Source organism: Tauraco erythrolophus, chromosome 10, assembly GCF_009769465.1.
Source record: "Tauraco erythrolophus isolate bTauEry1 chromosome 10, bTauEry1.pri, whole genome shotgun sequence".
In the NCBI taxonomy this organism is placed as follows: Eukaryota; Metazoa; Chordata; class Aves; order Musophagiformes; family Musophagidae; genus Tauraco; species Tauraco erythrolophus.
In genome coordinates this window covers 17,940,226-18,007,482 of record NC_141474.1, presented here as the reverse complement: position 1 = coordinate 18,007,482, position 67,257 = coordinate 17,940,226, and the positions used below count along the sequence as shown (strand labels likewise).

Genomic DNA, 67,257 nt, shown 5'->3' with positions numbered 1-67,257 from the left:
TAGCTCGCCTGGAGCTGCTGGAGCCATAACTGAGAAAGGAGAGAGAGAGCATAACAAAGCCCATAACAAAGCCAGTTCACCAGTGCCCATGGCTGGAGGTGACTGGGCTGGGTGGTAAATGTCGACAGGACGACAGGACGGGGAATGCATGCACTGCATTTTGTTTGAATCCTTATCTTACTTTTCTGTCCCAGAACGCTTAACATACTCCACTTAGAAGGAAAAAATACAAATCTACAAATCTTCACAGCTCCTTCCCATAGCTACCTAAGATACTTCTGGGCTTTGTTGTGGGAGTCTCAGAGGTGAAGGGGGTGAACCCATTAACCTGGCAGGGGTGGAGGTTATGTGTTCCTTGGTAGCAAAAACAGGTGAGAAAAACTGCCTTTGAAGCCCCCGTCACTCCTCAACGCTCACTTCCATCCTTTCAGGAGAGCTGATTCAGCTATTTGTGTGGCTGCACATAAACTGGATGAAAGGACAAGATTTTTAAAAGCCCTCAAAAAAGTGGGGGCGGGTGTGCACCTGTGTGGAAAATCTGTTTTTTGCATCTGTATTAAGAACTATAATCACAGTTAGATGACGTTATCTGCACTGAAAGTGCTCCTGGATTGGGACCACAGACGCTGAGGCTGGCTGGAACTGTGTGCCTTGGAGGTATATGACCCTGGAGCACGGAGCTGAGTGAAATCCACGTTTCACCGGGATTTTTGAGAGGCAGCCAGAGCGGGTTTCAAAGTGCTCTCAAGTATCAAGGAGGAAATGTTGAGACAATACAATCCTTGCACTGATGGATGTGGTCAGGCTGTGGAGAGCATCTCTACGTCGGTGCCGGCACTTGAGACCCAGAGTAATAAGTGCAATGGAAGAGAAGGGGGAGGAGGAAGCAAAAGCTGATACTGAGCAGATGCTTTCTACCATTTTCTGGACGAGCTGCTTTGGGCTCAGCAGCAGCAGCTGTCTGCCGGTGAGCCAGAGCCATGCTGCGTAGCAGAACAGGCAGAGCTACCAGGGCAGCAGTCATTTTTCAGACTTCGGATTGAAGCTTCCTAAGGCAGAGCCAGAGGGACATGAGACATCCCTCGGTGCAGAGCCACTTGTCTCCCTGCCACGCTGGGAGCTGCCGCCCTGGCTGCTGACACACGTGGGAGGGTCGTGGTGCGTGGCACAGCACCCGCTTTTTGCAGTGAGTAAACCTACCCCCTATCTCCAGATCAAGGCTCCAAAGTGGGTTTAACAGTGCAATTATTGAGCTAACAGACTGCATAATCATCAGATGTTTCACAGAAACCAGAATGTTTGGATGTGAGGCTCCTCAGTGCAGATCAGATTGTTACAGAGCGCAACAAATGGAAAGCACAGAGAAGCACTATTTTCAGCATTAGATTTTCAGGTTGTACTAAACACACATCACCTGCACAAACTTGATCCAGAAACATGTGCGGCATATGCAGGTTTTATAAGCCTTGAATGGTAAAGTGTTTGCTGAAATTTGTCATCCTTGAAGCACATGGGAAGTAGCATGCATGCAGCATGAGAAAGAGGCTGTAGCTATTTTCTTCTCTTACACTTTTTTAAGGATTCTGCATGTGTTCCTTGTTTTTACAAAACTATGCAGTGATTCCCCTATAAAATGTCAGTAACCTGAAAATAAACTGTGACATGAAAGTTTGACTGTGTGCCATAGTGTACACACTATATCATAAATCCAGCAAAATCAGATGGCAATTTTCCCTTCCCGCACTACAGGAAAATATCTTCTGCACATCAGTTCCTTTGGTAATGTTCACCAACATAACACAATTTAAGGAAAAAAACATTGAGCACTCTCATGGCAGGATGTATTGGGCCATGTGGAAATTGTTCCTGGAATTAACTACTTGGAAAATGCAGGAAAAAAATATCTGAAATGTTATGTCAACCCGTATGTTGACATACTGGTGATTTTATCACACCACTTGTTAACAGTGTTTGCTGTACACCGCTGCAGTATGACTCAAGAGAGCATGGAAACCTGAGCTTGAAATAACAATAAACCCAGAAAATTAAAAATGAGAAAAAATATTGCTCAGAATCATACTGAAAAGTTCAAGCATGCAAGTGCAAATAAATATACTCTCAACCTTTTTTTTTTTCTTCTTTTTTTAACTTATTTTTAAACTCTGTGTGCGTTAAGAGCAGTTTTGAGGATAGGGGCACAGAAGCATGAGCAGCCTCCTACTCTGTGAACGGTTCCTGTAGGAAGCCCACATCCTAAACTCTTCTAAGCTTACTGCAGCATGGAAGAAAAGGAGACATGCCCTCTTCTACATGTCCCACTAACTGTGCAGAGCGAGAAGGCCAGATGTCAAGAGTGGACACCACAGCCTGCTACGCATTTTCTTCTGCTCCTATAGTAGGGATGAGTTTTCTGTTTCTGAACCTTCATGGGCATTGCCTGGAGTAGGTCCCTTCCTATCTGGGGCTCTACTCTTCAGGCTCCTCTTTTTTGTTTCTGTAGCAAGCCCATGGATTTATCTATACAAACCACAGTCACAAGGAGGACTAGAGACCAAGATCTTTGGCCTTAAAAGTCCTCAGCCACTGGAGCTGTATGAAAAAAAAATCACTCAGTTAATTATTTTTTCCCTAGAAGACGACATGCTTCTTCGCATCTCTCATGTTCAGCATTCTTATCTTCCGCCACAGTAACAGTATCCGAGTTAATGGTGACTTCTATTGTAAAGGGCAACATATATAAACATGCCCTTATACTTCGAGATAAGTTGCCTGACTGCTGCTGTGTGCTGCATTATTTATCTTCACTTTTTTTTTTATTTTGGAACCTCACAGTTTCTCGTAGATGCTGCTTCTATCTAAAAAGTGTTTCAAATGTATGTCCACTGGGTAAACTTTATAGGAAAACTGTGAATAACCCTTGCTGTGAATGGCACATTGCTATTTCAGCTACTCTGTGTGCGTGAGAGAGGGCATGTGCATAAAATCTACTTGAATGCAGAGGCTCTTGTGAGTGAGCTGGGTTTGTGCCCTTTCTGATATATAAGTCCCTGTACAGAAAAGGGAAGTATTGCAAGGAGTGTAAACCTAAAAAGTAATAAGCATAACTGATCATAAGTATTTGCATGCAAGAAAAATATGGCACTTCACTGATAATTTGCCAATTACTAATAAGTTGCTCTGCGAAGATCCTTTTTCCTCTAGGGACACCTGATAATGAAGCTGATCTCCTCTCTCTATTCCCAACCAACCAGCAGTTGGAAATCATGCCAAAACCTAACCAAAGCCTGAAATGGGTTCTGCTACCCTCACTTCTGCGTTCCACTGTGACCCGAAAGTTATAGCAATGACTCTTTCTGGCGAGTGCCCACTGCTGCTTGAGGGATGCTGACGGGGCTCTGGCGGGGCTGTAGCAGCATGTGAGCTCTGGCAGGACTGTGCTACGGCACATTTGCAAGCTTCTAGCCTTTCCTGTAAAGGAGCTGTATGAAGAACTTTGCTAAGTTTGGTTGACTTTTAATCTATATTCTAAATGTGTTTTTTTCCTGTAGGAAAGGTTAACATGATCAGTATGTTTCTACATTAAGATGTTTACACTCCCTCCTGCTGAATTTTGGGACATTTTTTATGCTTGGCTTGTACAATATATACATGTAGAAGCCATAATATTTCAGCTTTGGAAATACTGTAGTATGGCTCTGATTTATGCTGTGATGACAGACATAAGAGCCCACTGAAATCAGCGTGGCTCTGGATGGTTACCATGGTTCTTTTGCAAGGCTCAGATGGAAGGATCTGTTTCTATGTTAATATCTAAGAAGAAACAAAGGGAATTGGATTTCATGTTCTAGAAAGAATCAATGCAATTTTCATGTTCCGGCCCCACTCCCCATCGTCCTAAAATGCAAAGAAAGCCACCTCCTGAAAATGTCAAGTGTCAGTGGAGATGTATGTTAAAAATTAAAAATAAATATATATATTCCACTGCTGTGAATGCTGTTTTAATGGCACCAGAGAGATGCGCTGTTGGAGAGATGTGCTCCTGCAGATTTAAACATTATGTCAATCACACCTGCTTTAACCAGAGTTAAGAGACAGAGAGCTTCCATCAAAGGCCAGAAGAAAACTCCCTCTTACTATCAGTGAGATTTAGATCAACTCCAGTGCAATGGAATACAGAGGATTTGTTAGTGTTAGGCCTCCACAATTGCTAGTACCTGTCGCTAACCACTGCTAGCAGCAATTGATAGTAATTTTACAGAATTTCTTCAGGTTTTAGACAATGCTTTAAGGGTAGAAGAAAATGCAGCACTTGGAAAGAGGAGGAGAGGGTGTGGGTAGTTACAGTACCGAACTACAGAAGAGCTGTATTTCACAATAACCTGCTGTGTATGCTTGGAGAAATCACTGATTGTTCTCTTATCCCTGTACTGCTCTGAAGAATTTAAAAAAATTTAAAAATAAACTCAAGGAAGCAGCAGAACATGAATTTGAGAGCAGAACGAGATTGCACAGGGAGATTCTATGCTGAACAGAAACATTCATGTTTTGGATCATCGAGAACGAATGAAGTACAATACTGGTCTGTTCCCTTTCTCTTCTTACGCCTCCATTTTGTTTTGCTTTGCTTAGCTTAGATTTTTTCCTTTGTGGAGTCCCGCAGGGAGGAAAGAAGGAGTCTTTGTTTTAAAAAGCCTGAAACCAACAGTGGCCCATTGATCATAATTAAGTCTAAAATAATATGCTTTTGCTGACCTGTTTGTATTGAATCAAAAAAAAATTGTGTGTTATACCTGCTGTAGCCTTGATCTGCCCCCAGATCCAGTTTCTGCTCCCTGAGCTTCTGGTTCTGGGACAATAACTTTAAAAGCCTAAATTTATCTGTGTGTTTGCCGGGCTCCATGTGAACACACCTCCTCTCCTCTCTGGTGCCTGAAGTGCTTGTTGGTATAAGAACAAATTTTTCATAATCAGATGTTCTCTTTGTCACATACCCTCTTTTCTTTGACAGACTGCTGTCCCCATAACAACCACCTCTGTTGTCAATAACTTCCTCAGATGGTGAAATGACACACAGGATAGCAGTAATTCTCCTAATGACACTGGGGGGTTGCATACAAATTGTAAGTAACCTTGCCATGATGTGCATGGGCCCAATTCAGAGCTTCCTGAAGTCTGTATGAATCTCTCTGCTGATTTCAGTGATCACTGGTTTCTTTGGGGGCTGCTTCTAACCTTTTGAAGTCAGATTTTTAGTATGACAAAATGTAGAGGCTTAACCCTGTGACTCTTGGTGGTCTTGCATGCTGTACTGAGGAAAAATGCTGATGGATTAGTCGCAGAACAAATATGCTTTAGGAGAACAGTGGAGAGATCCACAAAGACAACGCCATTTTTGGCATCAAGTCCTTTATCCTACAAAGGGGGAGTGCTAGCTGACTTGGTCCTGCTTCTGCCCATTCTCAGTCTGGGTCTTTACAGAGACCCACACCACACACACAGGCAGTGTGCGTAGCCCCATCCTAGTTCTAAGGACGTGTGCTTGCAGAAACCTCCTTTCACACATCTCCCCAGCACCTGTCTCCCAGACTGCTCTTTGGACTCATCAGCTAGTCTTGGAGTTCATGAGCAGATCACATGCACAGACACAGAACAGAGAGCAAAATCATGTGGAAAATAGTTAAAAACAGAATTTAAAAAGAAGGTAGAACAGACAGTGGCAATCAGTCACAGGGCTCAGCCACAAAAACATACTGACCAGCAACCTGCTTACATGCACATGGTTCCTTTTATTCCTCTTCTCCAATCCACTTCAATCTTTTTTGTTCTTCCCTCATCTACGTTTGTTCCTCCCTTACTTGTCTTTGGCCTTTTCCCTAAACATCTCATAATAATGTTGTTCATAATAATGCTGTAACATCTTAACAGTCTGCTGTTCAATCCCAGCGTTTCCCTCTCAGGCACCTCATTATAAATCCCGTTCTCCTTTATGCAATAGTCTCCTTAGGTTGCATAGCCTACCAGAGTTTCATCTGCTGAATCTCTCAGTAGGTTTTGCACCAAGGAAACAGCTAAATCATTCACCTTTGATAGTCTGAGGAGTAGCTGATTCAGCTTAATCAGGTTTTCTGGATCTTTATTTTGAATAACCATTAGCCAGATATTGTTACAGTGATCACAAATCTATCTGTTCTGCATGATTTCCTCCCTTCAGGGCGCTTATTCAATAGCATTTTCATTAGCCATCTCATTTGGCCCAGTCAGACGCATCAGAAAGGGGTGAGAATCCACTTAGTGCATTCTTCAGCAACTCAGCCTGCAGCATGCATTGAATTCCTCAAGCAAAGATGATACTTTACAATTTTGTCTGTTGTGTGTTTCAGGCCACCTTGGAAAATCGGTTTATTCCCATCACATTTGTATTGAATTGTTACCTAGGGTAGTCTTTGGATTCTCTGCACGCATATGCTATTGTTTTAATTCCTTACATTTGTTATTTTGCATACAGCAAAATGCATAAAGCTCTGCCCATGCATTTTCTTGTGTGGGAAAAATCTTCAAATATGTTTTTTTTCCTTGAGAAGAGACAACATCTGTGCCAGGTTGTGGTGAAGTGGTGGGCAGGCTCCCAGCAGGCTTGCTGGGGTGGCTGGCCCATGGCACTGACGGTGGGTGCCTTTCAGCACGAGCCCCTCTGCCCGTACAGCTCCCACAGTAGTCCGCTCCCATCTGCAGGGCAGCGCGATGCTGCTCCTTATTCCAATTCACAAGCACAAGACTGCGGATCAGGCTGAGCAGTGAAAAAAAAGCTGCAGAAAAGAGGCTGCTATGCTTCAAACATGAGACATACAGTCCTGAATGTATAGGAAAACGCCTATTGCATAAATCTCATGTTCAATGCAAGAAACTCGTCTGGTCTGCATAAGGGTGCACATGCAAAGGAATGGGTGCACAAACAAGTCTGTATGCCTACTATTTGGACCTCGAAATCACCGCTCTGCCCAAGCGTAATGTCTCATTGGCCGAGAAGTCAATGGTCAAGCCGAAGAAAAGATTCCCTTTGGCAGGGAATAACCTTTTTCTCTGCGTGTATTTTTCCTGCGGTGCTGGGAAGAGAAGGCAGATGGGAGACACGGGAGGAGAGCTCATCGGGGAAAACTGCCGGCTGCGGTGCTCTTCCCTCCGCCGCCGGCGAAGTCTGCGCTTCCAGTACATTCGCATCTGCTGCCATCCAGAGCTCGGGGAGGGAAAGTGTCTGACTGCTGTGCCACGCTTTGGTTTAATACGAAACTTGGACTCTGGACCTGAGTGAGTCAAATCTTCCTCTGCTGCAATGGGGCTTTTTTTACTTTTCAGACGAGAGAAATTAAAAGTTTCTGATGCCAACCTGTTGGCCACCCAACACCAAAAGAAGCCCTCTTTCTCCAACAAAATCAAACCCCAGGAGACAGCGGCTTTGCCTGCCATTACAACCTGAAAGTTCACCCACAGCTTGTCCTCAGAGACATAGTCCCAGATTTTCTGTACCAGATGTGCTCATTGCTGTCTCCCTCACGCTTTTTTTTTTTTTCCTTCCTTTTTTGTATGTTTCTTTCTTTCAGGGATGTATAAAACATCAAGAAACTATAAGGAATGAAATACTTCTCTGCATATTATCTTCACACAAGACTTTGTTTTTTTTTTTTTTCATGATGATGTGTTTGGGGTCTAGTCTGTTTCTTCCTCAAATCTGGGCTGCACAGAGGAGCACAGTGGTATCTTACAACTGATTTAAAAGGGAACTCTGTTTACCTTTAGCCTGTTTCAGTGCAGCCTCTTACAGACGGCTAAAACGTTTTGTTTGCGATTGACTGCTGAACCATTTGTCACATGTTCATCAAAGAGGGGGCATGACAGAGGTGGCATTGCTGCAACAAGCGTTTCATTTTGCAGAACCGTTTGGTTTGCTCAACACAGCAGCAAGCCTCGCTGGGCGCTGGCAGGGCCGCGGGACAGGGCTCCTCACGCCCGGGGCTGTGCAGCCGCAGGGAAGCCGCCCCAGGCTCACTCCCACCAGACACGGCCCGACTCCCAGCTCTGCAGAAGGGCAGATTTTGGCACTTGTGCACCGAGGGGAGTGTTTTCAGCCCAAAGATGTGTGTCTCTGGGAGCATAAAGATGTGGTTGTTTCGCCCGTGCTAATCCCGCAGCGCCTCCAAGGAGCACACCGACCGACGCCAGAACACAAAATGGCGGCTTCCCAGACCCAACATGGCCGCTGCGCAGCCTCCCTCGTGACGCAGCCGACTCTTGCACCAACGTTTCACGCGGCGGCGCCGCCGCCGCTTCCGGGCCACTCCTTGCGGGTCGGCCCGCTCACGTGACGTCCCGCCGGGCCAATCGGCGCGCGCCGTGACCGCGGTGCCGTGTGCAGGTCCTGCCTCGCCTCGTTGTGGTGGAAGGCGCCATTGAGAGAAGCCGGGGCTGTCGCCGGGTTGACGAGCCTGTCAGCCGTCCAGGGGAGCAGGGCTGCCGCCGCCGCCGCCATGGACTACGGGGAAGGTGAGGGCGCATCCCCAGAGCAAGGGTAGGGCCCGGCCGCCGCCACCGCTGCCGCCGCGGGGCTCGGCCGCGTCTCAAAATGGCAGCGGCCGCTTTGTTCCGCGCAGGATGGAGCCCCCCCCATCCACCTCCTCGTCCTCCTCCTCGCCGCCCCTCCCGGGTCGGGGGAGTTGCGGCGGCGGCCGGCGGCGGGAGGGCTGCGCGGGAGGAGGGCCCTCCCGGGGGGCGGCGCGGGCGGGCGGGCGGCGCGGGCGGGGGCGGCCCTCCGCGGGGCGAGGCGCCCTGGGGCGCGGGGCGAGCGGGAGGCGAGGGCGGGGGGAGGGCGCGGGCGGCGGGGGCAGAAACGGGGGGAGCTCGGGGCGAGCTCCGTGAGGGGGCCGTGTCAGGAGACTGGAGATCCGACAGGAGAGAGAGCCGCTTCTTGCTGCGGCTCCCTGTCTCCCCTCCAGCTCTTGCTAAGCACTAAGTCATTCTCACTGACCCATCCTCTCCAGCTGAAGACAGAGATTGGAGATTCCCAGATACCCCCATGCATTGTGGTGTGAACATGCCCAGTGGGTCAGTCTCAGGTATGAGCTATAAATACGTCTAACCTGTAAAAAGCGTTGGGGCTGAACAGTCAGTGTTGACAAAAACAAAAAACAAACGGGTTATTAAAAGTACGTAACATGGTTTGACTGCACATGTTGTTTTCTGGAAGAGTTGTAACTGGCTGGGAGTGAGACTTGATTTTCATCTTGGGCATGTCAACATGAACTCCTGCACGTTCCAAATCAAAATTGTGAGATCTAGGAGTGGGGATGGGAGGGGGGAATACAGACTTTCCTTATGATGATGCTTTTTGCATAGATCAATATTTTGTTTTCTTATGGACTGTTGTATTTAATTCTTACTACTTCTGTTGAAAAGAAAGAGAATGTTTCTCCCTTTCATACAGACATGGAAAAAGCAGAACCTGGAACTACTTGATTTTTATTTTTGTTTTTAAAGTTCACTTTAAGAGTTTATGAAATAATATAGAAAGCATATAAAATAAATGTGATACAGCAAAAGCTAGCTCTTCTTTTTTACACTATCAAAAATTCCGTATAGATACAACAAAAAGCAATGCACATGCCTCAAAGATGATTGAGGTTATAAGTTTAGTAAGACTCAAGAAATTATTTGATATCTCTTGCCAGCATGCAAGGAAGTACTAAAAGGACATTAATATGAAAACTTTACCATAAACTGTAGCCAAGTTTAATTTACAAATGTCATCAAATAAGTGTTTGCTGTTGGATGTCTCAATACCGTTGCTGGCTGTTACATGGAAATAACATGTTGGATTACAGATGCATCTTTGATTACAGTAGGATCATTTTTATGATAAATTCCTTGAGTCTTAGCTTTTTTGCCAATGATATTATTTTGTATTTATCTTTCTTCGTAGTAAAATAAATAAATAAAAGCTATGGGGCTGTTTTTTTAATCTTTTATACTGATTCCCGATTAAGTGTCCTTTAGATTTTTAGTTAAAAAGACTCTTCTTGAGTGGCAGTTTAAGTATCTTATTGGAATATTCATTGTAGCCATTAACCAGAACCTACTTTTCTGAGATCTGATGACAGTAGTATTAAAGTGAATCCAGGCTCATCCTACGGGAAGTAACCGATCAATTGTATGTTGTACAATTATATTGTTCCTTACATGTACCTCTGTAATAATAGTTTTCATTGTGATAATTAAGCTTTATATCATTCATAATTATTAAACAAGTTTAATTATGATGTATGCAGCTTGAAACATTTAACATTAATGTTTATGCATTGTATGCACATTAGTAAGGCACGCGTAAAGCTTTGTCTTACGCTGATTTGGTACAGTGGGCTAAAGTCTATTTTGTAAGGGTCCAGTAGATGGCAATAGAGGATGGATGTTGAGAGTTTTCATCTTCGCCCAGTTTTCATTTCAGTTCTTGGCAAGGCTCTTCCTGTTGGAAACTTTTAGCCAGTGTGAAGCACTTTTCGTTGGATGGCTGATGACTGCTGTAATTCCACCATTGTCCCTTGCTGATGGCTTGGTTTGAGACAGATGACATGGCCTGTAGAATAAATTCTGTTATTAACAGAATTATTATTAGCTATTCATGTTAATATTTGCATTACTGTAACTGTTGTCCTTTTAATCTGGGAGGGGAAATGGCTTTTGCTGCTATTTTAAAAATTCATCTACATTGTCGGATTGATTCCTTGTTTTGCATGGGACTCAATGGTGTGTTAAAACTTGAGTATTTAATGACAAGGTTGTGATCTTGAAGCAGGCATGGTGTTATGAAAAATTTAGTGTGCCTGGAAAAAATGTTGCTTAATATTGCACAATGGATCCTTAACCTTGTTGTAGTCATTGTGAATTATGAATTTAAAGTATAGGGAAATTTAGTTTATTTTAAGCTGGCACTTGTGAGGTTTTTTTTATTGTTTAAAGATTATTTTTATTTTACTGATGTTAATTTTTTTAATTTATTATTTATTACGGGAAGATCTTTCTCCTTTCTCATCTTCCTAGCCTTTTCATATGCTCCACGTGGAGAACGCTGTTGAAAATAATTTTATTTCTTTGTGCTGTGAATATGATTTCAATGTTCTCTGATCTTAAGCTTTTTTTTTTTAAATGGAGTCCTTTGTACCAAGGGATTCTTAGCCTTATCTACTACAAGTTTAACTTCCTAGTTCTTTTCCTATGGAAATATTTTTTTTTTCTTTTCTGGCTATTGAGATTTATTTTGCAGCTATTTTAAATGATCTCTCCATATATGGCTGCTTTTTTTTTTAATTTGAAGGAACACATATACATTAACATTTTAATTTGTAAATTGAACTTCTCTTTTAGTGTCCCATTCTTTTTTATTTTAGAGCTAATGTATTTTTTCCCCTTTGACATAACTCTTCTCCCCTCCCCCAGTAGACTTTATGTATGATCTTGAAATGAAAAGTGAGATTGTTCTTTGCAATTCTATTTCTGTACTTTAGTTCAAAAGCTCATTCATCCCCACTGTATTATGCAAGCAACTGCAGGTACTAAAACCTGACTTATTACTTCAAAAAAGTCTTTGTTTCAGATACTTTGTTAGTGCCTACATCAGTTCAGAGATTTACTCTTAAATTTTTAAACTTTCGGAGGAAATATGAACCACTTTTTTTTTTTCCCTTTCACGTTGTAGTATTCATGGATACACAGATGTAATATTTCTGCAAAGGTTTGTTTGATCAACAGTTACTATTTAAATCTAAATTAAGTACTACACTTTCGAATTTTCAGTTTGAGACACTGTAGTACAATTCCTGGTGTTTTTTTCTCCAGTGCTTAAGCCCTTTCTCTTAGCATGTGAAACAATTTCACATTTAGTCTGAATCGTTAGCACAGACAGGCGACTTCTATGTATCTGCACTGGTGGTGACAGCCAGAGCTAGCATAACAGTGAATGGGGAGCAGACTACAGGTAGAGGAAATTGTTCTGTGCAGATACAGCTTTTTTAATGCTTCATGTCCATCTGTCTTGCTTTAGCTAGTAGAAGAAGAATCAAAAGTGTGAAAGAGGCCAGCACGAGTGGATTTTGGTGTGTGTCATTGTGAGGTTTGTCAACTAATAAGCTATTTTCCTTGAGATTTTAATAATTAAAGCTGTGCAAGTGATTATTATTCAGCTACTACATTCAAAAACTGAAATCCTTTTATTTTGGTTCATCTAAGTGAATATTTACAGTCTTTTATGTTTTCCCCCTTTTTAAGATAAAGCCTGTCTGGAGAACAGACTTTGAGAGTAAAGAAAAGCTTAATGGCCTGAAGAAATACTGTACTACTGAATTTGAATGCAGTATTTTTGTCAAGCTTCGGGCATGAAGTGTGAAATCCATAAATCTTGGGTAAAGTTTGCAGCTGGCAAAATGACTGAACCAGGAGGCCAGTGGTTGGACTGATAGGTTGACTGCTGAGCAATCTGCAACAGTTAATGAATTAGTTGGAAGGAGATCGTAAGATCACCTTCACTAAGTCAGCTCAAAGATGCGGCCGTCCTACCTCACCAGTGTCTGGTATGTCACTGTCTGTTTGGAGATGTGGAAGCAATAGTACGAGTACTCCTTCAGTAAACTTATATGCCTTCACTGGTTTGCAGCTCAGGGACTTTCTGAACCAGAGACATAGCCTTTGCGTTCAACATGCTTTGAATTTCTCGTCAGTGAATTAATCCGATTTCTTTCTAAATCCATGTAAGTTTTTAGTAACTTCTGGTCACAGAGCGGTTCCTGGACTTAAGTATGTTTTGTGAAAAAGGATCAAATAATTTTTTAGCTAGTTATTTTTAATTTTCATTTGCTACCTCCAGTTTCTTGTAGTAGAAAATCATGCAAGTGATCACCCCTTTTAGTTTCTCTGTACCTTTTGTATTCTCTATTAAATCTTTTAAAACGTGAGCAAACTATAATGTAGGTAAATGCAGTGCAGTGAGTCTGGAAAGGATAAGTTGCTCACTGTTAGAGAGGACGTGACGATGTCCTAAAGGCAGTGATTTGGGGATTTAGGGACTGGCATAGCTCTACAGCAAGACTGCTGATGTTGCATAATGTGAACCATGGATGAGTAAGGAGTCTGAGCAAAAGTGGATGTCAGAAGTTATCCTGTGATTGTAAAACATATTTTAGTATTTGCTTTCAGGCTAAAAATTTTGGAGTAATAATTTATTTCAAAACTATGCTTGGAAGAGTTCTTCTGCATGTTTTGTGTTTTTCCCACTAGCGAACTTCTGACATATGAACAACACTAGTCACTGCTTACTGCACTGTAATAGAATTCGATTGCAGTGGCAGGGATCTTGACAGTATTTTCTGTTCTTCCTTATTGAATGATTTGATACACCTCTTCAACTAGTTACTTTTGTGCTGTCTCAGGGACTGTAGATAATAGGCAGCAGGTGAAACTAACGTAAATTGTTGGGTACTTTCAGGTCAGATATTTCAGCTTTCAGAATGTCAGTGTCTTTTGATTAGATGTACTGTAATTGAAAAAAACCAACTTTGGATCTGAGATTGACCATGGGATCATCTAACCTTAATTTCTGTGAAACTGAATTTATTTTATTTACTACCTTACTCTTTTTGCTGCCCTGCATCTTTATGTAGGCAGGCTTGAGGGTATCCACTGGATTAGGTGGTAGATCATTCAGTCATACCAGAGAGAAATATTAGATGCTTCTATTAGAAGGCTCAGCCATTTCTTTAAAGAGTAACTTTTTGTGGTTTAAGTTGATGCTGTGTGATGCTACATGATTTTGAAAAGGTTTTATTGTGCTTCGCTGCAGAATCTTTACTCCATTTGAAAAACAGAAAGGTGCAGTGTGATTTCCATGTTCCAAATTTTTTTGTTTCAGAAGCATCATCTTTATTTTTTAGAAAAGTGCCTATGATCATTAGAAGAAAAAAATTAAGCAGGAGATCTTAATTTGTTGGAGTTTCTATTCAGGCGTGCTAAGAACATCTGTGTAAAAGTGATACAGTCAGCTCAATACTATTTGCAGAATTCTTGTTGTTGACAGATGTAAGAAGGTAAATTACGCTGGCTGCCTGCTGCTAACAAGCAGCAGGTACAAACAAGGAATAGTATGTATACTGATTTTCATCACTACAGTTATTTTCATGAAATGATGTGCAAGAGAATTACTGTTTCTTTAAGCAGGAAAATTTCTTATGACTTCAAGTAAGCTTATTGTCATGTTATTTTCTGGAAAAGTCAATGGTTTAAACTTGGAGATTTTGAAATGTTTAAAATACCCTCTCTTGTTAGAGTGGACAAGTTTTTGTGTGGTTATATTTTTATCCTTCCTGTGTTCACTGTGTTTTCCTTCTTTGTGTTACCTTTTCTGTGAGACGTGACTTGCCAGATTTTCTTTGTATTACCCAAAAGTTAGTGTTGGTTGGTACCGGGAAGCAGTTTTGGTCACTAGAATGCCGGTGAAGCACAAATTGTGTATGGTACAGGAAGACAGTGGATCATACTCGTTACGCAGATCCACTGCACTGTTTTAGTGCTTTCAATTTGTGAGTGTTTGTTTAACCAGAACTTTTACATAGGACTTCCAATGTTGAGGAAGAAGCTGCTTCTTTTGCCGGACTTCATTACAAGATATAAAAATGTCATGAAGTGATGTCAGTTCAGCTATGAAATGCCAGCATCTTAGTGCAGTTAGTGAACTGCAACCGAGTGCCGATTCGGGTGGATTTTTGTTTTTGCTAGATGGGAGAAAATTCTTTTGTTTGACTGCAGCCTATATACAGAGTCTGCACTGCAGCATGACTGCTTTCAACCTTGACCCAAGGTCTCTGGCAGTGTGAGTGAAGGTTTCTTGTGGTGTTGGATAGAGAAAGCACATGCCTGTGATCTGCATGTGTTATTGAAGGGTGGGAAGTGATCTTAATTCTGCACTAACCTCTGACATATTCTGCATCGGGCTTCTCCATTTAATTTATGCGTCCGAATTCCAGCTGACGGAACAATAATCCTGAGATATCTGCTACTGGGAAAAAATTATGAACTTGATTTCAGTTAAGAAGTGCTTAGATGATGACAGACACATACGGCTTCCCTAAGCACAGTGTCAAAATCGGTTTGCAACTGGCAGTTTTGTATATTGTTTGTAAGCACTGTGGCAAAAAGTAAACTTTTTACTTAAGAACTTAAGCTAGATTACTTAATAAGACTTACTGCTTGCTTTCTTTATAAACATTTTTCTGCTCTTTTTTTAGACATGGACCGTGATTATGGGCATGGAGGCTATGGTGGCCCACGATCCATGGACTCTTACCTTAACCAATCCTATGGGATGGAGAGTCATGGAGGTGGAGGCGGAGGAGGTGGTGGTGGTGGTAACAGGTAAAATAATCCTTTAGTTGTCCCAAGAATTGATCAAATCCAATTTAAGTTTAAATCATTCTGTTTTCTAACTTAAGTGTTCCTGAGGCATGTTGTTATGATTTTGTATGAACGTTTTCGTTCTGAGTCTTCATGTTTGATAAATACTGGCAAATACTAAACTGTAAGAGCTAGATTCTTGTAATAATGAGCATTTTTGTGGAAAAGTTTGACAGTGAAACAATGCGTCTTTGAATGAAAATGGAAAAAGTTTTATTTTTTGGTAATGGCTAGCAATTTGTAGCTGATTGGCCTGACATACCATTTCTGACATAGCAGACTAGACCTAACTGGTTTAGTGTCTTAGACTGAATCTATCAACATTCCGTTTTCAAGGAACATTTAGGGTTTGTGTTCTTTGGTTTGAATGTGCAGTGCTCAAATGATCTTGGTATTGAATCTGAAAGTCATGTCCAGATTATTTCACTGGCAGGTACTGAATACACTCAAAACTGTGTGCATGTTCTGGGCTGCTTTGTAAGATGGATTGGTCTAAAAATAAAAATTCTGATGCAGTGGTCTTAAAGTTGTGTATTTAATGCTAGGATACTATTACTGTTGCTCTTTCAGAATAAAACAGTAGGGAGCAGCTGATTTGATTTAGGTCTTAATATTCAAAGAAGCGTGCTTTTCAGAGTAGTGATTCTATCTTGAAGGAAATAAAATGTGAAGAAAACGTAGATAATATGATGATATTCTTGTGTGCGCCCTTGAATTCTTGTCTGGCTGTAGCCAGACTACTTACGATTCTTGTCTGTAGTCACTGCGGTGCCACTGGGCAAGGACAGTACTAAGTAGGAAGGCTGGAGAAATGTTGTGTTTTGCTGCACGGTTCTGTTAAATGTTTTACTTAAGTATAATTTGTTTAATGATGAACATTAAGATTGACTTAAAAGTCTGAGCAGAGATTCAGGAATGAGCTGTACCTACCATATAGTAATCTGCATATGATTAAGGTTGAATGACTACTTGAACACCGAAATGTCTCTTGCCATGTAACGTTAATATTGTGCATGGGCTCTTTCTGTAGATAGTGTCATTTTCTGTGTAGCTTTGGGTCTTCTGAGACTTAACATATTTTAAAATGAAGGCATTCAGTTTACTACAGATACAGTTAGTAAATTCAGTCTGTTCTAGTTTATATTTTATCAGTCAAGGGGCTGTCTTCCAACTCCTGCTGAATCACCCCATTATAACCCTGCAGGGACACTAATGTGTTTCCCTTCCAAGTGGTTACAAATATTGATGATTTCTAGCCTGTTTCCCTGCTGCCAAGGCAAAGCAAACTCTTGGTAAATGACTAAAGATTTCAACTCCTTGTTAATCTACTCTGAAATTCCAAGGACTGTTTTTGTCCCCTGTGCATGCATTGGGATAGACTTTCAAAATCCTGAGTTGCTAGACTTAATGGTCTGCAAGTGAAAGATGGATACACTGAAGATCATGAACTCTGATTGGGAGAGTGAATTTTACAGGGAAGAAAATTTCCCAGAAGTACAAATCTGAACGGAAGAGCATATGTATTTTTTCCTTTAAAATTAGAACTGTGGGATGTTTAAGACTCACAACTGTACCACTAAAAAGATTTTTTTTTTCCTCAGTTCAGAACTAAGCTGCCTTTTAACTGCTGTTTAACTGTTAGAATGTGAGGGCATGATTTTGAAGAAAGGAGAGTTTGATTAGCCTGAATGTCTGCAGGTGATTATTTTCATGAGACTAGGGCTGGGCTCTAATAATGTTTTAGTAAATACACGTTGCTGAAAATTTTAAGTAAACAAAAGTTCAGGCATACTGAACTTCAGAATTCTTTGTAGCAAAAATGGCTCAGATAGCTTTCTATCTGGTCATAGTGTGATTTGCCCAGCCCTAATCAAGATTAAATGATAACACAACTGTACGGACCAGTATAGTAATAAATTGATTTTAGTTGATAAATGTCAACTGATAACTTGTCTTTTGAAATGTATAACATTAGTAAGCTTACTTTTTTTTCTCCTCACTGTGCAACTTTTCCAGGTTTGGACCTTATGAGTCTTACGACTCCGGGTCTTCTCTGGGTGGGCGAGATCTGTACAGATCTGGCTATGGTTATAATGAACCCGAACAAAGCCGCTTCGGAGGTAGTTATGGTGGTCGATTTGACAACTCCTACCGGAATAGCCTTGACTCTTTCGGAGGTAGAAACCAGGGCGGGTCTAGCTGGGAAGCACCTTACTCCCGTTCAAAATTGAGGCCTGGGTTTATGGAGGACAGAGGAAGAGAGAGTTACTCTTCCTACAGCAGTTTTTCTTCACCCCATATGAAGCCTGCACCTGTAGGCTCTCGGGGGAGAGGAACGCCTGCTTATCCTGAAAGTGGATTTGGAAGCAGAAACTATGATGCTTTTGGAGGACCATCAACAGGCAGAGGCCGAGGCCGAGGAGTAAGTACAGAATCTTTTCAGATTCTTTTCACTAGACACTCTTTTAAACCCTTTCAAGACCACTGGTTTAAAACAAATGCACTGTTCAGTACAGTGTGGGTTTTTTGTCCAAGCAAAGTATCACGGTTGACAATGTTGTTTACCCCCTTGAAGCTGTCTTCAAGTAGAACCCGTCCCTCTTTCTGTTGAAAGTAATGAGTAATAGAAGACTAGTTGATAAGGTTTGTTAAATCTCTCCTTTTGTTTGAAAAGTGAAGATAAAAGTAATAGGTTTGGTCTAAAAGGGATTAAAAGGACTTGCATTTTTCCTTGTAAACACTAGCATCTTTGCTGCTGATGGGGAAATTCTTGAATATTGTATAAGTTTAATTCAAAGCCGTTTGAAGTTTTGAGTAGGTTAAAGGTGCAATGTATAAGTAAAAAATTAAACCTAGGTTGTGAATGCTAGAGTAGTTTTTGTTTCCTGTAAAGGTAAATGTTTAGCTAATTCTTTAATATGATGAACACATGCTTTATCAAACATAAATTCTTGTTTTAAACTTAATTCTTACTCTGACTTGTGTATTGGAAGGGTGATGGGGAGGAAATGGCAAAGGTGGGTGGTTAGCAGTTACAGCAATTCTTTTTCAAAATTAAAGCATGGTTAAAGGGGCATCATCAACTTGAAATCAGCTCTTTTCACAGAATTGAGGTTTAATTTCTAGATAGTGTGCCTAGTCCTATTACTTATGTTCATTTTGTTTTGAAGACTTGTGTTCTAACAGGAACTTATGTTCTTTTTCAGTGGATTCCTTTCCAGTGTAGGATGTAAAAACTGTATGTCTAAGAAAAAGCAAAATTAACTGTACACAGTTAGTGGATCACAGTTTGGAGAAGTAGTGCTTGATGTTAAATGAGCGGGGGGGAGGGGGGGGAGGGCAGACGCAGAAACAAGAGAAGAGAATAAAAAAAAATTCAGACAGAATTACTAACTTTAAGTCGATGGTGTCCCTTTATCTTGGTTTTAAAATCTCAATTCTGATTATGTTTTTTTTTTTTGAGCACAAAGAGTTCAGTGAACACTTTTCTGCCTGTTCCTCTAGGTGTAACTTATCTTTTAAAATTCTGAAACATGCCATATTTCTTGGGGAAGCAATTCTTTGTTACTAAACCATACAACTTGTTTGTAGCTTGAAGTGTAGAGGAAGATTATTTTTTACTGAGTCTTTTAAATGCCTAATTGTGTGGTGGTTTTGTTTCAGAAAGTCTACCTTGCAGTATTCTTGAGTACTGTAGTTGCCATACTAAAATCTTAGCTCAGATTTGCACATGGCTGCTAGCTAGCATGTAGCATGGTATGAGAGATAGATTCTTATCTTATATGCTTCTCTGCTTGTGGAGCTGTAAGTGTTAAGTTCTTAAGCTTGGATGCCATCCTTTCAGAACTCATTTAGATCTGAAAGTTTTGTGCAGAGTTACAACCAAATAGCCTTATTTATTTTTTGTTTTGCTTTTGAAATTTCTTTTTAGTCTTTTATGTAATAAAGGAGAATGTAAAGGCTAAACTACTTACCATATGTAAAATGCATTGCACCTTTAATAGAGAGACTGTTAAAAAACAAAACAACCCAACTTGAAATTATTCAACTGCATACTTCATGTCAAATTTACATGTGTTCAGTGCAAGTGTACGTGCTAGGTAGTTGTATAACTATCTCAACTAAATAAATTAACATGGATATCTTGTGCATGGACTTCTGATTAAGAAAAGTGCCTATTTTGGTATATCCTGTCTGTCGTTGAAAATTTGCTTAAAAAAAAAGTCATAACTTTTCACAAAGTATGTTAAAGTTATTTTTGTTCCTTTAACTGTGATAGTGTAATACTAATTCTCTTCTCATGGCAATACAAATATTTCTGCTTATCCAAGTCACCTATCCAGTCAGTGGGCACTCTTCTGCCCTTTATTAATCAAGTAATTGAATTAAATATTAAGAAATATGTTAGGACTTTTGAAAATATTGCAGCTACCTAAATTCTCCCTCTTCAGATTACTCATTTATTTGATGTCTTCAAAGAGGTAAACTTCATAAACAAGTGTCCACAAATAACTGTACAGCATTTTAGAAATAATAGAAAGGTTTAGTCTTTCAGCTGAGCTTTCATTCCTATTGCTGCTGTGTTTTTGTATTGCTCCCTCCAGGCCCAACTTGGAAATTCTGAATTTATTGAATTCAGTGGGAAGATAAGTAAAAGGAAGAATAAACTTCCTTCAATTAGTCACTCTTCCACACTGGACAAACTTTTTTACTCAGTTTTCAAATCACTGCTGCCCATTTGGCGTAAAGAAACTTTTTTTTTTTTTAAATGACTGCTGACTAAAGTGTCGAAAACTGGGTTGGTTGGCTCTGTTTTCCCAGAGGGAAAAGTCGTTCATCATCTAGAGAATCTGAAGAGAGGAGCCAAGATGTTAGGCTGAGAGATGAACTCTGACAGACATGTTCATTGTCTGGACAATGGTTCTGAATAAGCAGAAACACAATTTATACGTATTTATTCATTGTACTGGACAAACACCCACAATACCATTGCACAACACAACAGCAAGCCAGGAGCTTAAATCTCCCCTGCATTTTGCTCTAGAACACAGATTTTAGTTAGTTCAGAGTTTTATTGTACCAAGTAATTGTTTTATTTCTATTGATTTCATATACTAATACCTTTCTCTTGATTTTACAAATTTTCAGCATATGGGAGACTTTGGAGGAATGCACAGACCTGGAATTGTTGTTGACTATCATAACAAACCCAGTCCTGCAGCAGTTGCTGCAAGAGGAATAAAAAGAAAAATGATACCGCAGCCATATAACAAACCTGGTGGGACATTTATGAAGAAACCCAAAATGACAAAACCGATCTTGAAGCTGAGCCAGAAAAAATCACCTAGTAAGTAACAAGTGCCAGAATTCTCTGGTTAAAATTAGTTATTTTTTTAATTCATTAGGAGTTATCTTTTAATATTCATAAAGAAGGTTGTATGTGCTGTTTTGTAACACTTTGTTATCTACCTTTTAAGTACTCTAAACCAGATCTTATGAATTTTCTCTTCTAGCTGTTCTACTGAAGAGATACTTTGCTGAATAAAATTGAATATTTTGATGTGTTTAAATATGTACTGCTGAAGACTTTCATAATAGTGATACTTTCTGGAGGCAAATTTTCACCACTGAAAATGATTTCAGATTTCAGGTTACCTTAAGTGGCAGTGCCTGACAAATATTAAAACGTGTCCTTGCATGAGCCTGGGCCCTGCTGTCTAAATACTTTGATGGATATAAGTAGTAGTGCATCAGCTGCAATGCACCTAGACTAAAGGCATAATTTGTGGGTGAAGAGGAGAAGGAAAGGGAGGCAAACAAATTGTTATAGGATAATTTATAAAAGGCAGAGAGAGATTTCTGCTTCTTATAAAGGAAATTCCATAATGAAGAGAAGAGCTGGAATTAAGAATTGCAAAGTATTAGTAGTACTTGGTTTGTTTAGCCTCCCCAAAGATGTCCTACAACTCCAGTAATTTTCATACTGCAGGTAAAGCTGGAAGAAAAATCACTAATGAGGTTTGAATAAATTATGTGCTTTGAGGGAATGTAAACTTGTTTAAAAGTTTAAAAAACATTTAAAATTACTTCAGCCCAAAGCATGTGAGGTAAATGCATAGACTTAGCAGAAACTTGCACATAGGAATCTTATTTTTACTTTTGTAATTCTAGTTAAACTAGTGTGTATTACAAAACTGTTCCCTTAGCCATAACTTCAAGAGTACTGTAAAAATTTCAGGCACTGGGTGTATAGGACCTCCCTCTTGTATAGGAAATGTTATTGCTGAACTCACCAGGTTTGTTGTGATGAAATGGGCCTGTAAAATACACATCCAGGTACATCAGAGATTGGCATCTCAAAGGTCTCCCTCTTAACTCTTCTTCTTTCAGTACTTTTGTAGGTTCTCCTTTTCTAACCTACCTTTAGACAGAGCACTTCTGGTTTTATTATCTGTTCCCCCTCACTGATTTCCACAATCCAAGGACCAATATGCTACATAATATTGAAGTTACTTTCAGAAGTGAATAGTGCCTACTAGAATGCACTTCTACTTAACTTGTCTTGTGGCTCAGAGGCTGGGGGAAGAAACTATTGGGTGGCTTAATACCATTTTTTGAAACTTGACCTGAAAGATGCTCTAAGCCGTGTCATGTAGTTGAAAACTTAAAAAGGGGGTAACAACTAACAGAAAATTGGATGCAATTGGTATACAATACATGCATGAGAGTATATCTCAAAATGTTATTGTCCTTTCAGTCTTTACTTTCTTGTTTTGTGTATTTAGATATAGATGATTGCTTCTAGAAGACTGTTTAGTTTACATTCCTAAGGATAACTCATTTTACATTTAGTATTACTACTAAAAGATGATAAATTGTAAATATGGACTGTCCTAGCTGCATAACAAGTAGAATTTTTTTCCTTAGTATCTTATTGCCTTAAAATTAACTGACAGTGACAGCACTTTTGTGTTATTTATTTATTCCTTATTTTATGTTTATAGGCATGAAGTCATCTTTCCAGGATTCTACTATAGAGGTAAAGATTCACAGAATTGGAAAATGTTTGTGATCCTTTCAGATGTTTGCACAGTATACCTTAAGACGAATAATTATTAAGCTAAAGTTATAAAAAATAAGCACTTAACTATAGCAGTTTTTCTAAACTTCATTTTTCTCTTCACTTTTATCTAAAACTGTCTAATTTTGGTAGCAGTGTGGAATCCTTACTGATTTCAAATGAAACATGTAGCTTGTGTGGATAGCATGGAAAATTAATTCTAAAGTGTATTTGTAGACCCTACCTATTATAATGTACAGAGAGCTGTGATATGAACACTTCTCATGTTGTCATAGGTAGTCAGCTTGATTTCATACACCTATGACCTGCTTGGATGGGTTGAGAAATTAACTACAAAATGACAGGGAGATTACTAAACAGCAATGAGGAAAAATGGATAAGATGTAAGACATACCAAGGAGAGAGGGTAAATAAAAAAGAACCTGTGTTAACAGGTGTTCTCTGGTAGGAGAACTACAAAGATTAGTTTCTAGCTACAGAAAGATGAGTTGCAACAATGTGTTAAGAATGTGATTGGAAAGCTAAGCATGCCTGTGTATCCGGGTTCCATGTTGAAAGACTGGAATGTTATTTTCCTTCTTGAGTGGAGAGGTAGTAAGATATTCTCAACCAAATATTTAAAAGTCTGAAGTGGAAGACGGAATATTTATGTAGAAGACAGTGAGAATTTTAATTGTGAAACTAATTCACAAAGACTTCAAGGCATTGAGGAGAAATGGGTATCTCGGTAGTGTTTGTACACTGAGTCTTAACTAGATACTTTATTTCCAATACTCTACTTGCTATTTTTAGAAGAAAGCAAATTGAGTAATTTGCACTGTCTTTCTGGATTTAGAATGACATTGTGGTGGTGTTGTTTTGTTGGGTTTTTGGGTTTTTTTTTTGTTTTTTTTTTTTACAAAATTTATGGATTTGACTTTATTAGGAAATCGAAGTGGACACAAGTGGTGCTGTTGTTATATATGAAGACTTTACAAGAGATGCTTATGATCTTGGATATCAGACTTTTGGAGGTAAGTCAGTTTGCTTTGTCAGGTAAAGTATTGTAGGTATTATATTTGTGGGACTTTGAGTGAATAGATTTAGTAGGCCTGTTGTATGACCTCTAATAGTTATTGAATAGCATGACTTTTTTTTTTTTTTTTTGAAGTGTTTATAATTTAGGCCATGGAGAAGATGATTGTTTGTAACATCCATCCCTAACTTGTTTTGTTCGTTATGTGCTTATTGTCTCTCTGCTTTCTGATCATGTTTGTGTGTTGTTGATTTGTTTTAATTTTTGTGAAATTAATGTAAATGGTCTTCTATACTTACTGCCATTCGTTTGCTTAAATGTTGTTTATCCCACCAGTTCCTCACCCATATCCTATTATTTATCCCACTAGCTGATCAACCTCACCCTTAAATCCTAGGTGAGTGAATTTGTAAAAGTGGGTTTAGTTAACTCAAGAGAGCTGCTCTGAAGAACACAGGGTCTATTTCATATTCTATCTTAATGGAACAGGTTAATTATTAGTTAACATAAAATCAGTTAAAATATATATTAACTGTAGTAATCTCAAAACACATACACAAAGAAATGCAGTGTGAAGGCCGAAACTATTTTTAGTCTCCTTGCCCTTGTGTGCTGCCTTATTGTGTATGTAGTCTAATCTGATGGTAAGGAGTGCTGGAAATTTGCAGCCAACTGATGAGTTTCTTTTCTTGAAGTAGTAGTAATTTTTTTGTTTTTAATTTTTTTTAATGGTGTGTGGGTATTTCGGTTTTAAAAGTTTAAGTGCACTGAAGGAAAGTGGGAGCCCTGTTGGGGATTTGCCATTTATATGTAGAATCAGGCTTCCATCCCCCAACTTGTGATAGGACAGGCACTTGAATTTGTGAGCTCGAGGAGTAAGATACAGGCTATTTCACTCTACAGAATGTCATACTAGATGATGAGTCCAGAGGAGGGCCACGAAGATGATCCGAGGGCTGGCGCACCTCTGCTATGAAGACAGGCTGAGAGAGTTGGGGCTGTTCAGCCTGGAGAAGAGAAGGCTCTGGGGTGATCATATAGCAGCTTTCCAGTACCTAAAGGGGGCCTACAGGAAAGCTGGAGAGGGACTTTTTACAAGGGCATGTAGTGATAGGACAAGGGGCAATGGCTTTAAACTGAAAGAGGGGCGATTTAGATTAGATATAAGGAAGAAATTTTTCACTCAGAGGGTGGCAAGGCACTGGAACAGGTTGCCCAGAGAAGTTGTGGCTGCCCCATCCCTGGAGGTGTTCAAGGCCAGGTTGGATGAGGCGTTGGGCAACCTGGTGTAGTGGAGGATTTCTCTGCCCATGGCAGGGGGGTTGGAACTAGATGATCTTTAAGGTCCCTTCCAACCCTAACCATTCTATGATTCTATGATTTTTACAGCCGTAAAACAAGTGATCCTTTGCACTTTTCCAGGATTGGGTGGTAAGGCACTAAGTGAAATTTAGGTCTTGAGATCAGTAATGGGAATTGCCTCCATGGGTGAGTGGTTGTTTTTTTGTTTTAAAATTGAATTAAAAAAATAATGATCTTTTGGATAGGAGTTTTTCTCCTCTCTGGATCAGAGTAATTTTTGAAACTATGCTACAAAATGAAAAACCTTGACGTAATCAGGAATGAAGTGTAAGCTGTTAGTTGGTGGAAATGTTTTCAGTACTCAGTGATGCTTCTAGAGCCACAGAGCTTTTGCCAGTCTTATTTTTTTTTTTGCGTTATGCTGCTGTATGTTCCCTTCTGTTGCTGTTTGGATGGAAGCAGATTTCATGAAGGCTGACCTCTCTCCTAAGGTTGAACTGCAGAGGAAAACTAAGTGATCCTCTTTTTCTTGCTTTAAACCAACGGAATAATCTAATTGTTTCACGTTGTCCATAGGCTTTTAAAGCAGACATAGGGAAGGCAAACATAAGTACAGTTACGCAAAAAGTCAACATCCTTAGAAGTCTTTAATGTTGCAAAACTAATTTTTAGTCATTTATTTGTTTGCACTCTTACTTACATGCCAGGTGATAATTTAATGAAGTTCTTTGAAGGTTTGATTGGGTTTTTGTTGTGTGGTGGTGTGGGCTTTTTTGGATTGTTTTGTGTTTGTTTGTTTGTTTTTTTTTTCCCCCTTAGCTGGATCTTCCTTCACTGGTTTATTTAGCTGAAAATATTGGGAAAATTTTTCTGTGAAATCAAGTGAAGTCTAGTGAGGAAAAATAATAAAGTTGTTGAAGTTCAAGTTGGGTACCATACCTTAGTGAAACACGGCTTTGTCTCCTTTATGAGAACCTTTGCTTTTAGTTTTGGAAACTGCCTTCTCAGCAGAAGAGGGTGGCTTTAGATAGTTTCTTTTTATGTAACGGAATTGTAGCAACAGTGCTCTACAACCATGGAGAGTTTTAGGTAAGGTGTTTCTTCCCATGCACCCCCCGGACCCTTTTCTGGTCACTTACTTGAACAGACCTTTAATAACTAGGCACAACAGGGTACGGTTTGCCTTAATTCTGAATTTCTTTACTTTTAAGAGTGTAATCTAGAGTGTAAACCCTTGCCGTGGTTTAAGCCCAGGAGGCAACTAAGCACCACACAGCCCCTCACTCGCTCCCTACCGTGGGGTGAGGGAGAGAATCAGAAGAGTAAAAGTGAGAAGAGTCCTGGGTTGAGATAAAGACAGTTTAACAGGTAAAGCAAAAGCTGTGCACGCAAGCAAAGCAAAACAAGGAATTCATTTGCTACTTCCCATCGGCAGGCAGGTGTTCAGCCATCTCCAGGAAAGCAGGGCTCTGTCATTTGTAACGGTTACTTGAGAAGACAAAAGCCATCACTCCAAAAGTCATCCCTTTCCTCCTTCTTCCCCAGCTTTGTATGTTGAGCATGACATATGGTGTGGAATATCCCTTTAGTCGGTTGGGGCTAGCTGTTTTCTTGTGCACCCCTAGCCCACTTGCTGGTGGGGTGGGGTGAGAAACAGAATGGCCTTGCCTCTGTGTAAGCACTGCTCATCAGTGACAAAAACATCTCTGTGTTATCCACACTGTTTCCAGCACAAACCCAAAACCCAGCCCCATGCCAGCTACTAGAAAGAAAATTAACTCTATCCCAACCAAAACCAGCACACTCCTTAACTACTAAATTTGCATTGTTGGAAGCAAATGTTTACACTGATTTTCTTTAGAGGAGGAAGACAAAGCAAAACTTCTGTGCCATTTAAATACGCCATTGAACCACTTTGGTATAGGATCTTTGTCTGTGTTTTGAGGTGTTCGTGGAGGAGACAGGGAAGATAGATACTTTTACTGGGGGTTTTGTGTCATTTGGGTTTGTTTGGTGGTTTTATTTTTTTTAATTTTGGTTTGTTGTTTTTTGTGGTTTTGTTTGGGTTTTTTTTTTGAATGTAACGTTTTAAAATTGTTCTACTGTATCTTAAGATGGCAAAGGAGAAGTTAAAAGTGAAGAAGAAGAAAAGCGGCGAATTGAGGCCAGAAGAGAGAAGCAAAGACGTAGAAGGGAAAAAAACAGTGAAAAATACGGTGATGGATACAGGTTTGTGCTATAACTTCTGTGTAACTTCTGTCTTGTGTATAGTGTTTTTCTTTTTGTTTATTCTTAAGTAAGAATGTTGTTTTTCCTGAAAGCCCCTTTGGACTGATTTTAGGAAAATAAAATGCAATGAGCAAAATACCCCACCCTCCACCCCAAAACAGAACCAAACAAATAACAAAACCTCAAAGCAAAACCCAACACCCATATCCTGTGTCTTAGAAGACTGATGTTTCACTGGACCTCTGCTGTATCAGAAAACAAGACTATTTCCTAACCTCTTCTCCCCAACCAGTGCATCAGTGCACACGTGAGAAGCACCTTAGAATGGTACTGCTTTTGAAATACATGTTTCAGTTAAATATATATTCATGCTGATTTAATAAGCTCTTAGAAATTGGCTTTATTCTAGTTTTATATGTGTGGTGAGCTATTTTGTAGCAAAAAATTAAGTAGGTAGTTCTGTAACTTTTCTTAGTCTTGCCACTGCCAAGCAGGCTAATAGCCAGCACTATACAAAACTGTTCCATGTCTGTGCAGTATATGATCATAGCATTAGTGCCTTTTCCTCATTGTAGTGAGGAGGCCATATTTCCTTCTAAAGGTTATATAGTTTTTCTATGGAAAACGAGCTTTAAATGAATTCTTTTAACTCTTTGTAGTTAGGAAATCGTGGACTGGCTTGACTACGAGAAATACTACAAAAGGTGACACAAACTAGAGAGCTGTGATAGATATACTCACACAATAATGTGGCTTTTCAATGGCTAGCTTCTGATTTCAGCAGTTTTCATAATTTGCATAGATAACTCATTACTCTGAGACTGGCCTGGTTTATATTTGGTTCTTGTAGCAGTTACCCTTCATCATGGTAAAATACTGGAATACTTTTTTCTTTTTCACTTAGGCTTCTTTAAAGAATGCTTTTCCCGTTCCTTTTCTAATTAGGTTTGTCAAGTCCTCATAGTTTTGAGGAGAGAGGGAAGAATGTTTCTTTAATAATAATATTATTTAATGTATTTCTCCTAACAGAATGGCATTTACGTGCTCATTTTGCAAATTTCGAACATTTGAAGAAAAAGAAATTGAATCACATCTGGAGAGTGCAGCTCACCAGGAAACACTGGATCATATCCAGAAGCAAACCAAATTTGACAAAGTAGTGATGGAATTTCTTCATGTAAGACAACTGTTTTTTGATCTATAGAATATATTTGCATTAGAACGTAGTTAAAATTTACCATTTGTCTTCTAAATATGCTTGTTATCATTGTTACTCCTTTTGCAGATGACTTTGGGCGCAACAAACATTACTAAAAGTTGAAGCAAATTCAGAGCATGAAGTGTTACTTTTACAATTGAAAGTAGTGCCTTAAGAAGTAACAGTGATTAGTTGCTGTTTCTTTCAGAGCTATTTTGAGTAGTATTTTAAGTGTAGATTCCTATTAGAATATAAACAATCGTACATCAAATGCATTACGATTTTTTTTCCTGATTCTCTGTAGGAGTGTATGGTGAATAAATTCAAGAAGACAGCTATGCGTAAGCAGCAGACAAGTAACCAAGCGGAAAATGCTCAAGCTGCTGAAAAAGATATAATGGAAGGTGAGTAATACTTTTATGTGAAAGTGCCTAATACGAAGCTCTGCTTGTCCTTTTGTCCTTTCATTCTTCAAATTTGATAAAATGTTTGGATTAAAATGATTAGTTTTCATACCTTTTCTGTACCTTTGTTGGGATTCCTTGCTTCATTTCTGGTGTAATGTGGAATGTGAGCACAGTAGGAGATAGCAAGCCTTACTTATGTTTGCTATCTAGATACCTTTGTCAGAAAATAAGAATACGTTGTGCTAGATACTTGACAAATAGAATTATGTGGACTTGCCACTGTCTTATTCAGTATAACGCATGAGGAGTGGCAACAGATGGATGCAGGTAGATTGAAAGTGTCTAATAAAGCAGTAATGTTGTAATGGTCAAATATGATGGCAAGGATCTGGATAATGTAAGTGGGATAGTTGCTGGGGTTTTGAGGGACGTTGGCAGAAGGACAAGTTTGAGCACTTTCTTGGCTACTCAAGATGCATCTTGGCCTGAATTATGTTTTTTCTCCCCTGGGCTGCCCTACATGTACTTTTCTGGAGCATTTTGCGTGTCCCTGCTTCCCTGTGTCATATCCTTCCACTTTATCCTTTGCTTGTGGGCTTTCAAAAGATGTGCTAGAGCCAGAGGGGACAGCTTTTGAGTACTTTTACTTTAGGCCATAACTGTATTTGAATATTACTTTCATTTGAATTTAAATGCTAAAAGCTATGTAAAAATGGATGTAGCCAACGTCTTTATCTCCCAGATGCTTTTTGTGTGCTTTCCTTAAGTAGTGGAGAGCCTGTTTGCCTTTATGATCAGAATATTTGATTGGCAAACTAATATTTAAATTTTCAAGAGGAATTGGATTCATGTGCTTCTTCCTGGTGGTAAGGGGAGGCAAAGAAATAAATTAGTTGTTCTTATGAGGGGTAAAGTAAACACAACTTAATTGATGAAATTTTGTTTGTTTCTTGTATCAAAATGTGTATTATTAAGGTTATTACTTATTGGTGATTTTAAATAGATGGCGTTTTTGTACATTAAATAGTTCAATTTGATTGTGTTATCATTTTTATTTCCTCTGTTTAGGCAGATAGGTGTTCATCTATCATAATCTGAGACAGCAAATGTAATTGCCTGAGTCTTGTATATAGTCTGTGGAGAGGAGGAGTTGAAGTATCCATGTGAAAAAACTTCCTCCTTCAATAGTGCCTTCAGAGAGCCTCATTTTGATGCCTAAATGTGGATGAATATTCCCCTGTGGTTCAGTTTGACTTAACAACCGAGAACTCTAATTTTCTGGTATAAAACAAACAATCCCTCTTCCACTTCCCTAGAACAACATATTTTATGTTAATGATTTGTTGCGTTTTCTTTGACAGGGGTTACAGCTGATGACCATATGATGAAAGTTGAGACTGTTCACTGCAGTGCTTGCAGTGTATATGTTCCTGCATTACACAGTTCTGTTCAGCAGCACTTAAAATCTCCTGATCACACAAAAGGAAAACAAGTAAGAGATGACATTATTAAAAAAAAAAAAAAAAAGCAAGCATAGTATAATAGTAGGTGAGAAGTGTTATGGTACTTGGTGAAAGTAATTTCTGAGCTCTTGTTGGTACTACTTGTTCTCTAGAAAGACAGGATGTCCTTGTTACACTTTGTAAACATCATGTCTCATGAGGTAGCCAATGCTTAAGCACCTTCAGTTAATGAAATGTTAGTGTGCTTAATAGCTGATGGTAGTAAGTCCTGACAAGGTTACTAGGAAAGACTTTTTTATTTTATGGGAATTTTTTTTACTGCCATTAAGTGTTGGAAAGATTTTGTTACTCAAATTGCAAAATATAATGTGCATGTTTTCAGCAAGATAACAAACCTGGTGTCTTTTTTTCTCTTGGCTATTATCTTTTTAATTTGAAGAAAAGGGAGAGCTGTTTAGAATTAGCAGTAGTGTGGAATTGGTCCCTGTTACAATTTATAATGATACACTTTCAAGGGTGGTAGAAGGGTTGAAAGAGTAACGTGAGTGGAAAAAGTCATGGTTATCATAGCAAACAAGATTGCCAAAGTAATGTTTTATTTATAAATGAGCTGCTGTGATGATGAAATATCATAGAATGATTTGGGTTAGAACGGACCTTTAAAGGTCATCTAGTCCACCCAGTCTGCAATGAGCAGGGACATCTTCAACAATATATTAGGCTGTGATGGAAAAGTGTGTATGTTATCTGTCGATGAGAACAGGTAACTGTGGTTGTAGACAGGCATGTGGTTGTAGTTCATTATATAAACAAGGTGTGACTATGTCTTTTGATTAAGCTAAAGCAACAAACTATATACACTACCAGACTTAATTGAGCCTATTACGTGGTTTGGACTTAAATGCTGAGTGAGCATTTCATGCTGCAGTACATTCATTATTTTCCTTACAGAAACTGACTGAATTCAAATTTGTGTGACAATTGTAATACATGTGTGATAATTACTTGCTGTAAAATTTATTTCCTAGGCCTACAGAGAACAAATAAAAAGGGAGAGCGTTCTTACTGCCACCAGTATCCTGAATAATCCTATAGTCAAGGCACGATACGAGCTGTATGTGAAGGTAAGATGCATGTGGAAAAAAAAGTTGTCTAATGTTTGCTGTACTACTGTTTCCTCCATGCTGATAGTTTAACCTCAGTGCTCTGTCTTTGGTTTCTGTCTTCTAGGTAGCTCACAGATTGAATATGTTTTTAACGTATTTTACCAGTCTCAGGTCATTGTCTCAGATAACTTTATATGCAGAAAAAATTACCACCTTCAGATCATCAGCTTTTGGTTTTGGTTTACCATTTATGTGTATATCTAGTCAATTTTTAATTAGATGCTCTTAGTAAAAAAAATACAAACAAGCTTTAAGAAAGCAACAGCAGTGTCTTTAACACTGTACATAATACTAGCTGTAGAGCATGAAACATTACCAATGAGTCAGTCTTTTATGTTTAGAAGCAAAGACTCCAGCATGTGGCTTTGTACTAAAGTACAGTGCTTATGCTACCCAGCTACTTTTTATTCCATAGAATTTCTAGCATTCATGGTAGCATACAAAAAACGAAAACCGAAAACAGTAATTGTGATCAGAGAATTTAAAAGGCATGGCAGCCTATGTTGCAGATATGTGGCCTGAGAAACATATGTGAATTTATTTTAGCTAATTGTGGGGCTTTTTCCTTCTGGGCCAGCCAAGCGACTTTTTCTGTAGTGCCATTGTTAGCTATTTCTGGTGGTTACTTTTAATTGTTTTATGATTTTTGCCTGTATGATGAGGTATGAGCCAATGTGGAAGTTAATTGCAATATAAAATGTCATATTAGTTATATCTTGCTAAATTATGCATGGTTGGGTGCGTGAATCGATTTCAGACAATTGTTTTGTATCTGTTAAGAAAAGGTAGCAAATCACCAGGTACCGCAGACTGGAACGTCTGCATATGTTTTCGGCCACCTCTTCTGGTGCTCTTCAGGGCCTGACACGCGTGCGTTTCTTCTGTACAGCCCCCTGGTGGGGGACTGTTAAAAGGGGGAACGGAAATTTGCCATTCCTTAGTTGGAAAACATAGGAAGATAGAATTTGCGAGATTGTATTCACAAGACCACTGATGTTTTCAGAATACCTGGCACTGGTGTTACCTGGGGTGGACTGAACTTCAAACGCTTTCAGCAGCACCTGCTCAGTGACATGTATCTGGCTTCTGGTTATGCAAATCTCTCTCATCCTTGTCAAAATGTATAATCAACTGCAGACTGAAGGAGTCCAGTTTTATTGTACAGCCTGTGATGCATGCATTTGGTGCCTCTGGTCTTCCAGGAGAGTGGTAAATCCTTGTTAGAGCTGAAGATAGCTTTCTTTGAGATGAAGGGCAGACTAGCTTGGCGAAACACCCTTCACCAGCCCTCAACAACAACAAAAAAAACTCAAAACCACCAAACAACAACAAAAAAAACAACAACCCCCCAAACCAACATTGCTTTGGAAAGTGGTGTCTATCCTGCATATGCAGTGTGAAAGGAGGAAATTCAGAGCAGGGAAGACTTTGGGAGGCTGTTGCATGGATTTGTACCAAGTCACAAAGGCAGGTTATCAACATCACAAATGCCTTTGACAGAAGAACAAAAGCGCACGTCAGCAACTCCTGATTTTTGTGCATCCCTATTGATACAATTTGACATGAGAAAAAAAAGATAAAAGATGATTTTTTTTTCCTTTCCTGTTACACTGCTGCATTTCTCCGTGCATATTGGGATGTTTGTTCTTTTAATATGGGACCTAGAAGAGGTGCATATCCCAAATAAAGTTGAATTGGGGGAAGTTCTTTTTTTATTGAGGTCAATACTGCCTTCTAGAAGCATACCCTGCCAAGAGTGGTGGTCATCCACCTTTTTACCACAACCAGTATTTGGGACCCACCTTCCGCCGGTGTGGTTTTGTGTGAAAAATTCTGGTTAAGCTGTTTCAGTTGCCTCGTGGAGCTACTGAGTAAGTGCTTGGAGGATTACAATTTAATATAATTTGAGTTGATTGGCTGGCTGACAGCTAGCAGCAGGTGATGAGTTTTGAGGATGTGCGCTGTGTGTTGTATTCTATAAGACTTAGCAAGGTTGAAGACTCTGGCTAATGTTTGACTGAAAATGAGGGAATGGATCATGACTTCTGGTCTGGAATAAGCTAATTGATAAGCAGTAACAACTGCTGTCTGTCTTGGGACACCTTGGCCGCTTCTTTTCAGTAAAATGCCATTCTACCTGTGACTTACTGCTTTACCCAGTGCTTAATCTATTTTGCCCTTTGATTTAATCTTCTGTCCAAGTAGAGACTGTTCCATGGGTTGTTTGCTGTATTTGCAAAAGGAAAGAAAGCAAATAGGTGCATCTATTTTAAACAAAGTTACAGCTTCAAATGTGTCACTCTACAAACACTTTACTTCCATTTTTAACTATGTTTCTGATATGCGCTGTGAAAAAGGAAGCAGAAAAATTTTTTTTGGCTGTAAATGTTTTCAGGTATTTTCATATTCAACTATTTAATTATGAAGTCAGTTTTAGATTTTCAAATTTCACTGCAAAATCTTCTTTTTAAGAAATAAATACAAACTCAGTAGTGTTTACCTGTACATGCTAAATAAGTATGCATACTTATACTTGAATCTTTCAGCTAATTCTGTAGGCTTGGACACATCAGATCCAGCCAAGGTGTAAATGTTAAATTGCCCCTGGTAGTTTTCACTGAGTTGAGCTATTTTTTTTTTTTTCTTCTTTAACATAGTAAAGGTGCCTGTGATATCCACTGAAAATTTAGGCTAGCTGCATATAAATCCTTCAGATAATCCCTCATGTGTTATGTGAGGGTTTTAGTTTGTTTCAAGCCATTTGCAATTAATGTCCCAGCTCTACAGAAGACTGCTTCAGTAAATCGGATGATGTGGTTTTAGAAGAGCTCTTGGTGTTTTCTAAAGGCTCTGGTTTTTGTTAGGCTTTTGGTCAGTGATTAGAGTTATGAACGGAAAGGAAAAAACAAAAATCCAGATAGGTTGTTAACAGCGATTTTTAGAGCTGCAGCCAATGATGAGAGCAACAAGAATCATAGTAGTGGAGAAGAGCATTTCTTAAAGGTGGTCATCTTAATTTACTAATGCAGCTTCCTTGGGTCTGTTAGTATTGGAATAACTCTGTGACGTATACTGTTCTTCAGTTTTCCGTTAGACCCCACTGTTAGGACTCACTTTCTGTATCCTATCTTCTGTCACAAAATGCTGCTTCTGTTCCTTATGCTGCTGCTGCTCTGGAGCCAGTGTCTACATTGTTGGAAATTACTTCATTCAGTTTCCAGAAAACTACTGTACCAGAACTGAGGTTTCCAGTTGTCAAAACTTGCATGTGATCTTTACGATCCTAATGATGCTGGTTACCATCTGTTACACTATCATATTTCACAATTTTTTTTAATTCCTATATTTGAAAATCTAATTCAGTGCTTAAATTCACAGCATATTGTTTGCATCCTGTCTTTTGCATCCAAGGAAAGTTTCCTGTTAATCTTGTTTACTTTTCATTGTAGATATTTTAATCAGAGAAGCTTAAAAGGATTTTTTTCTTACCTTGACTGTTTTTTTTAAAGAGCCCTCTTTCCTCAATCTTGATCTTGTGCAGTTCCCTTTTATGCTTCCAATGTATACTCTTTATATGCTTTTTAAAAAGTTCTTCATTTCTCCTTATTCTCCTACATCCATGTTATAACGAGGGGAATCCACCACCACCCACCTGCTGGCCACTCTGAAACAATCATCTTAGAAGTTTTATGAACCTGTAGCAAGTCCCTTTATAATAAGGAGGAAAAAAAGACCGTCTTGTTTCTCAGGCAAAAAGTTATCATTTAATGCGAGTCATGGCTATCTTGAATTTTCGACCATTTAGAACTTCCCAGATAGAATGATGTCTGTGATTAAAAGCTGCTTGGATGTTGCTCAAGAGAAGCATCATAGAGGTTGATGTTTTCTGTCACTGTATCCCAGGACTGTTTGATTGTGTGGGTTAGTGAAGGCATTCTAAAATTTACCTGTTAAGGAGGCAGACTTTGGTATCTTCTTGGGTCAGGTTTGTAAGACCTGTTATAAATAGATAAAGAGAGTGGTTTCTGGGGGCATTTGAATCCTGAAGCTTTGGTTGTAAATACCAGTTCACAATCTTAAGCTTTCTCTGCAGTTTAAATATTCTAGAGACAAGGAACCCAAAGAATGCATCTCTTGGGAATAAACTACTTATCTGCTTGTGTTTTTATGCTCTGTAGGCATCATAAAGTCTTTCTGCAGTAGTTCAGTGGTGTGCCGGTGTTCTTGTTTTCTGGGTTTTTTTGTTTTGTTTTTTAAAGCCGTCTGGGAAGAGGGGACCAACGTGGCTGTCAAAATCAACTAGCATCAAAACTGGCTCTTCATGCTGTGCTGTATGCCTCTGATGCTACATCACTGGAAAAGAGTGCAGTCGTTAGGATCTTCCCCTTGAGGGCAGTAACTTTTTCCTTATTTTGAGAACTTGAAAAGTGCATTTTTCTCTGAAAAACAGCTAGGGAAAGCAACTAAATTTTTTTTGTTGTTATTATTATTGTATGGAGATATGTTCAGCCAGAAGTAGTGTGCTGAATCCAGTTCTGCTAGGTTAGCCAGAAGCAACATACTGTCTCCACAGGAATGAAGTGTAACAATTTTGTGTACCTTGTCCCCAAGAGTCAGGGACAGTCAGAAGGTGTCTGCAGGAGTGTGGAAGTAGTCCTTTCAGAAGTGCGTTCTTTAGCTACAATTCATCACTGTGCCTAGCCTACACATGAGAGAATTTTAATCTTTCCTTTTATGTGAGATCTGTAGAAGTGCTTCTGTTTGTGGATCATTCACAGAGAAAGGCCACCTTTTGTTTTCTTTTGCTAGGAAACAATGCTCTCTATTAGGCCATGTGAAACTCTAAATGTCCTGTCTTCCCTCTGTAATGTTTACTGAAATACTGATGTATTTCAAGCTAACCAGGTGGAGTATTCTTAATGAGTAATTAGCTTATTCCTGTCTGTCTTTGGAAATCCTTGTTTCTGTACCCAAACATGATTGAAGATATTTGACTGAACACAAGGAACATGAAGCTTTGCAGTCAGGAGGTCTTTCACATATCTATCCAAACAGAAAAGGAAAGTAAATGAGTACAATTTTGTCAAGTTGCACTAATCCTTACTGAATTGAGGTTTGGATGCTCAAGTCTTTTTATTTCTCAATGCTTTCCCTTGATGTTGGAATTGAATTGGTTTGGGCATTCGCTTTTCCATATGTGTGTGGTGGGGTTTTTTTTATGAAACAGTTTACTGAGTGAATAAATAGTTTTGGTATTTCAATGTTGTGACACTGTTACCTGTTCAGTGAAATTCTCCTTGGTGTTCTGTAGCCTCGTGGTACTTGATAGTGGATCATCTAAAAGTGATAAGAGTTTTAATTGAGATATGGCATTTTCTTGTTTTCTCAGGGCTCAGATTAAGTTATGATACCAACTTTCTGTGTACTTGACCCTTATCTATGAGAATCTACTTCTAAAAGAGCCAAGCTTAGTATCTTAAAGAAGTTTAAATATTACCTTATTCATGGGGTTTATGAGTGGCAGCTATGTCTCTGATTAGGCTTTGAGTTGATTGGGCTCAACAGACACTACCATCTAAGTGCTGTAGGCTGGCCATTGCAAAGTGCGTGAGTAAGATTATCCTGGGACTTGGAGTAACGTAGTCTCAAAGGATTCTGCTTTCTTTGGGTTACTCTTTAAATCTGAATTTATGATTTCTCTTGACTGTAGAATAACAGTGAAGCTGAGTTGTTGTTTAGTGGTGTTTGCTAAATGTTTTTACAGCTTTCTAATTTTTCGGTGATTTGTAGGCCACCTGGAAGACCTTACCTGAAATATATAACTGAAGTAAAAATACTGATGTTTCTTTTATAAGTGAGCAAAAAAGGACAAGAGGCCTAGTACTTGATTTTTCTTTTGGATCATCTTTTAAATAATATTCTTCAAATACCGATCCCAGTGTAGTTAAGTGATTGGCGTCGTATGTACGGATCAGGATTGCTCTGTCAGATGTTTGACCATGAAAGGAGCTTTAGCGAAGAAACTCATGTTGCTGTTCCTTATTGTTTGTTGATTATTCATAGTTCTTAAATATCTGAAACAAGTGAAAGCTGAGGTATGTCTTTTAGTGAATTATTGTATGAAATAGAGAAAACGTGAAACAAATGTCAACATTTTTAAAATACTGTCTGAGAAATCTGCTTCATAATTTTTCTAGATCAGCAATGGAGGAATTTCAGGCTAGCCAATGATATTAATTCTAGATTTCTTTTTTATTTACTGAAGAGTTTGCCTTTTTGATAGAATTATTCGGAGTGAATAAAGACTGTAAATAAGGAAAAGCAGAAGGAAATTCTTCCGTTCAGATTTGGTTTTAACTGGGGAGAAAAAGGAAGCAGCTGTAGTTCTTAATAAAAACATGTTGAAATTTAACTCTCTGATTTTAATTTACTGAATGTTGAAGTAAAACCGAATTTTGTGTTGCATGCTTTAGTTTTTTCTCAATGCCATTTTTCCTTTCATTAAGAGAGTTTATTGAGATCCTGATTTCCAGAGTGCATAAAATGAGATGTTGCTACTTTTAAATGAAATCTGTTTTGATTTTCTTGCAAAAACAAAAACAACCACCCTATTAAAAAGCTGTATAAAATACCACAGCATTTCTTAGTGGCTGCCCTTTTCATTCACTGAAATGATGAGTGTTATTTTATTTTTATGTTTTAAATAAACATCAAAGTGTTTGTTTTCAATCTTCTGCTTCAGGGTGAAAATCCTTTTGAAATTAATGACCAGACTCAGGAGCAGCAGACAGAAGAAGAGGACAAAGCTGATGAGCCAGTTGAGGGTGAGGAAGAGGAGGAGGAGGAGGAGGAGGAAGAAGAAACTGAAGAACAAACTGACTTCACTTTAGACCACACTGAAGATAATTAAGTGCAAGGAAATGAAAATATATAGGGGAGGCAAAACAGCTTTTTATTTCTGCTCTTAAGTGGCTAAGACTATTAAAAAGTCTCAAATGAAGTTGTTGAAGATTCCTCACCGTATGCATGCATTCCATTCCGTGGAGAACTTGTTTATATAATTCCTCTGTGTTTCTGATTTTGTTTAAAATGAAATTAAGACTATTTTAGTTGAGCTTTTTATAGCAAACTGACTGTTAAAGCTGATTAAAACATTGTGTTGTATATTTTTTTAAGCATCCTATTTTTTGATGTGTGTATTCAAAGTTGGATATAATAATAATTTTTGGTCTAATCAGTTGAAAAGAAAGGCGAGTCTGTGGGGTAAATATATTAAATGCTGTATGGCATAAGCTTATCATATTTACCTCTTAGTACAGAATGAGTAACTTCCAAAATTGTGCTGTTGAGTGTGGCTGTTTTGGGGACTACATTGCACTCTGTATAATAGAGTATGTGTTATAATATGCCTTGTAGCTTTTTGTGATAAGATGTACCAGTTTGTAGCAATAAAATACTTAAGAAATGTTACTGTTTAAAGTGTCTATAGTTAAGTACTTCAAATATTTCCCCATGCTGACTACCAAATTGGTTTTGACTCAAATCCTGATTGATATTATGAAATTATTTAAAATTTGTAGTTGCATCTTAGTGACTCATGTTATTTATGGCTGATTTTTTGATGTATTCAGACTCCACGTACCAGATAGATAAGCACTTCAGCCTTCATAGTGTGCCCAGGCGAAGTATGCTTTGAGTGTGTTTACACACTGTGCACTGTCGTCTGTCTTAGAAATTATGTAAGTACACTTGTTTTTTTCCACAGTTCCTTCTAATGTAGATTTTGACTAATGAGAGTTGGAAGTGTCTGATTTAAATATTTCTAAGTACAGCTAAGTAATTTGCATCATTTTTCCCTAAATGTGGTAACTTCACAGAAGTAACTATACAATCTCTTGTGGTCATTATGGGGAATTTTTTTCAAAATCTCACCTCAATTTTCTGCTGGAGAACCTTTGTGTTAATTTATAGTCATTGCTGTATACAGGTGATATAGGCAGAGGACAGAGGTTAGATAGAATTGAAATATTGCTAACCTCAAATGCAAACCAATTGGCTTTTTCAGTGATCTCATGTAGAATTGGGGAAAGCGTGCGAGTATTATGGGGAATACTTGCTGTTTGGAATTACATGTTAGGCCACCAGAAAGTCTAGTAGCGGTGAAATCTGAAGAATGCTGTCTATTGTAGTCATTTAGCTGTTGCCTTTTAGCGTAGCTTGGAGTAGAAAATATAACATTGTGAGGAAAGAGAGAGTAGACTAAACTTGGTTCCTTGACCTCTTGTTTTCTGTATAGCTTATCTTTTTCCATTTAAAAAAATCAGCATGATAGAGACTTGACTGTAGTACCTGTGAGTTAGTTTGGAGCTAAAAGTTAGCATGGGTTGGTTGAGATACGTTAAGCCTGCAGCTGTTTGAACAATATCTCTTTTGGATGTGTAAGCTTAAAATAGCAAATGCTCCCTAGATCTCTAAACCCTCATTCTGTTCTCCATCTTACAGCTAGGATTAAGGTTCATATTTGCATTACTTTTAGGGTGTCATCTCCCCTTCTGCTTGTCACTCAACTATTTGTGTATTCTATTTGTAGATCTCTTGTCCTACCAGAAGAAGACACTGATCTCTTCCCAGACAACTTGATAGGAACTATGTCAGTCTTGTAGAAACTGACGAGAACTTTAGCATGAGAACTTGCTTACAGTAGTTAAGAGAACTGAGGTGCTGCCTAAATTTTTGCAAGTGGTGCATTTTTCTCTGTGTCTCCTTTACTAGTTGGAGATAATTAAGTTGCTTCTAAGCGGTGAAGACAAGACCTTCTACCTAAGATCTTAGTGCTTTATTTCCATTGCTGTAGTAATTTTATCCACTGTTACCTCAGGATCTTTGAACTCGATAAGCATTCTTGACTTCACTGGTATGCTAAAAATACATAATTGATTTCTTCTGTGTACTGACAGTTCTCGCCTATAAAGTATGATAAGTGATAGCTTAAATTTAGATGACAAATTTTGTGGGCAAGGGGGCAACTGCTGATGGAAAAAACTACCCTTTTCTGTAGGCTTAGAAGAAACTTTTAATGGAGTCCATGGTTCTATTTTGTAGCTAATGTTTCATTAAATTAATTTCCTACATCAGTAACAAAGTACGGAAATAATTTCAGAGGGAGTGGTGGCTCTCCATTCCAGATGACAGACTCCTGGTAAGCTGTGCCCCCCTTTCCCCCCCACCTCTCCCAGTTATTCCAAACTGAATGAAGATTGCATTTGTTTGTTTCAGAATTTCAGAAATAAAGTCCACAGTTTTAGGCAGTTCTGGATGAAGGTGCCTGCTGGAATGTACAGGTATATTTATTTACACATCCCTGCTGAGACTTTTCCAGTTTTCTTTGCATTTACCAGAGACCTGTTAACTTCCTGACTGTTTATAAGTGTTGGCTGCAGTAACGTATTCCTTTCCCTGCATCTTTTTCTACAGAACCGTCTTGGAATGTTGACTACCCCAGTTGATACAGTTTATAAAACCACGGTCAGTTTGGGAGCATAGTTGTATCCTCGATTCTTAAAAACCAGATTAACTAAATGAAAGATCAGTGGAAAACTAGACTTGAAATGTATTTGTTTATGGTTCACACTCTAAATGATGACTGGAGTTACTAATGGTGTTTCTTGGAGAGTCAGTTGATTTGGGAAAAGCAATTGGATGGACTTTAGATAACTGCTTGATAGAAGTCCTATCCTGGAACCAGTATTGGGAAGTTTGATAAGAAATTTTGCAGTTGATAAACAGTGGCATCAGGTGATGTTAAGTACTTCAGGATGTTTAAATTAAATGTCTGTTAAGGAATAAAAAAGGCTGTCCTAGATTACAGGCTCTAATCCTATTTCAGTGCATGAGCTATAGAACTCTTTTTAGTGTCTTGAGTGGAATCAACAGAGAAGGTATGGTACTTCTGATCTGAGTAGCCAAAACTGCATGGAATGTTTTAGGTGAGGATTTACTTATGCACAAGAATTGCAAGGATTTGACTTGCGCAGTGATACTAATGCTGTTTTATTTCTGTTGGAAACACCTTGCTGCATTTTTAATCTTTTACAGGACACTGCTTAATGGTGTACTGGTTCATAGTTGTGCTGAAGTTGTGCAACTCATCACATGTTCTAACTATCTCTTTCTTGAGCTAGAACTTCAACATTTCTCAGAGCAAAAAGATTTTTAAAACATTCTGGTGTTTTTTGTGGTTTTTATTTTGGTGGGTTTTAGCATTGAACTTGCAAGGTAGCAAATACAGTAGAAAAACATGGGCACTGATTCTTGCAACTTACACATACTGAATAACTACCGTATGCATGTTATGTGTGTTGCAGCCCAAATGCACTAGACTTTTTGTATATAATTATTTTTTTGCTACACAAGTAGTGCTGTAGAATGATTAACGTCAAACCCATGTAATACTTGGCTTGTTTTTATGCTATGCAAAGGATTGAAATCTTGAAATGAGCCTGTAGATTCTCTTGCTTTGGCTTTTCCTGTATTGCTTACAGTTAAGAATAAATCAGTTTTTAGCTTGCTGAAATATTAACTATACATTTTCTTGCTGTCTTCTGCCAACAGACTTCTACAAAAAAAAAATCACGCTTTTCTAAATGCCAGTCTAATTTTCCAGTATTTTTTCAGATGTTGGAATGCCTCCTGCTCTCTTTTTAAGCAGCACTAAAATAGAGGATGCAGAGCTTTTCTTCAATTGGTTATCCTTCCACTAAATTAAGCCCTCACCCACTCAGCTTTTAGGTTTGTAGAGAGAAACTTTATTGCAAGGAATGCGCATAACCATCAGAGAGTTGGGTCTCTCCTAGGTGCTTCCTTCCAACTGAAAGCAAGGAAAGGCTTGGTAAGTCCCACATACTCTTGGGTCTAAAGCTTGCAGTGAAGGCTCTCAAATATTGTGAGAGGATTGAAATTTTAAGTCAGGTGTGTTAGCAGTGATGGTTTGTTCTGAGTTAAGTATGAAAATGAATAACATATCTTCTGTTTAATTTGTTTTTAAGTTAATTTCTAAAATTGTTCTCAGTTTTTATGCTTACAATATTGTACTTGCTTTTAAAATAAGTATAATTGTACTAAGTCCTGCACCTCAATTCAGTTGTCTTCAAACAGATTTGGCTGGTTTTAAATACAACTAGCCAGTGAATAAGCCTTTTTGTATAAATAAAAATGCGTATAAGCTGAAGTCCAACATCTGAAACAAAAGAGCTTCTGATCTTATTCTACAAATCTAAGCTTTCCTCATCCCATCCTTTGGTGCTTCAAAGCTGATGGCCACAGGAAAAGGAATAAATACCTAGAGGGTGAACTGGGGCATCAAAATCTGCTGAGGCAAAAACATAAAAGACAAGTCTTCTTAACAAAACCCCCTGCTATCCTGTGATTCTGATTTAAAACAAAGTTCTGTATGTATGCAGAAGTATGGTTGTTTCTCTTTTTTTTCAGGATTGAAGAATACTGAGTGTTACGGGAGAACAGGAATAAATAACCTGCTTGCCTTTGCGGTCCGCTGCAGGTCAAATATTTTGAGTCTTCACACCAAATGCGCGTGTTCTTTTAAGGAGACTTGCCATCTTCTCTCTTCTTTACCCCATACATCTTCATGGACTCTAGCACGCTTGTATTCCAAAGTGTTTCTGTGTTTGTAGTGTTCTCTATATATCTAAAGCTACAAAGGTAAGACAAGAAAGCTGGGAGCTTTTGTGGGGTACCAAAAAAGCTAAGAATGGATAATATGGTGGCAGGAGGAGTGCATATATTGTGAATAAGCACAATCTACTGCATATTTAAGTGAATATTTGTCAAAGATTGTTAAGAGCTGAATAGCTGTACGGACTTAAGAATAAGAGCCGCAAGTGTCAATGTGCTCCATTTAAAAAAGAGGATCTTGGTCCATGTACAATCTTTTTCAATCTCCTCACTTCAGAAGGGTCATAAGGTACGTGCCCTTCAACACCAGCTAATAACATTGTGGTCCGGATCTTTTTCTTTTGTCATCAGTCTGTGAGGTTGCTGTATCATTAAACCATCAAGTGGTAAGGTTCCTTCAAGAGTTCCTGTAAATCAGTCTTCCTCTTTTTACACTGAGATGGCTGAAACATGTTGGAGCCTGTTTGAATTTCCCAGAACATACCTAAGATAAGCATGTAGCTAATAACACATGTGGCAGTGGGCAATTTACAGTTGCCTTAAGATCTAAACATATGTAATATTGTCAGAATTTTACTCAGTGTTAAAGACATCTATCTGGAAGCTAATTACGCAGAGAAGGGAGTATGATGGCAGATGAGCAATTTGTTGAGCATACAGTCACTGTTTACCTGGAGTATAGTGACATACTCTGTTAAGGCCATGGATTTATAAGGTGGGAGAGGACCAGTGTTGTGTAGCCATCCTAGCTAATGTCAACTGTGTTTTGCTTGCTGATCAAACGTCTTTTCATTGGGCCAGAATATGTATTTTAGAAAGGGAACTTATTTTAACTGTTAGACAAGGGTGAATCTTCAGCAATCTCTACCTCATTTTATTTTGAAAGCCTTAAACTGTTTTAATCTGTATAGTGTGGTGCTCCATATGGTATTGCCCTGTTTTTCAGCCTTAGCAACTATTGCTGTAACTTTTTTGTTTCTGTTGGTGATAAATAACACACTTGTTAAATGCCACAGAAAACAATTTAGAGTGGAGAGGGGGGCGGGGAGGAACAATCCTATTGACTAGTAAGCAATCCGTGATGCTACATGAGCATCTCCTCCCTCAAAAGATTGGTGAAACTGTAAACAGTTATGAGAGCTGAGTTCTCTGCCGGACTCAACCATAGGTTTCCCACCATATATCTCTTTTATGTGTTTTCCTTTAGAAAAAGTGAGTAGTCAGTTCAGGTGTTGTGAGGCTAAGTCAGTGTTCAAGAAGTGCAGTTGGCTCTGTGGAAGGAAAGAGCTTTCCAACTTAATTATTGGTAGTATTGATTACAGCAGGGTTCAGCATTGGACAGATGTAACTGCCTTCCTTAGCTGTGAAGGTTTGTCTAGTACCGAGTATGGTGTCCTTCCTAGAAGGAGCGATACTTTGTCTTGGATTGTGCTAGTTCTCTGGAAATGCACAGAATGTGAGGTGGGGTCAAGCAGGGATGAAGGTCTTACTGTGTTAATCCTTAGAGCTTCTTGTCCAGTCCTATTCTCCACAGATACTGTGGAGGCTACTAGAGTCATTAGGATGGAGTAATCTCTGTGGCCTGTCCCTCTTGCCCTGCAGATGTCTGCTGAGTGTCTAGAGCATATGGGCAGATTTTGTATTAGTCCCTGGATTTCTTTAGGACTATGTATAGGAGTTAGGATCATGTCAGGTTGCAGGTCAAGGTAGTTACTCCTAGTGAAAAGACTACGCAGGATCTCTAGTGTCCCAGTTCTGAATCTGACTGAACATCCTCTTGGTAAAACACTGCTGTCACGTGAAATGGATATATATAAAGTTACCTAGTGCTGTGTGCCTAGTCCTTAAATACTACGTTATAAATGTTTTTCAGTGAAGGTTTTTTTCTGCTGCTGAAATTCCTTTGTGCCTTTTGAAGGCTGTCAACAACATGATGTTAAATAATACCATAAGTGTTTTTTATGTGCAGCAATTACAATTTTAAAACTATACCTCATTCCATCTACTGCTTGGCTGGAGGTAAAACCTTTTGTAGGCTATGCTGTTAGAGTGCACAGCAGCCCTAATGCTGGAGTTCTCAACCCACCATGTACCAAGAGGTTAATTTGTTTCCATCACTGGGGATTTGTATTGCTCGTCAATGCTGAGGTCACTGTCACTGTTAAATGACAGATGTCTTTCTGAAAATCCCTTGCATCTTTCCTTGTGATGTAAAGTTCAGTGACTGCAATAACAGGGTGTTGTTCTTTAATAACTGTTAAATTTATTCTTTAGAGAATTTACGAAGATGTCCTATTGCTCTGGGAGAGCTCCCTTGATGCCAAACTCTGCATTTTCTTTTTGCATAATGCCTACAGATTTAGAGCCACTGTACTCCCAGTTGTATAGCTTCTGTATCCCTGGTTCAGTGCTGCTGAAATACTCGTAAATCTCCTTTCTTCTAGTGGCTTTGTGCAGCAGCTGGGGTATGACAATAAGGTCCCTGATCTATAATTCCAGACAGCCCCTGAGGGTCAGCAGATCGACCAATCCTCATCCCCAACGTAAGCCCAGGGAACTCGCTGTTCCTGGGAGGTAGTCTAATGCTTTCTATTTGTATTCTGCATGTAACTCTTCTTGATGCTGGACTGTTGTTCACTTAGAGAATTATCCAGTGCACAGTATATAAAGTCCTACTAGAGATTGAATGCATGTAAATAAAGCATGCCTTAAGTCTAGCATAATGTAAGTTTAAGTGAGAAGAAATAGACTCAATCGAAGCACCTTGTCAGGCTGCATTCGCTGCTCAGATCTGCACAATGCAGTCGCAATCTGCATTTCTATGTCACAAGGATAAGAGGTAAGGAGGACAGCTGTATAGATTTTCTAATTCCAGGGATTTCCTGGCTCTTTATTGAATTTGATGAGAATACAACACTGACTTTTTAAAATAACAGCTGTTTTTGAAATACTCTTGTGAAATAGCAACATTCATGTTGTAACAGAAAGAGACAGTTTGAAAAATGTGATTGATTGATTGACCTTTATGCTACACATGCCTCATGAAAATGTTACTTTATACTCAGTGTTTTCACACCACCCAAGAGCCTGACAGGCATTTCAGAGTACAGACAGAAGATGATCCCTGCCCTACAGACTTTGCAATCTCCTTGTAATCTCTAGCTATATTCACTTCATCTATTATTTTTGCAACTTTCATGTCTATATAGCAGCATTGACATGTGTTTTCACTATAAATTATTTAGAAAAGGATATGCCTGAAAGCTAGTACTCATTTGCTCATAAACCTCCATCATCTGTTTTAAACTTTGAGATTAATGAAGTGTAAAGGACTATTTTTAAACGTGAGGTGTTAGGCATATGCTATCAGCCTTTGATTACACTTGGCTTGTCCAAGCAGTTTTCATGTTGACACAATTGTCAGACTAATTTTATTTTCTGCAGCAGCTTTAGAGAAGATAACTACTTCAGTTTAGTGATTTGCTCTTTTCCAGAAAAATATATTCAGTCTATGGAAAACAACAGTTGCATGTTTGATAGAAGCAGTACTCTCTGCACGAAGTCCCCAGTACATTGGGGCCAACGGCGAAGTCTCCACTGACGGCAGCACAGCCAGGGCAGCACGTGGCCCGTTTTAGTAAGATTGAGTGTTGGACACTACTCTTACAGAACTGATATTTCTGATATTACAGAAGTACAGTTCCATACATGTTCTGTGAAAGCTCATCTGTAAAGAGAAGTTTCATACCTTAATGAAACAAAACTGTTTTACTTTTCATCTATAATTTCACATTAGTTTCCTGTGCATACTTTAAAGAACTGATAGTCTTCTGTCTGGTCTTCCAGAAAGGTAATGAGACACTGGTCTGTCAGAAGAAACAAGAATAGCTTGCTTACAGAGGACAAACCAATGGAAATTTGAAGTCATATTTGACTTGTATTTCAGTCTCCTTTTGTAAAGATAGCTCTACGTTTATGGCCTTTGGCCGATCCTTCCTCACATGGGAATTCAGGAAGGCAGAGAGAAAATCGTGTTTAAAGCTTAAGTGTCTGTGTCCATAGAGACACCATTTTTTATTGTAAACCAAGGATTCAATTGCCCAAATTGAATATGGAAGTGTATAAATTCGTCCCTAATAAACTTGCATTTGTACTGACAGAGTTAAAGATTATTAACTGTAGTAGGCTGTTGGAAGTAAGGTGGGTTTTGTTAGATGATCTAAATAAGGGATATTTTAAGCTCTGAAAGTAAACATAAAACCATCATTGTGTCTTTAGTTTTGCTCAATTGCAGCAGAACTCGATAAGCACAAAGTCCTGGTGAATGTAAGAACATGTACGTAAAATAATGTTCAGAGCATGTACTTTTGTGCCAAAGCACTGTGGTTTGCTAATTACTTTTACGTGAGAGCCAAGCACTGTGCTTGTTGAGAAGGTGAACATTAGTAGGTTTACAATATTTATAAAGTGTATGATGTAATTAATGCAGTCTTGGTTAAGTAAAATGAACTTTGAATCAATGATAATTTGTATTTGTTTTATTCTTACTGCTCTCAAGCTGGTGATTCATGACTGTGTGTTTTTGGGGGGGATGTTAAATATGGCCAAAATAAGGAAAGAACTTCAGCAAACAGAACTAGGTTGCTTTCATTTCACAGATTTTTCAAACAATCAGATTTTTATTCTCTGTTTCATACAAAAAGTGCTCACAAAGACTTTATCAAGCTAACTTAATAACATCCTAAACGTTTTTCTTTGTGGTTCAGAATGGTTTTCAAAAAAGTCAACAAGCATGTTGTAATGTAAAAGATATCAGTTAACACAGGAAATTTTAAATGCAACAGGATTTTTTTGTGAAAGCTTCGTTCTGGCAAAGAGGTGTTACTTCAACCAGAAACCAACAACTTCCTGCTTTACAGAAGTTGTGGCTGTCATAGTGTGAATTTTGCCTGATGATTTTCTGAATGCTGTAGCCTTTACTTCTTCCTGTCCTCCGTATCATAAATAGTTACTTAATTTCCCTGGAAGTACACTGCGGGGAACATGGCAAAATCAGAAGCAGATAAATTCTACTTCTTTGATAGGATATTCTCACTTCCTCTTTTGCTCTATTCTGAGTGTCTTTTGCTCTATTCAGAATCTTTTGTATCTCAAGCCTTTGGAGGGTGCTATAATGGTAACCCGATTGTGGTAATCATTCTTTCTATGTATTAGCTGTGTTAAAAATGTTAATTCATAGATTGATGTCAGTATTGTAAATCAAGACTGGCTTGGTTTCCCTTCTGCCTCTCTGATTCCATCTTCCCCTACCACATTTGTCCTACCACTCATGGTCTGATTTCTCATGGAAGTGATAAGGATGTTTCATAGAGGACTGATTTCTTCTTCTCCACCTGGTTGTTCATTAACTACTTTTTCCAGCCTTTGAATTAATGATAAATGTTGCTGGAAGCATAAGTATGGTGAGAGGGGCAAGTATGAATCTTTGAAAGAACATACAAAAGGAATTACCCATTCTTCAGCTCCTCAAACTTTTCTTAAGCTTTTTTCTTGGTATTTTTTAATGTAGAAACTATTTAAATCCAGATGCAATTACAGTACTGAACACTGAAGTCCAGACAGATCCAAGTTCAGTGTACCTTTCATACTACAGAAACTAAAGTGCCTAAGGTTTTAAGTGACTAAAATAAGGCACTCAAAATACAAAACAAAACAAGAATGTAACATTGCGTGCGCTTTAATTTTATTTCATTTTAAGTCGATGTCTGTCTTTTGTAAAATTCTTTTGGACTTTATTGGCAGACTATGGTAAAACCAAACTGATAGCCTTTTTAACATTACAGTGGAAGTATACAAATGCAGAATATTTGTAAGATGTTTCTCTAACGATATTCCCTAGCAATATTAGATTTCTACTTTTAGTTTTGTTGAACTTGTATGATAAGAGGACAGTTGTGATTATATTACTCTAAAATCCTAAATTGTGCTCATAAAGCATCTTTGTATTTATGTATTTGTTCCTTTCCCCTGAGTGGGTCGGAAAACATCATAAGCTCTTCACAGAACAGGCTTCAGGTTGCTCTGATTCTATCAGTAGAGATAAAATACTTCTTTAAAATCATAGGCTTTAGGTCCTTTACATGGACTTCTCAATTTGGAGAGCTTCTGTGGGTTGGGAAAGGATTGCTTAAAAGAGTCTTTGTTGTGGTACTTCTAATTTCTTGTTTGACTGCTATTTGTGAGCACTGGTAGTTAACAAAACCAAACAAGAACACCTCAAACCAACCAAACAAAAAAACCCCAAACCAAACCCAAAAAAAACTCATTGAATATGTGATGGTATGAGAAGGAAGTATTGTTTTAGAAGAAACTGAATATGAGTCGAGAGTTCTCTGCTTGTATTTAGCATTTCCAAAGATTTCTGATGTCTTGTAGACATTTATTTAGTAATGGTTAACGTATCATTTGGGTAAGGAAACTACAGAAGTTCATAAAGCAGTTGGAGGTATTTTGAGATTCCAAGAGAGAGAGCCTACCACAGAATTGAGTATTTTGTTGCCACCATGATTTAATAACCCCAGGATTTCTGTTCGAATTAAATGCCTGCTTTGTATCTGTGTTTTTTGTTGAAGAAAAGAGTTTCATTTAACTCCTTTTCCATGAGCAAAAGAGGTGCTCATTCAGTGTTTCAGTCCTTGTATTTCCAAAGTGGCTCTCCATGGTTTCCATTCAAAAATCTTTATTTTGTGGCATATGAAACTCATCTGGTTTCCAGTTTGTCTTGAAAGTGTTGCGCTTTTTTTCCCCTTTTTCTTTCTGGGAAGTTCACAAAAAAAAGGAGTTTTGTTGTTCTTTGAAACAAACTCAAGATTGAAATTCAGATTTTGTTGTTTTGTTGGTGTGGTTTTGTTTTTGTTTTTTAGAGTACATGTGGCTATCTGTCTTAAGGCTTTATAATGGAGCCCACTGGTGTAGTTTCTGTGAGGCAGTGTGGTTAATAAAATGAGATCCCCAGTGAACTTCTTGGAGGCTTTTTATCCTCTGTGGTGGTAGACAGCAGATCCTGGTGTAATCCTGAGATGATCAGTGTTGATTTGTTGGCTTTGCCAGAGAGTAGAACCTGGACAGTGTCTGAGAAAAGACTCCTCGCTCCCTCTCGCTCTCCAGGTAGCGTACGCTCTTACAGCTTTATAAACCGTCTGGAGCTGGAGCGGTCTTGCTTCCTGCCAAAGATTTTCAGAAGTTTTGCTGTTAACCCTAACGAAAGATAACTGTTTCTCTCTGTGCAAACTCCTTGATTTTAGTAACAGTTGGATCTGAAGGATTGTTAATGTTACTGCAATAAAACATGTTGGAACAACCATAGATGGGGTCTGCTGTGTGAAAGAGGGCTTTTCTCAGAAGAAAGGAGTAATCCAAGGGTATATGTAAAAAAAGTATATTCTCCTTGTTTTCCTTCATGCTGGCTTTCAAGGTCAGAGTAGAATTAACAAATTGCATCTTGCTTGCTTATTTATATTCCCTAGATGCAAACACTTCATAAGGTTTTAAAGTTAATGACACAACTGAGATGTTTGATGTGCTATAGTGTGTGGTACAGGTAGACAGAGTGATTTGTTTTACTTTAGGACTTCATTAAAATGCAGTGGAACTTCGTTGTGTTCTGTGTGTGCCTACTTTTGACTACTGCCTTCGGTTATCAAAAGGTGAGGTGGCAGGGGGTGGAAACTGTCTCCTTAGCTTTTAATTTCATATAAGCAAAAGGTAGTTTATTCTATTTGGTTTTAACCATCATGATATTAAGAACGTTGTATCAGTCTCCCTGTTTTGTAGAATTAAATAGGGATGAGAGTGGTATTGATTGGAAGCCCTTACCACTGCTCAATGAGAAGGTAAGATGGATAGGCTACTGGGTATTCAAAGAGGGATTTTTTTTTTTCCTCGTGTTTCAGTTAAGACAAAACCAGTGAACAAACTACAGGTTTAAAAAGGAGGGTTAAAACTGTTGCTATCTAAATAACAGTGTTTGACTTGAGTGCTGTAATGACTGTTTTGATCCTGTAGTTGCTACAAGTGTTCAGCACAAATGCAACTGGAATTTCTGGTGGCAGAAGGAAAGTAAGGAAGAGATGTTTTCTTCTTTTGTTTCAGTGATTGCAGTTGTGGATGTTCAGCACTTTTTAGTGCAACACAAAATCCCCTGAAGCAGGGGCTCAGACTGATTCCTTCTAATTTCTTTGTAGGTCTTGCCTTTAGTAACAGAGCAAAACAAACCCAGAGTGTTTGAAGAATATAGCCTGTAAAAAGGAAAGGGACTGTATACCCCCGTGAGAGAAAGCAAAGGTAGAAACATAGCTGTTGTCTTGTCCTGCATGCACTGAACACAATACTGAAGAGAAATGAAGTGGCTTTAGCCTGAGGGATGTCGTCCTGGTAGTCGCAGTAATGGATGATTAAATAAGTGACTGGTTCTTGGGGCAGTGACTTCCAGCTAAATATAATTAAAAACGTTTAGAAATCTATGGTGGTTGTGTGCACTCCATGTGTAATCATAAGCAAAAGAGCTAGTCGACTGGGGTTTGTGGGTTTTTTTTTGTATTTTCCGAATTTTATAGTATTCCCTCATTTAAACTTAATAAATGGGGACAATAATTGTGACTTTGATTTTCTGCTTGATCAAGACAGATCATGTGATTGTAGATGAATTCAGAGCTCTTTTTAGCATTCTGTGGAAAGTCTGGGGGATTTCAGACATAGTTCTGACTTTTCTGTCTTCTCCCATTCTGGAAATTGACAGGTAGAGGGCAGCAAAGTTCTATTTTATTTTTTTTTAATAAAATACAGACCCTTTTTTATTGAAGTCTTTTTTTTTTATCAAGCTAAATAATAATTATTTCAGTTTGATGCATTAGTTGATGCTCTTTCTGAATGATTCAAAATTAATATAAAATTTTAAGTTAAGAAAGAAATCTTTACTAAAATACAAATAAATTTAAAGAACCTTGCCTGCAGTAGGGTTTATCTAGTTGTGAAGTAGCTGCAATACAGGAAAAAAAATTATTTGCAAAACCTATTGGAGGACAGCTTTTCAATATCAGTAGTGAGAAACTTGTACTGGTTTGTGCCAAAATCTATACACTTAGACTACATGCTGAATTGTATAAATGGAAACAAAATAAAATGACACAGATATCTCCCATTTCATTTAAGGAAGAAAAAATGAAAGAGAGTCTTGCCTGCAGCTCTGGATTGATTTTTGGATAAGTGCCCCATCTTTGCCTCATTTATCTCACAATGTGAAATTATATTACTCAGTGATGATACTGTATTCCCCTGTGATTCTTTAAGTGTAGTTATGAAATGATGCCATTGAGTTTGAAATCAATTACTCCTCCAGCATCAGTGTGTGATCTGTAAACATTTCACAAGAGGAACAGGAAAGACATTAGAGCAAAAACGCAAGTGGAAGTGGAAGTTAATTCTTATGAATTCGTCCAAAAGGGAATACCCCATGCAGTACTTTGCCATCAATAATGAATGTTGATAATTAATGCAGAAGGTAGAATTTACTTTGTTAAATGCATTGAAACATATATTTTATCTTTTAGAGTGATGATAATGTTGTACTGTTTAGCTAGTACTGTTGCCTGGTACTAGCATTGCCTATTACTGTACAATGAGTATCCATTGAGTTTAGGGGATGGGTTGAACTCAAAGCCCTGGCTTGATAATGAAGATCAGGGTCTGAAGCTGGCAACAGTCATGCTTTACTGAGACTTTCTGTTCTGAAATGTATCTACCAAAAATAAACCCCAAAACCTCTATTCAAGTGTTCTGGCCCATTTTCAGAGTTAACTTTTCGTATCATGTAGATTCGCTGAAGACAGGGAATTGCACAGGTATGTAAGGACTTGTAGTGGCTCACCAGCTCTGAAATGTTCAGATTTTGTACAGCCTGATTGAAGCTGTCAGATCAGGGGTGGTTCCTTGGTCTTGCTGTCTTTACCCTCTTTATGCATACTTGAAACCCAGGCTTTCGGCCATGTGCAAGTTTCTTTCAGTCACATTTCAGGTAGCTATTAATTTGGCTTCTTTGTTCATAGTGTATGAATAAAATATGGGGGAAAAGTTTACAAAATATAAGGATCAAGTGTAAGTTTGAAGGTAGTAAATACAAAGGTGCTATATGTCCTTTGACTGCTTAATTCAGAGATGGGAAATATTTGACAGGTTTTAAATTGGGAGACAATATTAAAATCCCTCTTAATTTTTACTGGTTTTTTTTTGTTTGTTTTATAGGTTTCTCTCAAAGTACTAGTATTGTTTTAAACATATTGTATTAATTTTTATCTCATGTTACTGGGGCATTCGTTGCTGTCAACAGGTGACCTTTTTGAATGTCCTGGAAATTTGGCTTCTACATTCTTAGTCTTACTGTGCTTTAGCGTTTGAATTGTGTTTTGTTTTCCCTGTTATTTGTTTATTCATTAAATGAGATTTTCATTGTCCTTCCTTTGTATGTCATTACTCTTCCATCTCTCCCAGACAAAATCTTGAAATGCTTGTTCGGAAACTGTGACCCCAAATTATTGCAGATATTTTGAAATATCTCCTGCTTTATCTAAACCAAGTTTTCAGGCATGTTACTTTGAACCCCATCGCATCTGGATAAATGAGTCTTAAGTTGTGTCTGGGTAATGTTTGTATTTTAGGTTTTAAAGCCTCATTGTTTATTTATGGGAAAAATTTAATTTAAGTTTTAGTGTTATTAAAAGTGAATACACATTTACAAATGCTGTATTGTCACCTGATTATTTAAGTGTTCGAGTAATAAGTATTTAAGTATTGGAATAGGAATAGGGAGTATTTAATTGCATGTTAATTCTTCATATAAGTGACAAATATTTGGATCTGCAAAAGAAATTGTAAGAAATGTAGTAATTTTTTACATAATGCAGTCATGAAAAACCACAATCCATACATTGGAAAAATAACAGTACCTACTGGGTTGCATTGCGGTGTGAAGTTACGGGTATCCAAAGCTTGAATCGTTGCGCTGTAACAGAATAAAGCAACTCTAAGCCAATTTAGCTTTAATTTCTGCATGGCTAACATTTAGGAAATATGATTAATGAATCCTTAATGCATGTGGGTTTTTGTTGTTGTTGTTGTTTTTGGTTTGGGTTTTTTTTACAGAAGAGAGTGAGGAGGTTAAAGCAAGACTTTAAGCATTGCTTGTTTGAATCCCAGTTAGGTCTGAGACACACGTTTTTGTGATCAAATTGTATCATCTGAAAATAAGCTAAATTGAAAGACTGAAACACCCTTTACTATGTAGTGCCACAAAAGCATAGCTACTGTAATGTGCAAAATATTGCATTTTTCATTGGCAAGCTAAGTCTGTATTGCTGCTGGTAAAAAACAGATTGACATTTGGTCATTATTTCTTATCAAGGGTGTTTTACTTGTAATGCTGTTTGACAGCTATATTCTAGGTCTGACAGCATTGAACCAGCTTAATTCCCACTGAACTGCTCTAAATACGTGGTATTGCAATCAGTTTAACAACCCCTGGAGGCAATAAAATCTCTCCTTTGAACACACACAAGGGGAAGAAATCTAAGATTTATAAAGGGCAGCAAGTATTCAAGATGGGGGCAAAGTTTATGTGTGAGCCTATAATTGATGTTTCCTTTGTTGGAAAAGAAAGCTTGAGGATGCTTTAAGAATTAATCTTTAACAAGTTCTAATCCGTGCTAACAAGATCTGCTCAAGATGAGTGAGAGGGAGAGATGATACCGAGAGTTTTGTCAGATTCAGCCGACGATGAAAATTCAAAGGTACTGTGTAATTCAGGAACATTTCTGAGCAGATAAGGAAACTTCACAATTAGATGTGAAATCTGCTAGAGCTCTCTGCCGCAGGTGGAGGAGTGCAGAACTTGTAACCTAGGCTGGTTGTCTTCTACGATATATCCACGTGAGCGTTCCTGTGGCTGCAAGCGCTTCCCATTATCTACTGAACATACAGGATAGGTGGGAAGGTGCTTCAAGTTTATCTGCTCCTTTTGTTCTTGCAACATATAATTTGACAGATCAGGCAGTGACAAACAAGGGTGGATGCTGATGAGCTTATTAAATAGTATATTACCTTCCAAGAGATACCAGTGCTTTAAAAAAATTTTGTATTGGGTATCACCTGTCAATAAGATGTAGCTGCCTCTAGGATGAAAGAAGATATCTCTAAGAGGATACCACCGACAGTCAGGATTTGGTAATAGAAATATAAAAACATTTATTTAATCACGATTGGCAAATATCCTTTGTATCTTATGTTCTGCCTCATGTCCAAAAGGCATCATAAGAAGTTTCTTAAAAGGCACGTTGCAGCATTGTTGCAGAAAGATGATGAACTTCTCTGGGTTAACTAATACTTCTTTCGCTATCCCCTGGACACAGAGGCCTCTTGTGTGAATATTGCTGCCCTTGGTCTGCTTAATTTATAAGATCTGAAAGCAAGGTGTCAGGATGAAGGCCTGACGGGTCCTTACATAACGGAAGGTGAGATTGGGCCAGCAGAGGACGCTGACAGGGCAAGAATATGGTTTACTATACTTCAATAACTCCCATCCAAAGAAATAAGAGTATTATGCAAAAATATAAACCCTGCCATAGTTGTGTAATTTAATAAGATAGTATTAATGCCATAGGAACATGTCGGTAAAATGTATACAAGAATCTTTTCCTTGCATGTGTAGAAAATGCATTATGGGAAAAGGTTTTCAAAGCCTTCCTGGCTCCATTTGGAGAACTACACAGTGCAGGGTTAGAACATAACTGTCTAAGAGAACTCTTTGTGTTCCAGGTTACACCTGATCACTACTCTGATATCTGTAAAGCATCAGTCGATACGGGGAGCTTGGGGCTAGTCTCCCTAGTGAGGGGGTGAAGTCACCATGTTATTGAAGAGGGCAGGAAGTCTCGGGTTATCCTAGATTGTGAGAAGAGCTCTGGATGTGGAGAAAATGAGCATGTTTTCTCTGATACCAGAAAAAGTGAATGCTGTTGTAACACTGGACTGTGGAATTGTACGTTGGGTGGTATCCACTGGTGCTGTGACAGGCAGTGGGAACTTGACTGGGCAGCTGTCAGACGTTCCAGGCAGTCAAGCAGTGTGCAGTGATATGGTGGATGGTGTACCAGCAGGGACTAGTTCCTGAGTGCAGTTTTCCTTGTTCAGTGCTGCCGCAAACTCATGCAGACAAGACAAGGTTCTAGTACTTTTCCATCCGATTTTTTCCCAGGATTACAGAAAACTTATCTGAAATAATTTGTCTGTCAAAATATTTCTTCTAGATCTGGTGCAGAGATCAACTTGTTTAAGTAATCATGTCCTGTAGCATTTTGGTTGCAGTAGTTGAGATTTGGGGCTGTCATTCTGCTCAGTACTGATTGATTTTCCTCCAGAAATGAAGGTAGCCTTTTTTTTTTTTCAGTTACATTAGCTGGCACTTGCATTTCTGTACAAATTAAGTATTTGTAGTGGCAGGGTAGATGGTTGCTGGTTTGATGCTGTAATTGTTTGCATTTAATTTTTCTTAATCAACTGTAAATCTGATAGTCCAGAGAAAAGATCCTTACAGTATTACAGAAAAAGGCCACTTCAGTATCTGAGCAATAGCTTCTGTTTTAATATGGAAAAGGGCAAGAAGCAAAATCCCTCTTGCCTGTGGTGAATAGGTAATTACAAGGCAGTGTTTCTCTACAATGAAACCTCTAATGTAACAAAGTACTAGTAAGATGCTACAAACAGCTGGGCATATCTTCTAGGAATACGAAAGTTGTCTTTGCTCCGGCTAATGTCAATAGAACTCTGAGAGCTCGTCAGATGAGAAGCTATCAGGTGTTGACTTCTTTTCATGTTCAGTTACACTCAACAGGTATTGTTTAAAAAAAAAAAAAAAATCAGAGGTTTGACTGACTGTATTCTGGCATGCCCTTAGCCATTGTACTGCTTCCATTTGAAAAGCTGATTTTCCTTTACTGTCATTTTTGGTTTTGCAGAGCTTTAAGTTGATTAGTTTGGGGAGTGTTTTCATTTAGCTGATAGGCCTGTTGCTGGGTATAGGGCTCGCATGTAAGCCCAAGTGTAGAACAGTCTTGATCATTACTATGATAATCAAATACACTCTGTAAGACAGTTGATTTAATTTGGCAAAATAGGCTACCTGTTTGCTTTTCTGACTCTTTTTTCAGTGCTCATATTTCGCTTTCTGTTAATAATTTAGCAGTGTAGTTCTATTAATAAGCCCATTCGTTATTATAAGACTTTGAGTATTTTCTTCTCTTTCTCGTTATGAAGCATTTCAGATAGTAAATAATTGAGACCTAGGTGAATTTGTCTTTAGTCAAGTGCAGTGCCTTTGCTTTTCAAGTTGTTATTCTGGTCAAAAGACAAAAGATCTTTTCAAATCAATTGATTCAGTGTTTATTGACAATAGATACAAACATTAGAACTCCTGCCAATCTAAGCTAGTTTTAAAGAAAGAAACTTCACTGCACCCTTCTCCAATATTACAGTAGGAGTTCAGTTATCCCTTTCATGCCCAGTAGTTTTGTTTTATCCACACACAGCCTGCAGGAACAGACTGTCCCTTTCTGCTTGACAATAAACTGTTTTGGCAAAGAGCAACTGTGGTAGTGATATAAAATTTACTGTAAGGTACTTATTTTTATAGTGCGACAATTCTGTTGTTCCAAAAGATTTTGTAATCTTTTACAAAAAAAAAAAACCCAACCAAACCAAACCAGATTTTGAACAGGTCTCTACTCATTAATGTGAATGAGGAAGGTTCTATCCTAAGTAATTAAAAACAAATTAAGTAGAGGCACTAAATCTTTGTCTCATAAATGAAGGCTTCAGTAGGGTGAATTTGCATCTCATTGGTCATAGAATGAATTATAAATGAGCCAGTGAATCTAGTGGATCATTTCAAATGACTAATCTTAGTCAACCAGGTGAGTGAAGATGGCTATAAATTGTGTTAATTACTGTAGCTTGAATTTTAGCTCAACAGATCTTAATTTCAACTTTCAAAGGCTACACAAACCAATTTTGTACTCTTAGATTATAATGAGCAGTCTTTATTCTTTAATCAGTTCATCCAGTATCTGGCTGTCTACTGTAACATTCCTTTGAAGTCTAGAAAGATCTAACATAATTGAAGAAATGTCGAACTACTTGACTCTCTCTTTTTTAATATAAAGGAATTAAACATTAATCAGACTTGTGCATCTTAATTAAGCCAATTAAAATTATCACAGAGTGTAGTGCACAGAGCAATAGGTAGCTTTAATGTTTGAATACATTATCAACTTTTACCTAATGTTCCTTATTTAAGATGTTTGTTACTCAAAAAGGAAATGCATGCAACCCATTAAAGAATGCTACCATTGTTTAAAAAGAGTTCAACTAACTTCATTCACTTAGTATAATTGCCTGTGTTTATGCACAAGATGTGTTAAAATTTGTTACATTTAGTTAAAAGTAATACCATGGATTAGTTTAGGTCTTCCTACACCTATCCAATTTCCATCTATTTTTGTGCTGATTGTTTTTTTTTTTGTAAGAAAAATATTATACACTGTGTCTGAATTAATTTCTGTCACAGGGAGGTATGGCTTAGTCTTTACTGGCTGAAGTATATACGCAAAGTCCGTATAATTACTAATAATTTGTAACAAGTGTTAATTGATAAACAACTCCCTCTGGTAGCTTAATTAAAGCTGTAGGATAGCAAGGCGATTTACAACTGGGATTGATCTCAATTAGTCAACAAAATCTGTGTAGTCTGTTCAAAGAAGAAGGAGGAAATTTAGCCTAGCGAGGCTTTGGGGATTTTGTCTTGTAGTCTTTTTTTTTTTTTTTTAAAAAAAAAAAAAAAGAAATAAAATCACAAAGTATAGTAATGCTTTCTGCAGTGATCTACCTATTGTATACTATGCTTATCTTTTACGCTACCCAGCATTTGTTCTTTCATTTGTTTGTTCATTGTCAGGTTACAGAACAATACTCAAACACTTCTTTTCATTATACACAGTGTGATAAAAGTCATTTCGTACAGAGATGTACATTTTAGAGTAACACCCCCAGGAGACCACAAACTAGAGAATGAAAAACATTTAAAATATGTCAGTTTTTGATCTTAGTTAGAGATTTGTTTATAAACTGGCATTATGCAGCCTTAATTAAAAGATAACACAGGAAAGATGGCATTAGGGAATAACTGGATATGTGGAAGCACACTGATCTTATAAAGTCAACTATGCTGTTTCAGGATTCACTACTCTTTTATCATTTGGACTGATAGTAAGAATATAATCTATGAATACTTGAAATTGCCCCTGTGGAATAGAAAAAAGTGTCATCTCTGTTTAAACTAGATCACAGACTGGCTGCAAACAGCTGCTGAAACATTAATTAATTTGTTTGCAAATAAATCATGGATATGTACTAGCTGAAAATACTGATATAAACAAGCATGAATGTTGTGCTTCTTAGATTACCTATGGATCCCTGGTTTGCCTTCATTTTTTAAGATAACTTTATATGCACCAGCAAAACCAACACAGGGACCAAATAATCTGGAAGAGCTGAGCCTTTTTATTAAAGTTATCCTATAGATATATCGATGTGCTGGAATGCAAATCAGTTTCAGTGCTTTTAAAAAACACACATCCGTTTTACGTTTGTGTAGGACTGAACCTCATTTAAGAAAGATTTGTTAATCTAAGAGAATGAAATATTTTGGTGAAGGCAAATGAATATGGGTTTAACAAGTTTGCAGCTAAAAATATGACTTGATGATTTCTGCTGTGCAGTTTATGTTCCTCTGTATCTTTAATGCTCTTTTGGTAACTGTGTAGCATGCTTCTATAAATTCTGCATTACTTAGTATGAAAAACACCTGCTCTTCCTATACCATTGAGGATGCTGTTTAATATCTATGGATTGTTTAATGAAAACAGGCTAAATGCTGGCCTTGTAGCTTCACTGACCTAGAGCCCAGGCAGATGTGCCCAAACTTGCACTCATGACAGCACACGTGCATCCTTGGGGCCAGCCTTATAGCTGTTACGGTGTTTCTCATTGTGAGGGCACATCCTTGACTCTTTTCAGTGCCGCTCTAGGCTGTGCATATCGTAGGCAGAGAGGGGGAAGATGACACCTCAGGCTTTGCCCCCTTGGCATAAGATTTATTTTCAAGAGTGAAGAAAATAAAGGTTATATTCTGCCAAAGGATGAGACTTGCATGTGTAATATGAACAATACAGGGAGGCCTTTGCATACTAATAACTGACCTTCAAGTGGCAGGCTGCTTTGTTACAAAACAGATATGTTTGTGGAGGTTGGAGGACATGGATGGGGAAGATTTCGTGGCCTAAATTCTGCATTCTCAGAGAATGTAGTCTGTGTCACAGGCACTGCTGGGGCTGGGTGTCTTACATAGCTTTTTCTCTGCGTTTTTAAGAGGCTTTGGTTTGAATCTTTTCAAACATGGTGAGGTGAGTGTCCTTTTTAGTCTTTGGAAAAGTGAGTGTTTGGTAACAAAAAAGATCACATTCTAATGTGAAAAAAAACTTAAGACCAAAAACCTGGGGAAAAAACAAAACTGTTCTATAGAGGAGTTAATGCTGTGACTTGATGAAAATGTGAATTTGATTTCCCTCCTTCTTCTAGGGTATGTATTTTTTGTACAGTAGCTGAACTGCCATATAGAAGATTCTATTCCAAAGCAGATTCCACTATCCAGATGTTCTTGTCAGTGAAGGAGTAGGTTTTCCTAAGTTTGGCTGATAACTTTTTTGAGCAGTATTGATCTTTGGGTAATGACACTGCATCATGATTTAAGATCACCTCTTCTGTAGATAGCACAAGCTATAGCATTGGTTTCAAGAGCAGTCTTTGCCTTTAGAGAAACTATTCCTGCAAAGCACTCGGGACATACCATTAGCACCCAGATACCTATTTTCATCCTGATAGAGAAAACTTTGAATCATTTAGTCTTTGTACTCGAGTTAACTACGTTTTTGCCCTTTGCTTGGGCTCTCAGAAAGCACTGGCTAGAGCACGAGGTCTTTCCAAATTCGAAGCCTGCTTTCAGAGGTTAATGTGACCACTCCAGAAAGTATGTCATGTTTGTTTACCACCCCTGCTCCATGGTTCACCCACCAGCTGCCTCAAGTTAAGCTATTCAGCTTCTTGTGGCCTTTTCACTAGCCTGACTCTTTAGTGATAGTATCTGTCTAGAAGCTTGACTTTCATATGTTTCAGGAAAGAAGGAGAAACTTTTACTTTCCACCAATAATAGTAGCTTAGCTCTCTGTTTGTGGAAGAGCTGAACCTTTGGATTTTCTTTTGTAGAGTGAAGGAAAAGTGTTTGTCCGCATTCGCAGGCAGTAACTGCCTTACCTGCAGGCCAGTTACCCAAGGGTAGCTGTGTGCTTTTACAAGTTACATTTTTATGTGGAGAATGGTGATGGCTTTAGGAAGCCAGTTTGTAACCTGGCCACACTGCTTGGTTAGAGCAGGCAGAGTCTGGAGAGAAAGGTTTCACTGATGTTGCTCTTGGGAGAGATTTTATTAATGCTTCTGTATTTCCAACTGGAAACTCCGATGAAAGTTGTAACTGTCACAGCTTCTGATCAAATTAGGGAGGCATAGATTTTGAGAAAGGTCTTCTTGCTCCTGTATTCTTCAAGAAAGCTGGATTTTCTTTTTTTTTTTCTTTAAATGGCCTACTTTTGAACTTCTGCTGTATATGCAGTCATTTCGGATAAAGTTTAAGCCCACTTGTGCTTATAATAGATAATAAAGTCAGTGGGCAGCCAGAGATGAGCAGGGTCCTCAGCACCACAAGCACGGAGGACTTCGACTTGCTTGTCTGGCATTCCTGTTTTTATACGCTGAGTTTTTGGCTGTTACGGTGACTGAATTCAGATATAATGTCTCCTAACCTAAATATAACATACTGTTTGTGGGATGTAAACTGTTGTGGGGGTGGAACTTCACCATATGCCTGCCATTTGAGCTCTCCAGGTTGTCAGCCCACTTATGAAGTGGGATCAAACTGTTCATTTTACCGTGTTGTCTTGCTACAGTCCTGAATAAGGCTCTAGTCTATACCTTATAGGAAGGAGGCTCTGTGTTTATTGTCTCAGACTATAGCATGATATTTTTGGGAAAAGGTGATACCAGAGTAATAACCAAGTGAAAATCCTGCTCATGAGAATGACTATATGTCCTCTGAGTTCTTCTGGTGCTGAAGTTCCTAGTGCCAGCGGCACTAATTATTCAAGCTTCTTCCCACCCTTTGGTTCATGCAGAAGATACTTACTGGGTTTCCGTATCACTTTCTTATTCTCTGCAAGGTCATAATTTAAGGTATAGCTTGGCACGTCTTGGGCTAAAATTGTGTTATCTTCTCAGAATTGACCCCTCCATGAGTCTTTTTATTGTATTTGGTCATTTGGGTTTTTTGGTTGTGGTGGTTTTTTTCCTTTCTTTTCCCCAGTTTGAAGTGCTATACCTATGAATTGACTTAAGAAGACTTCAGGCAAAGCTGAAGCAAGAGTTGAGGATTCGTAGAATCATAGAATGGTTAGAGTTGGAAGGGTCCTCAAAGATCATCTAGTTCCAACCCCCCCTGCCATGGGCAGGGAAACCCTCCACTAGACCAGGTTGCCCAAAGCCTCATCCAACCTGGCCTTGAACACTTGCAGGGATGGGGCATCCACAACTTCTCTGGGCAATTCTTCCTTATATCTAATCTAAATCTCCCCTCTTTCAGTTTAAATCCATTGCCCCTTGTCTTATCACTACACGCCCTTGTAAAAGCCCCTCTCCAGCTTTCCTGTAGGCCTCCTTTAGGTACTGGAAGGCTGCTATAAGATCACCCTGGAGTCTTCTCCAGGCTGAACAGCCCCAACTCTCTCAGCCTGTCTTCATAGCAGAGGTGCTCCAGCCGTTGGATCATCTTTGTGGCCCTCCTCTGGACCCGCATCAGCAGCTCCATGTCCTTCTTGTGTTGGGGACTCAAGAGCTGAACACAGTATTCCAGGTGGGGTCTCACGAGAGCAGAGTAGAGCAGTTCAGCCTGGTAACTTTTTCAAGTCACACAGTGCTGCTAGGTTTCTTCAAGAGCTTAGTCACCTCTGTAATCAGTTTTAAAGTGCTTTGTTTATTTATGTGCTTGTTTCCCACCAGTGTCCCCAGCTCCTCTCTCTTTCCTTCCAGGAGCACAGGAGTCGCCCTGTCAGCACGACCCACAAGCTGTGTGGGGGGTGTTACCTGGGGCAGGGCGACAAGGCAGAGGCTCTTGAACACGCTGCCAGACCATGAGGAACTGTGCTTAGGACCTGAACACAGCCCTCCCTCTGGGTTTGGCTGCTCATAACAGCTAATTTAATTGTAAATTTGCCCTTAAATCAAATTCTGTTTAAAGAGCAACTTTTGCCTTGAGGCAGCCTTGTAAGCGGAAAATACTTATCCAAAAAAGGAGTTTACTTGCTTATGATTTCCTGTAATCCCTGTATTGTTCTCTAAGATATTTATTTAAGAGTGAAGAACTGCTTTCCACAGCTCAGCTTCTCCCCTACTCTTTGTGCCTGATCTTGTACAGAAATCATCCCTTTTGTTTTATGGATCGTAGCCTGTTCCCCTAGAAGTGACTGGATGCTCCCAAGCTTCATGTCTCTGAGCAGGGTCTGCCTTTCAAGCTACCACTTCCACGCAGGAGTGGTTGGGACAACATCTCCTCAGGAGTTTATAGGCTCTGGTTCTTTCTCTCAGCATAGGACAATTTAGATAATGCTTTGCCTATGACTACAGCTTATTCTGATCTAAAACATATATTTAAGCTTGTGGCCATGCAGCTCACAATTGGGGTCAAGGAAGCAAAGAGCAGCATCATGCTTGACTGAAGTGTGTCCTAATCACTTGACCGAAGTCTGGTTCACGTCTGAAATTGGGACGAGTTATTTGCCCAGTGATGTGAAGTCCTGTGCTTCTTTAAGAGATTTAAGTAAATCTGAATGCATGAACTCTGTGCAAAATAGGCCGTGAATAATTGAGTAGAGCAGGTGCAACCAGCAGTCCTCCAGCAGGTTGGAAGACAGGTGTTGAGCTGCATGGGTTCTTGCTGGGGATGAGCCATGCAGCTATGGCACTCATCTAGAGGATGCAGAAGGAATAACTAAGCTTAGCTAACCTCCCTCATTCATCTCTTCCTGATTCATAAAGATGAGTTTCTGAACAGTTTTGACTCATTTTGTGTCTTTGATTCTTGATTAATAAGTTAAAGATAAACTAATGGTGTCAGGGTCATCAGAAAAACGAAACTCCTAGGATGCAACTACAGGTAATTTGGTATCAGTTTAGAGTAGTGAATAAAACTTATGTAAGCTAAATGAGAATCGCTTACGTAAGTGTGAAAGTGTGTATAGATGGCAGTTTCAGTGCAAGATTTGGATGGAAGCAAGCTGAGAATAAGTAAAGAAAAACATAATTAAAAAATAGAAAGGCCCCCAGAATGCCTTCATGTTCCAAAATGCCATATGGTCAATTGCTTGGCATCATCTTCCGGAGTATGCTAGCCGTACTCTACAGGTTGCTTAACATCAGTGCCCAGACAGGAGGCAATGGCTGAAATAGCATGATGTGAAAAAGGGAGCAGCCTGAATGCTTCCATCCACGCATTAGCAGTCAGGCAGCATTGGATTGTCATTGCTTCGGATTCTGATGGTTGTGTTAGGTCTTGGTTCATCAGTAGAATTGTTTGGATGTAAGTGATGGAATGATGTTTAACACTGTCCTTCTTAGTTTGGGTGGCAAAATTTAAGAAAAGCTGTTAAGGTTTCTTTTTGTGTGTCGTCTTCTTTACTTGCACAATGAATAATTACCATTCTTGTCATGGGGGACGGAAACATGTATCAAGCTACTTAGGGTAGGGAGTAAACAAGACTCATGAGTTAAGACACGAATCACGCAGGGAAACAATGAGAGATATTATTGAAGCAAACTAATTTCTGTTCTTGTATAACATTCTGACCAGAACAGTGAAGGACATTACAAATCCATTCATTTATTTCAAAATTTGCAAAACAAATCCCTTCTTACACGTAGTATTGTACAACATGATATTATTATTCAATAAGTTGACATTTTAAACCTATTACTGCCTAAAAACCCATCTATTACTGAGCTATTCAGAGCACTAAGTTAACATTTACCAGAACATTCATCCTCACATCATGGGGAGATCAAGCTCAAATCCTTTATTTCATATTCAGATCTTGTTGGGTCAGGATTGAAAACTGCTACCTTTCTGATACTTTACCGAAAAGCCACTCTGAAATCCACAAAAGAATTATTATCAAGTACTGCAGTTATTCAGCTAGATGTTGACTTTGATATGTCAACTCTCTGATCTTTAATAGAAAACTGATGGTCTTGCCCTGAGGGTCAGTCATATGCATGACCAGGATAGGCCAAGGTTTGCATTAAATTACACCCAGCCTTGCATTCTCATTTTCTGGCAGGCAAAGTCAAACAAAGCCAAATGGGTCCCTTGTTAGTTTTGTTTTCTTCAGTGTTTTGTGTTGGCATATGGATTTAATTCTGTAATGGGTGACTGCTGGGCACAATCTGCTTTATTGATTTTCTGGGAAAGTTGTTGTGAGAGCACCCGGAAGTACAATAACATAAAAGCAACTGGTGCAATTTTTGTTCTTGTTGTGGTATGTGCCTATTAGAGCGCTTATTCCACAATTGACTGTGTCACAAGAATAAGGTTAAATTTGTGTTTCCAGAACTTGCGTCCTCCAGCCACGGGTGAAGCTGTCAATCCCACTGTGGCTTTTTGGTTCCTATAAATTTTGTACCTATGGTGACTGCAATGAATCATGCAAACTTTGGCCCTTTTCAGTGCTGTTGGTTGTCAGTTCATGCAAAGTTGCTTTTTTTTAACTTGTCTGAAGAAGAAAGGAACGCTGTATGGAAAACTAGGACATCCATGGTCTGGGATTGCGTTTCGGATCCCAGCTTTCGAAAGTGTCAGCTGAAGCCACAGGGGGTTGGGTGAGCTACCGCTCCATGCATAATTTCTTTGATGGCTGCAGATGAGTATTTTGTGTGGCAGCAACTAAAGGAAATAAAAGAATGGGAATGCATTTTCCATTTAAAAAAAGGGCAAACCACACCACAAACCACAAAAAAGCCCCAAACCAGCTCTTCAGCTTCTGTTTCCTCCAACTGCTGTTATGTAAACACCACATCAAATATGCCTACAGAGACTTGGATGGCATAGCAGCATCTTCTGGTCTTATCTGTAGCTTCCTGCCGGGTACTCAGGTTTACTGTTCAATCACACTGTTCAAAATAATGACAGATGATGAACATATTCCTTTCTTTTTCAGAATTAAGCAATGTTTTATACTAAATCATAATAGAAGATGATGGACAAGTTTGGACATATGCCTCTCTGGATAATGACAGTGAAGAAAGTCCCGTCCCTTTTGGAGTGGAAGTTGGCCAACACAGTGGCCAATGAAGTCAGCCTTATCAGGGATGTCACATGGGGTATCTGTGCATTAACTAGAGGGTCCCTCTCTTCATACGAAATCTGGAGAGGGTCTTGGTTAGAGAGGAATCACTTTTTAGAGATCTTACCATTTCCTAAGTAGGCTGATCACAGAAAGACCCTGTTTACACAACTTGTGTCTATTGCTTTTGTTAATTTTGTGGCAGTGTTATTTTGTTGCCTAAATTTTTTTCAAAGCTTTAGCTGGGAAGCAGCCAACTCTCTCTGAAATGCAATAGGATCTAACATTCAGAAAACTTAACTGATTCAGGAAGACAAGTCTCATTGACTTTCAGTAGGACTTACATGATTAAGTCTCTTAAATGCTTCTGAAAATGCCAGCCTTGGAGTTGAAAGCCAACCTTAGATTCCAAACACATGGACTAAGCACTTCACAGGAGCAGACTGTTCATAGTATATGCTGCAGGACCATGTTGTTTCACAACAGATGCATATAAGGCATTTAGCTGTTAGAAAAAGGGTGTCAAACTTCAGATTTGAAGGAGAATGCACAGCCTAATGTGAGTATTAATACAGCTCTTAATGCCAGGTTAAGAACATCAGTGAATATATAGGAATGATTT

At 38.6% G+C, this 67,257-nt stretch overlaps 1 protein-coding gene across 2 annotated transcripts; it reads left to right on the top strand.

Moving 5' to 3' along the window:
- The first annotated feature begins 8,413 nt into the window (after positions 1-8,413).
- Positions 8,414-38,814, top strand: ZNF326 (zinc finger protein 326). Of its 2 annotated transcripts, XM_086617104.1 has the most exons (13): positions 8,414-8,538; positions 9,033-9,107; positions 15,318-15,444; positions 17,500-17,905; positions 20,632-20,830; positions 22,488-22,522; positions 23,490-23,577; positions 26,996-27,110; positions 28,140-28,287; positions 28,613-28,712; positions 30,077-30,207; positions 31,207-31,302; positions 38,087-38,814. In XM_086617104.1, the coding sequence occupies exons 1-13, from the start codon at positions 8,523-8,525 to the stop codon at positions 38,252-38,254; spliced, it is 1,704 nt and encodes a 567-aa protein (XP_086473230.1). In that variant the 5' UTR covers positions 8,414-8,522; the 3' UTR covers positions 38,255-38,814. The 2 variants fall into 2 exon arrangements, with proteins under 2 accessions (XP_086473230.1, XP_086473231.1); XM_086617105.1 differs by lacking the exons at positions 8,414-8,538; positions 9,033-9,107 and adding an exon at positions 12,536-12,611.
- The last annotated feature ends 28,443 nt before the right edge of the window (positions 38,815-67,257 follow it).

What these genes read in the sequence shown, in the direction of transcription:
- ZNF326 (XM_086617104.1), top strand. An exon ending in GCCCAGTGGGTCAGTCTCAG is followed by an intron (nt 9,108 to 15,317) that starts GTATGAGCTATA and finishes CTCTTTTTTTAG; the next exon opens with ACATGGACCGTGATTATGGG. An exon ending in GATACGAGCTGTATGTGAAG is followed by an intron (nt 31,303 to 38,086) that starts GTAAGATGCATG and finishes CTTCTGCTTCAG; the next exon opens with GGTGAAAATCCTTTTGAAAT.